The 72089-nt window shown below is 35.5% G+C and overlaps 5 protein-coding genes across 10 annotated transcripts in view; 4 read left to right on the top strand and 1 right to left on the bottom strand.

The window, feature by feature from the left end:
• Positions 1-13965, top strand: part of LOC113091090 (CMP-N-acetylneuraminate-beta-1,4-galactoside alpha-2,3-sialyltransferase-like) — a 41152-nt gene extending 27187 nt beyond the window's left edge. For all 4 annotated transcript variants that reach the window (XM_026256548.1, XM_026256524.1, XM_026256541.1 and 1 more), the window contains 3 exons: positions 8209-8355; positions 11069-11215; positions 13038-13965. In XM_026256548.1, coding sequence (XP_026112333.1) covers positions 8209-8355; positions 11069-11215; positions 13038-13127 — 384 coding nt within the window. In that variant the 3' untranslated portion in view covers positions 13128-13965. The remainder of the gene's footprint in view (positions 1-8208; positions 8356-11068; positions 11216-13037) is intronic.
• Positions 13966-23265: 9300 nt separating this feature from the next.
• artn (artemin) lies at positions 23266-40261 on the top strand. Its single transcript, XM_026256510.1, has 4 exons — positions 23266-23663; positions 33191-33261; positions 33865-34042; positions 37214-40261. Exons 1-4 carry the CDS (start codon positions 23633-23635, stop codon positions 37636-37638), a joined length of 705 nt encoding a protein of 234 aa, XP_026112295.1. The 5' UTR covers positions 23266-23632; the 3' UTR covers positions 37639-40261.
• A 1074-nt stretch (positions 40262-41335) lies between these two features.
• On the top strand, positions 41336-49524 carry rad54l (RAD54 like). Its single transcript, XM_026256498.1, has 18 exons — positions 41336-41618; positions 41761-41841; positions 41931-42035; positions 42436-42496; positions 43275-43410; positions 43499-43568; positions 44402-44690; positions 44972-45096; positions 45528-45678; positions 45757-45883; positions 45967-46041; positions 46255-46385; positions 46463-46573; positions 47314-47437; positions 47564-47642; positions 48014-48193; positions 48290-48453; positions 49126-49524. The coding sequence occupies exons 1-18, from the start codon at positions 41616-41618 to the stop codon at positions 49325-49327; spliced, it is 2214 nt and encodes a 737-aa protein (XP_026112283.1). The 5' UTR covers positions 41336-41615; the 3' UTR covers positions 49328-49524.
• Positions 49525-50931: 1407 nt separating this feature from the next.
• uqcrh (ubiquinol-cytochrome c reductase hinge protein) lies at positions 50932-53609 on the bottom strand. Its single transcript, XM_026256491.1, has 4 exons — positions 53455-53609; positions 53164-53196; positions 51972-52133; positions 50932-51237 (listed from the first exon to the last, which is right to left on the bottom strand). Exons 1-4 carry the CDS (start codon positions 53497-53499, stop codon positions 51205-51207), a joined length of 273 nt encoding a protein of 90 aa, XP_026112276.1. The 5' UTR covers positions 53500-53609; the 3' UTR covers positions 50932-51204.
• Positions 53610-53819: 210 nt separating this feature from the next.
• Positions 53820-70184, top strand: LOC113091030 (fatty-acid amide hydrolase 1-like). 3 transcript variants are annotated; one of them, XR_003287278.1, is made up of 16 exons: positions 53820-54353; positions 56305-56418; positions 57338-57478; positions 57557-57690; positions 58299-58505; positions 60557-60597; positions 60684-60808; positions 60896-61021; positions 64983-65080; positions 65166-65265; positions 65367-65410; positions 66075-66114; positions 66889-66997; positions 67903-68048; positions 68993-69242; positions 69556-70184. XR_003287278.1 is itself a non-coding variant. In XM_026256489.1 (15 exons), the coding sequence occupies exons 1-15, from the start codon at positions 54141-54143 to the stop codon at positions 69125-69127; spliced, it is 1773 nt and encodes a 590-aa protein (XP_026112274.1). In that variant the 5' UTR covers positions 53820-54140; the 3' UTR covers positions 69128-70184. The 3 variants fall into 3 exon arrangements, 2 of the variants coding, with proteins under 2 accessions (XP_026112274.1, XP_026112275.1); XM_026256489.1 differs by having other exon boundaries at positions 68993-70184; XM_026256490.1 differs by lacking the exons at positions 53820-54353; positions 56305-56418 and adding an exon at positions 55186-55223 and having other exon boundaries at positions 68993-70184.
• Positions 70185-72089: the final 1905 nt, after the last annotated feature.

Here is a 72089-nt window from a genome sequence, read left to right as displayed (position 1 = left end):
CATAGGCCAGAGGTTTGTCACCACAGGTACCTACTGTATGAAACTGCTTTGGCCTTGTGGTGCATGGAGTAGAGATGGATGTGGGCTTTGTGTTTGACGTGTCTTTGATAGGCCGGTGTGTAACTGGTCATGAGGACTAACTTGTAATATTTTTGTTGCCACACTTTTAGCGCCAGGTTATTTTAAGTTAACTCTCTGATTCAAATTCAATTGTCACACATGTAACAAATGTATCTCCAAAGATCTTTTTGGACTACTTTTAAAGAAAACAGCTCATCTAATTGTAGAGAATTATGCAAAGCAAACCATGCAATGGCCACACACAGGTAGTGGGAGATAAATTTGTATCCTGAAAAGGTTAGTGGCTGAGATTTGTTGATATAACCTATCTGTTTCCCTTGAGTCTTTCTCTTTCTAAAAACACTGATAACGTTTCTTCTGCCTTCTGTATACTGCTCCATTAGAGTTCCCACCACCAGCCGAAAAGCCATTAGGACTAAGAGAGAAGGAACAAATGCATGTCTTGGATCTGGGACATAAGTGTTCTTGGGTTAAGAATCTTTAAAAAAAAAAAAAGACATTTTCAAAATGTAAAGCCATGGAAAAAGGATCCTAAAGAGTACAAAAAAAAAAGGTCCTCAAAAAAAGATCAGTGTTAAAAACAGCTTAATATTTTTGATGAATAAACATTTCAAAGAACAGCATTTTATTTGAAATATAAATCTTTTGTAAAATTACAAATGTATTTCCAGTTGCTTGTGATCAATTTAATGCATCCTTGCTGAATAACAGCATTCATTTATTTAAAGAAAAGTCTTATTGACCCCATACTTTGAGCAGTATGGTGAGCTACTGCATTAAAAGTGTTTAAATGGCTATTTTTACAGTACACAGTAAATGCTGCTTCAGCTGACATTGTAAAGAAAACTGTAGACGAAAAATATTCGTCAGTTATGGTTGTACATGAATATACTACAGTAACTATGATATTTTTAGCATGTTCAGGTTTTGAGTATTAAGTGGAAAACATGACTACTAGTCTTATTTAGTTGGTCTTAAATTATTTGATTTGCTTCTAAAAGTCTTAAAAAGGTTTATGTTTCATTACCTTAAAATACAGCTTACTCTGGAGTAAAAAAAAGAAATAGTTTCATGCCATAGCGTGCGTTTTAAATAGATCCATTACCGTTTACTGCCAAAACAGTGATTTACTGAACAAACTGAACAATAAATGAACCAATTTAAGTCGAATTTATGTGTAATTTTGCGTAATGATAAACAGACTTAAACCGAAAAACTCTGCGGCAAAGAGCAGTGAAATAAATTCTTCCCATAATTGTTTTCAGTTAAAACGTCTCTTTCACTTTGAGAGCACTATCCGTCTCTGACCCGTCCATGTGAGACGTTCGTTCTCGTCCTACCGCATGCTACAATCACGGCTCTAATTTACACATGAAATTAAGCGGAACGTGTTAATTCGGTGAAGGTTTTGAAGTGTGCAGACTGTCTTCTGTTCAAAACATTCAGACAGGAATACTGATGAGGATAATTGGGAGGTCAGAGATGAAGTAGATGTTTTTCCTTTGTGTGTGTTTATTGGCCGTAGTCTTCGCTTGTGATTCTTTGACGCAGAAATGCTCTCATTACTTGAATCTCTGCTGATTTGGAATTAAATGGCAGCTATGTCTTCTGAAAGCAAAAGAGCGGCCAAGAAATCTTGTCGTAAATGATGCATCCACACAGCTAAATCATCAGTGCTCTTAGAGCAGCCAGTTTAGACTAATGCCACCATATGTGAGATGTTAGACCAGAAGAAGATGTGCAGAGGAGGTTTTGCTCGTGTCTCTGCTTATGTCTCGTCTTTGAAATCAGCTTCAAACACAGCCATATAGAAAGACAAACATGAGCAGGTGGACAAGGGTCAGTAAACTAACTGCTGTTGTCTCCACTGTCATGTCAAACAGCTTTGGATGACTAATCGCTAAAGAGAAGAGGAGGAACACTGAAAGAACATTTTAGCAGATTTAAAAGATTTGATATGAGAAGATCGTATTCAATTTGGCTTAAGATGATTTGATGCAAATCAAATTTGAGAACATTCAGGAAGTTGTGAGATACTTTGAGATCATTCAAGGAGATTTGAGAACTTTTTAAAAACATTTAACATCATCAGGTTAGAGAATACTTGATGATCTTAAATTTGAGGTCATTCAAGATCATTTGTGATCCTGGACCACAAAACCAGTCTTATCCATTGATGGATAAGACTTATTTCCATTGATGTATGGTTTGTTAGGATCTGACAATATTTGGCTGAGATACTGTACAACTATTTGAAAATCTGGAATCTGAGGGTGCAAAAAAATCAAAATACTGAGAAAATCACCTTTGAAGTTGTCCAAATGAATTCTTATCAATGCATATTACTAAGCAAAAAATAAATTTTGATATATTTACAGTTGGACGTTTACAAAATATCTTCATGGAACATCGATTATCGATCATTTTGATCCATACAATTTTTTTGGCTATTGCTAAAAATTTACCCCAGTGACTTAAGACTGGTTTTGTGCTCCAGGGTCACATCTGAGAACATTTAAGAAGTGATTACAGTAAATTTGAGAAGATTTGATTTGACTCTAGGAGAGAAGGAATGTTGCAAGAATATTTCACAAAGAATGTTTGAAAAGATTTAATTTGACTTTGACTTATTTGACTTATTGATCTTATTGACTTATTCAAATTATTGATCAACAGATTTAATTTGACTCAAATTTAAGAACATTTAAGAAGATTTGAAAAAAAAAATACATTTGTAATCTATTCTTCTCACTGACTGTTCTCAAATTAAGATCTGATGTGACCTGAGAAGGAACATTGCAAGAACTTAAGAACAAGAACTCCAAGGCACTCGAATTGTATAGTGAAAAGTTAAAAAGACTTTATTGCATCACTGGCTTTATACGTTAAAACTCTTTTGGTGAGAGGTACATCTACGCACTGCGGCCACATGCCTCCATCAGGGTGTCACCTTAAATATATATTTAAAGTGGGGGTGAAATGCTATTTCATGCATACTGAGTTTTTTACACTGTTAAAGAGTTGGATTCCCATGCTAAACATGGACAAAGTTTCAAAAATTAAGTTGTACGTTTGAAGGAGTATTTCTGTTCCAAAAATACTCCTTCCGGTTTGTCACAAGTTTCGGAAAGTTTTTTTCGAGTATGGCTCTGTGTGACGTTAGATGGAGCGGAATTTCCTTATATGGGTCCTGAGGCACTTCTGCCGGAAGAGCGCACGCTCCCGTATAGCAGAGCACTGAGAGCACAACAGACTTCACTGATCAGAGCGAGAGCGTCGCCAAATGTCACAAAAGAAGTGTGTTTTTGGTTGCGAGGGCAAGACAACCCTGCACAGATTACCAAAAAAAACAGCATTAAGGGACCAGTGGATGGAGTTTATTTTTACAGAGCATCAACGGAGTTGTGCAAGTGTTTTTGTTTGTTCCCTGCATTTCGAAGATGCTTGTTTTACAAACAAGGCCCAGTTTGACGACGGATTTGCGTATCGTTTATTTCTTAAGGATGACGCAGTCCCAACGAAAAAGGGTCACGATCGTGTGTTGGAACCGCAGGCGGTGAGTAAAACTGCTTCAAATATCTCTGTGTTGTTAACTTAGCTATCGGCGTGTAAGCACATCAAGTAAACAACATGCGATGTTGTCATCAAACTCCACTTTCCACATGTACAGCTTAAAAAAAAAAAAAAAAAAAAAAAAAAAAAAAGACGACATAAAGTGGAACTTAGTCATTTTCCAAAACCGCTAAGCAAATATATACAGTTTCAGTACATACCACATAGAGACGTCGTTGCTGATGCTGCTCTTGTTAAGTTTCAGCCTCTGGATCTGATTCTGGATCATAAATATACGCTGAATCTGACTGTTAGCCATGGTTTGTTTTGGATGTTTTTTTCCCTCACGGTAATGTCACAGCTTCCACATGCTCTCAACGCAAAAGCCTATTCGCGCTCGTGATTCTTTAGCTCCGCCCACACGTCACGCCTCCAGTCGCTCTGGTTTTTCCGGGAAAAAACGGTACAGACTATCTTTCTCTTATGAATATAATAAAACTAAAGACTTTTTGGAGTTATGAAGGATGCAGTACTACTCTATAGGTACTCAAGATTAACAGGATATTGAGTGAAAACGAGCATTTCACCCCCCCTTTAAATATGTTCTTAAATATGTACCATCCCATACAACCAAAGAGCATCGAGATTTTATACCCCATACAGCACTTCTTGATGCATTCAGTGCATTGCAAGAAGTTAATTGATTTGATTTGAAAAGAGGACTTTATTTGACATTATTCCCAAAGATTTTACATTAAGATGATTTAATCTAACATCTTTGGGAACATTTGAGAATGTTTGAGATAAAGAATGTTTAAGAAAAAGAGGATTTGACACGAAGAGAAGAGAAGGAACATTTTAAAAACGTTTCACAAGTTTGAATAAGATGATGTGATGTTACTCAAATTTAAGATCATTCAAGAAGGTTTGCAATGATTTGAGAACATTAAGAGAATGTTTTAGAGAAAAAAATGAGGAGATTTAATCCTGCTTTTCTCCTATTTTCTGTCAGGTTTGTGATCCAGACCGTTCTTGTTATACTGAGCATGCTGTCTAGGTAGGGAGCTCACTAGGGTTCGGAACAGAGCTCATGTCTTATGAATCATTAGATGCTTTGTATGACATCTTCAGCTTACACACTTCAATACAATGGTGTTTATGAGTGTGAAGTGTCCTCAGAGTCTGGTGACTCAGACATGAGGAGACAGAGGGCTGGGGGTCAATGTCAGGGGTCAGCGGCCCCTACTGCTCCACAGACGGCTGCAGAAAACCACAGTGGTTTATGAATGCCACAGTGTGTGTCAGCCCGATGGAAACTGATGGATTGTGTGATAACGTCTGTGACTCGCACCTCCAGAGTGTCAGAGCGACTGAGAGCAGCCATTGTAGTGAATGAGCCTCGGTGGCTTCCAGCGCAGGGAAACACGACCCAATCCACGCCCACAGGTTACAGCCCAACATCATCACTCAAACTCTTTTAGCCAAAGCATGGGAAGTCAGGGAATTACCCGTCAGAGAAAGTATGTGTGTGGATGTGCACATTAGACTCAAAGTGAATCACTAAGAGTTCAGTCAGTGACTGGCTTGTTATGTTGATCAACTTCAATGTCTTTTAGAGACGCATGTGCTTGAGTAGATTAATCACAAGTTGTGCTTTTGCAACGGAAGGATTCCGGAAGTAAAGTGCCATTCAGAGAAATTGAGTTTTGAAGTTAAAGATTACAAATATATGCACTTTTTTAATACAAACCTATACATTGAGCTTCAGGACCAGGGTTTATATTGTAAGGGACAATATTGCTTGTTGACAGAGGGTTTATGATTTCATCAATTGCAATGAAAAGGCAAAGCAGCACAAAAAGAAAGCTGAATCATTTATTCCAGTGACAACATACTGTTAATAAATTTATTTATTACTGAAGATTAAATATTATGTTTGTGCATCCATCCACATCCATGTACAGTAGTTAACCAGTCTTTATTTCAGTTTAAATATAATATTAAATATTTTATTTGTTTGACTTGTGTATTTATGTAGTAAACCAGTCTTCATTGCAGGTTAAATATCTATTTTGTGCATTTATTTATTTAGTTAGTTATAATGACGGACTGTACATTGTATCCCTTAATAAGACTTAATAATACAATTTAAAAGAGCCCTAATTTAATCTTTACTTATAGTAAATGACTGAATAAATTGGAAATAAAACTTTCTTTCTTTCTTTCTCATACATTTGTTTATTATAGAAATGTATTTAAGTATTTTGTTATAAATGTATATCTTCGCATTTAGTGTGATTATTGTAACATTGTGTCGTTGTATGTTTTGATCTGGTTCCTGTGTTAGTGTGTTTGGATATGTGTAAATGCTCATCTGTAGAAATATATTGAAGAATTGTTTTTAAATCTCATATCATTTGGGAAAAATATTTCCAGAATTAAGTTTGCTGGAAAAATTGGGCGATCGTGATTTTTAGAAGAAAAAAAAAAAAAAAAAAAAACTTATAAATCTTATTTGTTGATCATAAATTATTTAGCGTTTTTTTTTTTTTTTTTTTTTTTTTTTTAAATATATATATATATATATATTCATCTATTTGAGTTTCATTGTATGTGGTGATCTCACATCGAGCTTGTTATGCCGTAGTGCTGTACGTGCTCAGATTAGTTTTCCTCTTGTTGCTACGACAGTGTTGAGTGACCGTGTCTGTAATACAGCACAATGAGCCATTTGGACGCATCGGCAGGCATCCATCAGCCAGAGTTCAGAGTTCATAATCATTAGTCAGCTCTTCTGCAGGTCTGTTTCAAGCAGCTGGGTGACAGCTATCAGAGAAGCTCTGCGTACAAAGGCCTCGTGCGATGTAGGAGGTGGATCCTGCCACCGGGTGATTGATACAGGGTCTTCCTTGCCTTTGTGGCTTTGTTTGCGCTTCTTGTTTTTCATGGGGCTTTTAAAAGGCTCCTGTCCTCTCCACTTTGCAGGGTATTGTGTTCTTCTCTCTGCTCGAGCCACGTCACATTTTCCACCTGTGTGTTTATGACTCTCACCCTACGAGTCCAGCACCCAACAGCAGATCGATTCACCTCTGCTTTAGTGCTCACTCAAAATATGTCAGCGTTTCACCTTTACCTGCTTTCTGCATCCTTAGGCCATGCCTCGAGTGTAGTGAAGACATTTATATTGACACTTCTGAATGTTGCTGTGCTTTTTAATACTTAAAAAATGAATGCATGACAACATTTTGTGATTATTATTATTTTTTTAAATAAATTAATACTTTTTTTGAGCAAGTAAAGGATACTTTAAAGACATTAATAATTTCAATTAAATGCTGTTGTTTTGAACTTTATATTCATCAAAAAATTCACAGAAATATAAAGAAGTACAACTGCTTTCAAAATTGAAAATAATCAGAAATGTTTCTTGAGCAGTAAATCATCATATAAGAATGATTTCTTAAAAGATCATGTGACACTGAAGACTGGAGGAATGATGCTGAAAATACAGCTGCACATCATAGAAATAAATTATATTTTCAAATATTAAAGGGTTGTTTTTAATTATAATAATATTTAACAATTTTGCTGTATTTTTGACCATATAAATGAATGTCTTGATGAACGTAGGAGTTTTCATGAAACTTGTACTGTGGCAAACTTTTAAGCGCTAGCTATTGTTTATGGTATGAAATCTGATTCAAATAAAATTCTTGGAAATATGTGTATTCAGTAGCATATGCAATGCTTTATCAGTATCTAGAGTGCTAGGGCTTACTCATGCAAAATAACAAACCTGACACAAATTGTAATGTAAAAAGCTAACAATGTTCAAAAAAGGTCAAATAACAGTGATAGCATTTGATTAGTTATGACGGAGGAGTATGTGCACGTCTTGAACAAGGCTGTTGTGACTGCTAGCTGTGATAATGTTATGCCGTGACACAAGTGGTTTGTATTACACCTTGTATTACACATGCTTTGTGTTACACCAGAAAACCACAAGTAAGGCTCCTGGGGCCGAAGCCCTTGTTGTGCGACCCTCTGTAAAACCCGTCCATCCCTTGAAAACATGGGCAGGACGTAATTATGCGGCGTGTTTATTTGTAGTACCGTGACTCGAGATGCCGTTTGATGAAATCCCACCAGAGTCGTTGCTCCAAAATGTCAAGCGGCGTTAAAGCTTGTAACAGTCACTCTCTCCCAGGTGTGTCCCAAAGATCCTTCATATTAGCTGCAGGTGAAGCGGGCGTCTCACGAGGAGAGAGAGAGCTCTGTGTTCAGACACGCTCTTGGCTCCAACGCTTTGCCAGCATTACCCTTTTTAGTCTGATTATCAAAGTGAGCGGCTTATTTACTCAGCTGAGAGAGCATTATTCAGCGGCTGCGAGTGACTGTTCTGTGTCAGCTTCACTTTAGGCCTTTCTGCGTTTATTATAGCGTGCTCACAGAGCAGGAGCGTTTGAAAAGAAAAGCTGGTAAAGACCGTCAGTGAAGTCACGCAGGTTTATTCTTTTCATTTGTGTCTTGGAGTAATTCAAGTGTTTTCTGTGTTCTGCTCTTGATGTCTTTCAGTGGATAACGACGGGATTCTGGAAGTCTGTGGCACGTGTCGTTCCCAGAGAGCCAGAAGACATGCGCATCCTGAACCCCTATTTCATCCAGGAAGCTGCTTTCAATTTCATCGGCCTTCCACACAACAATGGCATCATGGGAATAGGGGTGAGGAGCAAACACGACATAAATATTGAAGCAGTCAATCCTAAACATACCGTAATAGTCTGAATTGTCCAAAAAACTTTCTAACTTTCTCCTCTTTGAAAAAAAACCAGAGGCCAGTTGCATAAACAAAGCCTATGTCTTAGGAACTAGTTAGATCAGAGGTAATCTGTGTATTAAAAAAATACACACAGTACACACACATATATTATGTAAACAAAAACCTATATTTTGGATGCAATTAATCGCTATTATTCGTTTGACACGTGTGTATGTTTATATATATGTCTATATATAAACACACATATACTATTTAGTGGTTGATCGATATATCGCAAAGATGATATATTGGCAGATTTTGTCATTTTTCAAATATCTGCATCGGCCGATATGTTTTTCTGCTTGGCCGATGTGTTCGAGGTGGGACTTTTATTTTGACGGCGCTGGGAAAGGCAGTGCCTGAACGCACACAGTGCTCACACTCTCTTGTTTACTGTCGTTGTTAACAGGTCTGTGTAATACGAATAGAAGTATGTCTAATAATCAGATACAATGGTTAAACAAAGGAATTAATGTATACAAAAACTATTATAAAGATTGCTTTTATATTATTAATAATAGAAAGGCAAACATTATAATAATTTCTTGTTTGCAATCAGCATTAAGCAAATACGCATTTATTTAATTTAAACAAATCTTTGAATGACTAATGAATATTTAATTACACAAACCTTGCAAACTTTGTCGAATCCAGCTGTGAGATCTTGAGAAGTGTGCATTTTTATGCAGCATGATGGTGTGTTCTCTGTGTGAGGGTCGGTCCGTGTTAATTGAATGCTTTAAACTTTAAATGTGATTTCAAACTATGCTGCGCTTTATGCATTCGCCCACAAGTGTTACCTTGACTTCCCAGAATACCGAGTGCCCTGTTGGTTACAGTGGTTACATTCTTTTAAATTATATTTTTATTAAATATTTATTTATTTGTGAATCTATTTCAATCTCATTTCAAATATTTAATCTATATCAAATACGTCATCTAAAGTATAAGTATGTCTATTTTACAGATTTATTTTTAAAACGTTGTCAAATTATTTAACATTTCTTAAATATGAAAAAAAAATCACAAAAAAAGAAATCACTCTTGCATTTTCAGCAAAACCTCATCTATGATATCCAGATAGATACTTTAAGATGACTTTCCCTAAAAGTTGACACAGACAAGCAAACCAACAATTCAATCAATAAGTAAATCTATTTATGTACGTGATCAAAATGTACTGAAATGATCCTAAACTCTCTCACACTGGCCCGGGGTCAGTGGGTCATCCGTTTTGTTGAGTCCTCTGAGGTGACGTCTCATCTCCTCCTGATCCAGAGACTGTGTGTGCTCTGCTGCTGTGGAGATGTGGTTGGAGGGGCTCGAGCTGTGATGCGTTTCCTGTTATCAGCATGCGGGCGGAGCGTCTGGGGCCGGATTAGTCTAGAGAGTGTCTCTCTGTGGTGATAAAGCTTTCACATTGAGACTTGTCTCTCCAGCCTCAGTGGATCAGGTGGTGACTGGACGATCCCTCTCTGCTGACACACACACACACACGCGTTTGTTTTGTGAAAAGTGTGTTCATCCCATAGGTGTAATGGTTTTTATACTGTACAAACTGTATATTCTATGGCCCTACCCCTAACCCTACACCTAAACCTAACCCTCACAGGAAACTTTGTGCATTTTTACTTTCTCAAAAAAACTCATTCTGTATGATTTATAAGCGTTTTGAAAAATGGGGACATGGGTTATGTTCTCATAAGTCACCCTCTCCTTGTAATACCTGTGTCATACCCATGTCATTATACAGAGTTGTGTCCTGATATGTCACAAAAACATGCCCACAGACACACACACCCGCTCTGTCTGTGTCTCTGATAACGTCAGTCACACGGTGCATTATCTGTACTGAAGTGTGTCAGTGTCCAGTCCATCCATGGTTGTTCAGCATTTGCTCGACTCATTTGATCTGTTCTTTTCACTCTGCTGTGTGGTATAAATTAACCATATAGTAATGAATTAAAACTTGTTTTATTACTAATAGAAAATATCTATTTGTATGTTAAAACATACATTTTGCAGTTTAATACTTTGTTAAATTGCTTTTGTGCAAACAGTATTGTTGTAAATGCAAAGATAGTTAAAAATTGTTTTTTACATTTTTCTGAATCTCTCATTTACGAATCTGTCTGAATCACAGAACATTTACAGATGTGGACTTTTTTGCATCATTATAACTATAGTTTCTGGTTATTACTTAAATTTTTATTTTAGATTGCCTCAACATCAAAATCTTGATTGAGATTTAAACAGTAAAACACTTACTAACTTAAGAGTACTTCAAGACTATCAGTCACAGGTTTATAGATGTATGTTTATAAAAAAAAATGTGCATATAAAATAAAAGTAGATATTTTATATTAAGCACATTCTTGTTTCTTGTTGAATATTTTTAAATACAAAAATTATATTATTTTCACATATAAATGTACTGTTTTCCATAAAACATTTTCTTAAAAGACCATTTGCAGTAATAACCAGAAACCTTTTCTTAATCTCGAGGTTCTGTGAATGTGTCTTTGAATACATACTCAAGTAATGTCTCTTGGGTTTTTAATACACTGTGACTGAACACTTAAGATCATGCAGTACTAAAAGTGTTTGTTTTTCCAGAATATTCCTACATTGGGGACTGTTGCGATTACGATGGCTCTTCATAACTGTGATGAGGTGGCGGTGGCTGGATTCGGATATAACATGAGCACACCTTACGCACCTCTGCACTACTACGAGAAACTCAGGATGTCTGCAATCAAAGAGGTAACACTCACCTGAACTCTTACAGAACTAGTGAGCTGCATTCAAAACCCCTGGAATTGATTTTAATTTTTACCAGTGAACCCCGTTATTAGATTTTATTCTCTTTGAACTGAAAGGAGATTTTCACAGTGATGCCATAGAACCATTTTTTGTTTGCCAAAGCACCTTTCAGTGAAGTGTTCTTAAGAGAACCATCTTTTCTTAGAGTGAAGAACACTTTAATGTTGTGAAGGATCTTTTTGAGTGTAATTTTTGTTATTTTCAGGGGGTTTTTTTTTTGCTCTGAAACCTGATTAATTTCTGAACACTGTCCTATCGTAGTTAACAGAAATGTCCTAGTTTTGGTATGTAAGATGAGTGTTACATGAATGTTAATTTGTAAATGTGTCTTAAGTACAGTACATTCGTGATGTCCGCTCACTGATCTTTGGGAACATCCCATCCGATGAGTCACGTCCATAAACAGGTCACCTGACCTCTGTTCCATGCACACGCAGAAACCCGAGAGGTCAGAGTAATGAGGCAGCGTTGGCCGTCTGAGCTCTGTGCGCGTTCTTCTTTCAGTGTTGAGGAAACTACTTTGATCCTGTAGCTTTGCCAAGCTTCTAATAAAGTGAAGCAGTCGGACACTACAAGACAGGGTTCAACAATAAGGATTTATTTCTGATGCTATAGTCAGACCAGTAGTTCCTTTATGTCGAGAGATTTAAAAAAAATATATTATATTGATGACAAATCAGCAGAATGTGCAAAAACAATGTCAAGTCAGCTTTATTTCTATAACACTTCATACAAATAGATGGTTTTCTTCATAACAGTTTCAGAAAAAACCGAATCAGTGATGCAAACTTCAAAAATGAAGCATTAGATTCTGCTCTAAAGCTGATTTAAAAGACATAATTACCCTTAATTTTATTTATTTATTTTTTTTTGTTTTTTACAAAACATTTTTAAGAGGGAAAACCATAAAAAAAAAATTATCCGGTCATTTTGGACCCGAGTATGTATGGCCGTACCATTAGGTGGGTATTTATTTATTTTTTTTAAGTATCTATAAGTTTTATTAGTGTCACAGAAATATTGTAAAATATATGTAGCATTTTTACCAATATCTCACACAGTTTTGGAGCTGAATTTAATTTTTAAACATGAATATGCACAACTATTCACAAACCATTCCTGCGTGAAATATTTGACCTTTTTTTATGTAAATTTATGCAAGTAAATGTATGTATTTATTTATTGGTAGTAAATATGTACGTTTCATAAATATGGGCTGTTTTGTGCAATCATGAGTTAAATTCAAATACATTTTGTTAAATTCCATTACTTCCATTAATTATATGTTCTTATAAATTTTGTACAGTAATATATTCAAATATAATAGTATACAGATTTTGAATGCAATATGAGGGTTACGTTTGCCAAGCTACAAGATTACATATGCAGTGGCATCCAAACACTGGCTTAAAAAAATAAAATGGGTAGCAAACCCAATGTTGGCTTTTCATGATGCAACATAAAATACTTATCCAAAGTGTTGTTTGAAACTGACCTGTTTCATGTTTGTTTTTTTGTTTTGTAATTAGAAGATAAAAGGATGATTCAACAGGGATGGCAAAACATCATGGCACTGTATTTTACACATGCACATGTTTACTTGAGGTGGACCGTCCGAACTGCATTTGTGGCTTGTTAAATCGAAAGCAAAGCCGCATGTGCAGATGTCATAGCTCTTTAAATGCTGTACGTTACCAACTTCTGATGAGCATCTACCTTATTGTGCTCTTTCTGTTTCTCTCTTTCTTTCACACACACCCAGTCATGGACACACAACATAACCAAAGAAAAAGAGTTTCTGCGAAAGCTGGTGAAGGGTGGCGTCATACAGGATCTGACCCACGGGATCTGATGTCACATCCTCGTCATGCAGCGGATAGATAGTATTCACCATATCACTGGTGTCCGGCATCCCAGCCGATGGACTCGCAGGAACACGAGCCGTCAAACGTCCAGAGATGTTTGAGCCAATTGCATGAGGCCACCAGAGGAAGTGACCTCACTTCATATGCTAGATGGTAACTTCAACTCAGATATGGTAATGCTTGTTTTAAGATGCCACGTAGATGAGAAAGAGTAGACCCGACAGAGACTGAAAAGTGCTGCTTTCTCCTGTTTTTTTTTACTCCACTGTATTCAGTATTTATTAGACAGTATTTTAATCACATCATTTAAGATGCTTTATTTTTGAAGCCGAGTCAGCTTGATTGCTTTAATATCGTTCTCTTCAATCTCAGGCAATGCACAGCAGCACACAACAACTGATTGTCACTGTTGATTTTCTGCTGCTCAGCTTCCACTTGTTTCTGCGCCTTGCACATGTATATCCATCTCTGTGTATAACCTGATCTTGAGACCAGGTGGATTAAAGTATTATCAAGATTCCTACATTCAGTCTGAAATGGGCTGTTCATTTGAACTGTAGATTAATGTGTAATATGTCCATTGTTTTTCTATGTAAACACGCACTAGATGGACATATATGACCATTATGCTCGTGTCTCATGTCTTTTGCAGCATCTCACACACTTTTTACATGCAGCGCCAATCATCAATGTCAGTTCCAAAACAGTGTACCAATCCAAAGACCCAGGAGGCGGGACAAGCGTTGCAAGCTTTAATTTACAGAAGCAAGTTGGAATAGCAACTGTTCTGCACTTTTTTCTAAACTATTCCTGAGCGCTGCGTCTCGTGTTTTTAGATGCAGAGATGCTTTCTGTGTAAACAGCCCTCTAATAACGCAGAAGAATTGTATGTTATTCAACTTCAGTTGGTAGTAGATTACATTTGTTGGTACCAAATTATATGAATCAAATCACATGATTCTCTACCACTGATACCACCTATACAATAAGTGTTTTAATAATTCAATTTAAATAATGGCATGTAGTCTTCAAGTACTTCTAAATGATGTTAATTTTAAATGAAGTACTAGTTTCTAGTTAAGGAACAACAGCTTTTCTCCATATATTTTAATGGACCTATTGTGAGCTGTTAATTGATGAAGTATTATTTCAAGTTAGTTTGTAAATAATCACAAACTAAAAAACTGGAAACTACATTACCCATGATTCTGCAAAGAAATCGGAAGAATTATAGAATTTATATACGTATATAGTTATTCTATTGAAGTTAAGCACACAATCTTGTACCTTTGTCGTGTTTTTTTTTTTTTTTGCTTCAAATCAAAGTTGTGATTGTTGTGAATCGCCTCATAGTGGGTTGGTTTGGTTTAGTTAGTCGGTTTGCTTCATGGCTTACAATAAACATTTTTCAAAATACTTCCGGATCCAAGGCCGCTGAAATGGACAGGTATTATTTTACTAATTATTTTATTAGTCATATTGAAAAGTCATGCTTTGCCACTCTTTCAGCGCTCTTGTTGTTATGCTGCTCGGCCAATCAGATTCAAGAACTGGATCTAACTGTTAAACACATTTGTCATTGACTTGTGTTCTTTCATGGTTGGAAAACATCAGCACCTGTTTATGGGAAGCTCATGTTTAGCTTTTAAACTTCCACCTGATCAACCTGCCCTTTTTTTCTCAAACAAACAGATGGATGTTTATGTGTGCGGCGGAAGCAAACACTAGAAACAGCTCGTCTCATGACTCACGGCGGTAATGGGGGGGATTTTCAGGGTCCTTGTGCCAAAAGTTTAATGGAAATATTAGGAATTTTTAAAGAGTCTGTGCTGTCAGGCTCTGTTCCTGGAAACGATCTGGATTCAGAAACCACATCTTATCCTTTTTTCTTTTTTGTGCCATGACGTTCTGCTCCAGGCTGAATCATGTAGCGACATATCAGACTGTGATTATAGTTATTCATGTGTGTCTGGTGGGTAATGGCTTGTTTGCTGTTTAACTGCGTTCACCTGCTGCTTCTCTTTCTGTCAGTCTTTAAATCTCTTTTAGCTCACACACTGCAGATTCACTTTCACTGGAGAAACACAAGTGGTCTTGGCTGAACACATAATGGTAAAAGATTAGCTTCCTCGTCAATGGGATTGAACCAGCAACCTACTAGCTACCAGACTAGTTATATATATTATCGTTCTACAGTAGTCAACATTTGAAGTGGATCAAAAAGGTTCTTAAGACAAGCATGGGCATTGTTTTGGTTTTAGGACATCTTTGATGGAAAGTTTTGATCCACTTCAAATGTTGTGGCTAATCAGTGACAGAAATGAGCTTTTATGTTTAGAAGCAATATTGACATTCTCAATTAGTGTATTTTTATTTTTGTAACGCATGATAATATATCGTGACATCCTTTTATGCTAAATATTTTTGGTCTGTTAATTACACAAGTTCTCAAACTGAGTATTTAGACAATTGGGATGTATGACCTCGTATCCATAAAACTGAATCAAAGTCAATAGTTTTTACACTACTATTCAAAAGTTTGTGCTTGGAAAGATTTCTGAATGCTTTTCAAAGAAGTTTTCTATGCTTACCAAGGCTGTATTTATTTAATCAAAAGTACAATAAAAGTCTTAAAATATAATTACAATTTAAAATAACATTTTTCTATCTAAATAAACTATAAAATGTAATTTATTCATGTGATCAAAGCTGAATTTTCAGCATCATTAATCCAGTCTTCAGGTTCACATGATCTTCAGAAATCAATCTAATATGATGATTTTTTTGCTGCTCAAGAAACATTATTGATTATTATCAGTGTTTAACAGTTGTGCTGCTTCATATTTTTGTAGAAACGTTTTGATTTCTTTCCTTATCATTATTTGGAATATAAATGTTTTATTACAATTATAATATTAACATATCATTTATTATAATGTTTTAAATGTGTTTACGGTCTGTTTTTAATCAATTTAAAGCATCCTTACTGATTTTTTTTTTTTTTTTTTTCTGATCAAAAAAAAAAAAAACTTCTGAAATTGTGGTGTATATGAGATACAGGATTTCATTTTGCAATTGAGCTGCATTACGGTCACTTTCATGAGTGTTTTCTTGCCAGTTAAGAATCAGGAAAATGTGCAAATATAATGCTGGGTTAAAACATTTCTATAACATCTTCATGTCCTGCTTCCAAATAGTGTTGCTTCCTTGAGATTCTTTCAGGCTTGTAGCATTTTCTCTGACACAGTGACCAGAAGACTAGATGCTTCATGTCTGAATGTACACTGTGGGGGAAATCCTGTTTAATTTACAGTGAAGAACTGGCCGAAATCCACTGTAAAAACAGCACTTTTTTAATGTTTGTTTACGTTATTAAGGAACATTATAAAGTGTTTCCAGATGTCTTTTAATTGGCTTGTTAACAGTGAAATGTGGAATGCAGGCATTTACAGATGACTAGCGTGGCTTGCCTTCAACCTGCTGCGCTTCATGTGCTTGATTTAGAAAGGAGTGTGGGATCACAGACAGTTGAGCTATGGACACAACTGGCAGGTGTCTCCTATTTAAAGACAATCCTTGACCTGTTTGTACGCCGTGGGACGAGTGTGCAGCGAGGTTTGGGAGCTGGAGAAGTGAATGGAGAGCTGGAACAGGTGTGTCTGTCCATGTAGGTGGGCCTTCGTGACACGGCTGTGATGGAGAGGTCAGGGTTTGGTTACAGTCGGACTGAAGGCCGTGTTTCTGAGCTCCGCCTGTGAAGAATCACTCCGCTTTGGCTTTATTCTTCCAGACAGGTCATCCACTCACACCCTTTCTTTAGACGTCCAGCAGAAAACACAGCTAGGGCTGCTTCCGACCATTTTTAATGCAGTCGCTCTCCGTGAGAGTTCAAGCAGTAAAAAGAGTCAGACTATTTCAAACTGGGCTCTGCAGAAAATTTAAGCGAGGGGGAAAAAAGCATTTAATTTGACTAATTGACTAACATTTAATGCAAACTTCTTTTTTTTTTTACATTTAACACATTTTATATTATCGGTTAATTTAGCTTTCTAGAGACTGGCTTTAATGCATGAGATTACTTGTGATTACTCCATGTAGATTTGAATGACTTGAGACACTTTGCGATTGTAAAAACATCCATATTTAATGTGATTTTGTGCACATGTTTGACCTGGAGGAGAACTCTCTTCATACATCCAATAGAAATCACAAAACAAATCCCATCTGATTAAAAGATAAATGCAAGAAATGAAGTGTGTGTTAGTGAAGAGAAAAGATCCAGCAGCATATATGATGATTAAATGTGATCATTTGAAAGGTTTTGTTTCAGTCTTTCAACTTCCAAATTAAAGGTTTTATTAAAAAAGCTTGAGCCCTTGTTCTAGAGTATTTCTTTCATTAAAAGTCAAACTCCTTCCTTTAATCTTGTTTCTGAGGCTCACATCCCGAAGCAGACTCCTTGTGATCAGTAATGCTCTCATCTTAATGCTCTCTCTGAATGTTCTCTGTAAAGCTACAGCATGTACTTGTACCTCGAGAGAAGGACGGGTCTGATGTGGAAGATAAAGGTTTTGAGTTTGAGGCCCTTCTGGGGTGTGTGTGTGTGTGTGTGAACCTCAGAGTCAAGCATCCTCTCTATGTGCTGCTGCATTCTCTGGCTGGAAGCACTAAATATAAACTTGAGCGCTGTTTGCTACAGTATATCGTTTAGTTTATAGTTTGTCTTAAAGAGGTCAGTGTGTGCTGTTTTCCAACTGCTGCTGCTCTACTGTAATCTCAACTTCACATTTTATCAACTGTTTTTGATTTGCAATTTAATTAACATTATAAGTGGTGTTTTCTGCTCATATTTTTGTCACTACTGTTCAAAAATGTTTGTCTTATGGATTTTTTAATGTTTGTGAAAGAAGTCTCTTTTGCACAGCAAGGCTATACATCAAACATACAGTAATATTGTGAAATAGTATTATAACTTAAGGTAAATGCTGTCTATTGTTTTGTATTTTAAACATAATTTATTTCTGTGATGCTTAGCTGTATTTTCAGCATCATTCCTCCAGTCTTCAGTGTCACATGATCTTCAGAAATCATTATAATATATTGATTTGCTGCTCAAGAAACAGTTCTGATTAAAATTATTATTATAAACGTATATCTTAATAGCAGCAAACTTTTTGAATGACCGTGTATTTTTTTTACCAAATCGTGGTTTATTATAGTTATTATGGCCACGTTTCTAATTTTCAAGTAGTTTAACTTAATTTGGTAAAATAAAATATAAATGTAAACTTTGACTACAATAAAATGAAAACACAAAATAAATGTAAAAATTCAACAATTGTATAATAGTATTTCTGTGTCAATGAATAACAATGGAATAAACCCATAACTCCATGTTAATAAACTCAACAAATAAATGAATAAAAATCCTTCTGCTCGAGGACTTCCTCACAAAAGAGTCTCAGTGGCCTCGGGGCAAAGGTCAAGCTCTGAGGTCGAATGCCAGCCCCAGTCCTCTGGTGATGTAATCTTGCTTCTTGATTTCTTCTGACAGTATGCACCTTATTTTGCAACCCTGAAGAAAGCAGTTTTCTGTGAATGTGTGAGACTCCCCAAACATTAGCTGCTTCAGAGAACTAGAAGAGGAACAAAGTGCAGTAATAGTCCAATTATTTGTGTTACAAAGCAATGTGTCAATTATGATAATATGACAATACATTAAAATAATATGATCAAAAATATCAGGTTGCAATATTTAGATATTTATTTTATACAGCTAAGAAGTGAATGACAATTTATGCAAAATATGTTGTAAATAGGGAATATTTTTGAAACTGAAAATATATTTATATTTATATTCAACTTTGAAGAAAACTAATTTCCAATTTTAAAGTGGATTAAATGGCTTAATATATATAAATTTTGGAACATTTGCTGCCTCAAGGTTATATATATATACATATATAAGTATATGTATGTGTATATATATATGTGTGTGTGTGTGTATATATATATATATATATATATATATATGTGTGTGTGTGTGTGTGTGTGTGTTACTTGAAATAAAATATACTTTGACTGAAATAAAAGATTCAAACATTTCTCATATTAATTGAAAATAAACTTGATGTAAAATAAGACTAAAATAATTGAAATAAAAATTAATAAAATATAAAAGCATAAAAAATGTATAAAATTTGTCAAAGAATGCAATTAAAATTAATAAAATGTTAACTAAAATGAATACTGAAAATGTAAAAAATAAAAGCGGATTCAAAATAGTAATAAAAATGGCAAGTATATCAATAATACTAAAATTAGACTATGTTCACATGAGTTATATTTTCTTCAAATGCAATTGTATTTTCTTGGTTTGGAATACATGGATGGCTTTTTTGATGCTTTTAGAAAATACATTTATATGTTTTCAAAGACATACAAAAACTGTCTGAAAATATATTGGTAGACAATATGTCTATGTTTTTGTTGTTGTTTATATATTGAAAAAATATTTTAGAAATATTCTATGTTTTGGTTATGGGCCATGTCTGATGTTAAACTGATGTGTATAGACCTGGTGTGCCCACATCAAGTGCTGCGTCTGGGCTCGAGGCATCGTGTGTGTGTGTGTGTGTGTGTGTGTGTGTGTGTGTGTGTGTGTGTGTGCTTTAGATTGATGACGCTGCTCAACACATGCCTTTCACACTGGCTCAGACGCAGCATATCTCATATCTTATTTATTTCCCTAGCCATTTATTAATGTAAATTATTCTTTCTTTGCCCTGATTAAATATCAGGTAACAAGACTAAAAAGGGTGTAAAATTCTGGCTCCTAATGTTGGCACACTTTGTCAAAATATACCAAATCTAAGGACTTTCTTGTGGAAAAACAGCATGCTTTTTCAGTGAATTAGCTTGATGTTATCCAGACTGGACTTTTTTTAGGAGAACTTTGTGAAAACTGTCTGAACGCGGCTCGGCTCCGGCTCTGGCTCTGTGATCGCACCACGGGGCCCGAGTTTCCCTCACACTCGGAGATCTTACAAGCGAAGCGATTTGTTTTCGCAGCTGAAGAGCGTATGCTTGAATATATATCACTTTGACAGAAGCCGAGCGGAGTGAACGAGTATTGAAATCAAATCATGTTGGTCATTAGTGTGTTTTCACGAGCTGCTTCATTGTCAGAGACAGCGCTCGGGAACATACAGTGCAGTGTGAAACCAACCAGCAGCTGCTTTACATTCAGAGCCCCTCGATTTACTGCACCGTGCTCTTCATTACTGAATTAACAAAGGAGAAATGTCTCTGAATCAATATCAGTATCAAACCAGCTTGCTTTTGTGTAAATGAATAATAGCACACATCTGTCCCTGAAAAACATTTCTCAAAGAGAAGTTTCTCAGCTGAAATGAATAAAAACAGTACAGTTTAACATGTAGATTGGGATATACTGGGATATATTTTCTACACCTGTCAGAACTTCAGGAGAACTGCCTTCATTTACCCCTAAAAAATAATTAAAAAAAGATTATAAGTGAAGTTAGTGAAGAGAAAAGAATCCTGAAATATGGTTTGATATTTTTCTAATTCAGCTGACATTCAGACATCTTTATATTTGACTTATGAAAAATATGTTTAATTGTAGACATTTCAAGGTTGACCAATGCAAAAAAAAAAAAAAAAAAAATAATAATAATCTATATATATATATATATATATATATATATATATATATATATATATATATATATATATATATATATATATATATATATATATAATTTTTTTATTTATTTATTTTATTATTTATTATTATTATTATATTTTATTACATTTTTTTTTTTTTTTGGTGACTAGTAAACCACCATATGAAGTCCATATGAAGTCAAAATATCTTATTTTGTTTTGTTTTATCTTAATTTTTATTTAAAATTCTTATTAAGGATATTTTTGTCTGTGTTAATAGAGTCCAAAAATAATATCTATATATATTATAATATTATATTATATATATTATATATTATTATTATTATTATTTTTTTTTTTTTTTTTTTTTTGCAGAACATCACAATAAAGTGCAAAATATTAGAAAATATATTTTAATTATTCTGTATACTATACCATTTAATATATACAATTTATACATTATACACAATATAATATTACAATAAACCAACACATTTAGAAAGTAAATATGAGTAAATGTGATAAATTAAATTGCTGAATGACAATTTACACAATAGTCACAGTGAAAAAATACGTATTGCACATGCTTTGTAACAATACCAAAAGTTGTGCAGTGTGTGTGGGGTGTGAAGGAAGATGTGCTCTTTCTTGTTTGCTTCAAGCTGAGGGTGTGTGTGTGTGTGTGTGTGTGTGTGTGTTTGAGTGAAAAACAAGAATCCCTACTGAGTGTCGTACTGCTCAGGACACAGTGTGTGCATCTTAAGAGCGTGTCTGTGTGTCTGTCTTGTGTCTAAAGGCTCCCGACCGTCTCCTCTTAGTTTGAAACTGTAGCTGATATTTGGACTTCTGGTAAAAAAAGTTTCGGGATACAGCTAACATGACTCATTGTAATGATTTTCATCAGCTTCCTAGCAAGCACACAGGGTCACCTGGCCGTCATGATGGTGATTTTTGCATGGGCAGACATCGATCATCTTATTCTAATTATTCATAAAATAATGTTTGTTAAAATAATGCATTGCCAGTTACAGGAGTTTATGCATCAGATTTGAACATGCAACCTTTGGTTTAGTCCTCATCTTTAACCAATAAGCCACAGCACCTCATTTCCACCCTGACAGAGGTTTTCCATCAGGACCAGCGAGACATCAGGTCAAGCTTCATCCGAGGAAGGTATTTTAATCCTCTTTCACTGTTTCAGATGGCATGGGCACACACACACACAAACACACACACACACACACACGCACACAGAGCAGAAGTGCTTGAGCTGCAGCCAATCTTGATAAACTCAGCCGTTCAGAAATCATTGTGGGAAAGTGTGTTGTTTGTTTACCTGTCAGTTATTCTTTTAGTTGGAAATCTGGTGTTGATTTCAAGCACACTGATTTCTATTAGAGCCGTGAAGCGACACAATCACAGATAAAAGTGCAGTTTCTGACTGATTTAGAAAGCTGTGCTATTTTCTCTTTATATCAGAATGTCTCATTAGTGTTTGTTTAATATTGCACTGATTTTAATTTTCTCTTTCATTTTCTGTAGTCCTTAAATAGAGTGCTGCTTTTTGGCTGCATAACTTTGCTGTGACAATGTGCCAAGTCTAAATATACTTTTATTGAAAAGGAATGGATGTGAAACCTGAGAGCTTTATCTTAATCCTTATACGCCTAACTAATTACTTAATAATTTTAATTACTATCATACATATATATATATATATATATATATATATATATATATATATTATAATCTAAAATATATTTACATATTTTCTACATATATATTTTTGGCCTTTTAATAAATTGGCCTTAAAAAAGTATATTTTAAAAAGCGGATAACTTGAGTAGCCTACTTTTGAATAAAAATCAGCAAGGATTTTAAATTGCACTAAAAATATTAAAATCTTCTTTGTCAAGCATTTTGAGACTGGGCTATTGCACACATTTGGTGCACATTTGACTAGTGATTTAGCCTAATTATTAAAATGTGGCACAAAATGACTTAAGCTTTCAGTAATAACAATATCTAGAGATCAGGATTTAATACAAATCTAAACTGTGAGTTGCCTGTTTTTGACTTTATCTACTATTTAAGTAACTCGAGCAGCTGCAAAGCAACATTAAAACACTCAAATGCACAGCAAATGCAAGACACTGGGTTCCCCAGCCGCTCACATTCCCTTCTGCAAACTCTCTCCGCATATTACCAAGTGAATAGAATAGAATAGAACAGAACAGAATAGAATAGAGCTCAATGACTCCAGTGACTCGCCCAGGTGAGCGCGTTACCTGATCTTCTTGCGCTCCATCCCCGCTGCTGGCGACGCGACGCTCTAGGACCCATTCTAATCTGCGACGCGCGTGACGTAGGCACCCAATCGACCAATCAGAAGGCTCTTATTATAATCAGCGGAACGCTTGCGTCCTGGATTATCAAGGGAGCGCTGGAGTTTGTCGCGTCGCGTCGCTCGCTTGTAGCGTATCATGTGAAAGGGGCTGGAATTTGACACCTCTGGGGTTCAAACTCTCATGTGTTTATGGGACTTGATTTTGGCACGGACTCCTGTATTTAGAGCAGAGAGCGTGTCCCGAGGAAGAACCGCGCGCGAGCTGTCCTGGACCTCACGCGTCTGGGGCAGTCAACACAAGACTCTGGACACGAGTTTATGTGAAAGACGTGGATGTTCACAATTATGCATCATCACTACAGGGAGAGGTCGAGAGGAAACATTCTAAGGAATACAGTTTTATTATCTGTGGATTATTTTCACTTGTCCGTTTCTTAATTTATTTCACTCAAGTCCATGACAGGAGAGGTCGATCAGGACCGAAAAGGTAGGATTGTATATTTCTTTTCTTTTCTTTAATTTGAATCATGATGCAAGCATTGGTCTGTAGTTTGCATCTTTTACATTCTTTTTACATTTTGATCATTTTTACATTCTTTTTTTTTTTAGCATAGCTTAAGTAATTAATTTAATTATTAATTATTTTGTATAGATTATTTATTTATATTGGCAGAACCGTTCTTATTGTATTGCTAAATAGAAAAAAATGCATCTAATTTTCTCACGTTAGATTTATTTTCGAAAAAAAAAAGTTATGTTAACTTGTATAGAGCTAATAATATGTAATATAACGTTGTTGCTGCCCTTAAAAGAATCATAAATAATTTGTTTGTCACAGAATATTAGATCCAATTAACATTTTTGAATTTGACTTGATTAAATACAATGTGTAACCTATGTATTAAATATTGTTGTCTTTTTAAAATAGCACGAGTTCTTGGTCTTCGATTCTTTTCGTTCCTCTAAATTCCTTTAAAATGTCCTTTGCTTTATAAAACCGTATAAATATGCATCAGTTATTGTTGGATCTGTTGAAGGGTGGTTGATCCCCAAAAATGAAAGGAAAATAAAAGCTGCTCAGCTGCTTGGCTTTCCTCAATCTCGTACAAACAGGTTGAGAATGTACCTCAAAATACTTAATTAAGTGTATCCCTCTGCTTATTTGACAAGCCTTTCTTTCCCAGCTGACGGAGCTGATGATTGATGATGGGACTGACAGTAAGTGTGCTCCTGAAAGAGCTGTTTTCCTGTCTGGAAGGGATGAAATCTGGATACAGTTAGAAGAGAATCCCAGGACTGTTTTCTCCACTCTGGGGTCTTATTATAGCCATTTGTGGCTCTTTAAGTCTTGTTATCTCGCTAAGAAGTCTCATATGCTATGTATGCAATAAATTCTCAGTTCTATGAATATGATCTCAGTTCTGGTTCCGGTGCATTGTTTTTCTCCCCATCTGTTCTCTGCTGGAACAAATGCACACCACACTGTCTCCTCTTGTAAATGTCTTTTTAAAAGATTTGGATTGGAAAGTGCGAGATTCTTACACAGAAACAGTCCCATGTGTAGCATCCTACCTATATCCCACCCATCTGGCTGAGTTGGTTGGCATGTTTGTTGAGCAGGTAATATTGGATTTCAGTATCAGATTGCAAATACTTCCCAATAGACTGCAGGCTACTCCCTGGTATACTGTAATCATTGGATCATAATTATTAATTTATTTGTCTGTTGGCATGGTTTTCTGTGACTAAGGCAGCAGGGTAGACTGTGGTATTTCTCTCGGGTTATTTGTTATGTCGTGTTGAAAGATTAAAAGCAATGCTGAGTCATTAGTGTGCTCTTTTTTTTTATTTACAGTATTTGTAATTTTTTTAAGCAGGTCACATGATGAGCTTTATGGTGATGCTGCTAAATAGAGTTTGATGGAGTTTTGTGGATCCCGTGTATTATCATATGTGGGTCTCTTTAGTTCTGACCTGCCATGAATTCATGATGAATTGTCTTTAATGTGCTGTGTTTTCCTGTTGCTGTGATAGATTGGGTGCGCTGGCACTTAACGCTCGAGTGTCTGAATCACACCTCCTTTAAGAGACACTAATGCAAGCGTCCAGCCCTTTTCAGTTGTACTGTCTGCTGAAAGAGGTGATACCGTTTAATCACATCCAAACGGTCCATTTTTGGACAGTTTCCACCTAGTCACTGTTTACTTTAATGCTGGATCTTATAGTTCTCACTTTTGCAGGGACCAGATTTGACCTTTTTCTTTTTTGCCATTTTTTTTTCTTTAAAATCTGAAATTAGTACATGATTTTATTTATATATATATATATATATATTGTATTATTTATTTGAATAAAGTTTTAAATAAAAAACATCAAATGTTACTAAATAAAATATAAATACTTACAATAGTTAGTGTTTTAAAATTAATTGTTGTTTTAAATGTTATTAATAAATAATATTATAAAGTAAATAATAAGAGTTTTATTAGACACATTTGACCTTGACAACAAGAGACAGAGAGTGTTTTCTATGGAAACATGTTTCTGCTACAGATTCAAAATAGAAAATAAAAAAAAAATAGGGTCTTTGCAACATTTTATCTCAGTTCTCACAAATTCTGAGAAAAAGGTCTGACCGCAAAATATAAATTTAGAATGACAAGATATAAAATTAAGGTATAAAATCAATCTAATTGTAAGTTAAAGTTGCAGTTACCTCTTTTTTGGTGGAAAAAAAAGAAGAAAAAAAAAACAGAAAGTTGAAGATGTAAACTCAATTCTGAGAAAAAATCTAAGATTACAAGATGTAGACTGGATTGTGAGAAAGAAAGTAAGAACTGTTAGTTTATCTCTCGCTATTGGAGAAAACAGTCTGAACTGTGTGATATGAACACATCATTGTGGGTAAAAGTCCTAATTGCAATAAAAAGTTCCAATTCCAATTAAAGGTAAAAATTTAATTTATTTTGCAATCCTAACTCTGCTCAAATATATGATTAGTTGCATTTTATCTTAGTCTATTTATCCATTATTTTTCATCCATCTTTGACCCGGTGGATCAGAACTTTCCTCGTAAACTGCTGGTCTTTAAATTGCTCAGGTGTATTTTTGACATCCATTTAATTTTGATGAAGTGATTGCATAGCAAGTGTAGGTTTCGTGACTGTGTGCATGGAGACGGGGCAGTACATGAGTGTCAGGAGATCACACGGGACACAGGAGCGCTGTGGTGTTAGTAAGAATTATGGGCCGCAGTCACCGCATGGCAGTCCACGGCTGGATAATTTATTACAGCCTCCACTAATGAACATCCTAGTTGTGCAATAATGAGAAACACCTTATCCAGGGTCAGAGCGGGGCAGAAGGACACTAGAGTAGAGCCCAGAGAGAGGGTCTGAGTCTTACGTAGTGAAAAACTAGTTTTGTGCAACAAGGTGTTTGATGTAATGTCTGGTGCACAGTGTACAGATTATTTTGGACAAGAACCACCCACTTAGACAGAAAGAAACCAGCTGACTGAGAGGACGTTTGTTTAGGGGCAACTTTATTTGCAATATAGAATATCACATTATCATTACGGAGAAATTATTTCAAGTAATTGCACAGCAGAAAAGTACATTTTCCCTTGCCTGTTCAGGGATTATTTCATTCTCAAAACCTTGAAAACATAACTGAGTTTCCAGGAGGACTTATAAACGAAACCTGTGTGCTCTTATTCCCAGAAGCCAGCTAAAGTGAAGTTAGAGCTCTCCAGATCAAGAAGTGCTTTCCGGTTTTGTGTATGATTTTCAACAGATGGCCAGTCAACAGAGTCTAGTTAAATGCTAACTGCTTAGAAAATAATTATAGACCAATGATAACAGACCGATAATAACTTCACTTTTACTTTTTTTGTCATTTAATGTCACATTTTATTTTAAGCATCCTCATGACTTTTTTCTTTTTCAAATGTTGCGTCACAATAAAGAAATATATTTTTGAATTTGTAAAAAAATAAAAAAAATGTTTTACAAGAGAATTAATGCTATTTCAGTTTGTTTTACTTAAATATGTTTGATTCAGTGTGTTACTTGACATTAATTTGTAATTGTTTGAGAAATTCTTTAATAATTTAGAAAATTGAGTGAACAATGTTTCTAAACCAGATAATTTTTTCAGTGATGAATTGATTATCAATATTAATGTACAATAGATTTGCTTCCTCAGTCACTAATCTCTCTCTCTCTCTCTCTCTCTCTCTCTCTCTCTCTCTCTCTCTCTCTCTTTTTTTTATTTATTTATTTATTTTTTATTTATTCTATTTTTTTTGCTTGTAAAAATACAAAGACTTATTTTTTTATTATTTTGGTCAACGATAACCACAAATGTATTTCCCCCTGAGAATCACTTCTTAATGATCACATTTTCTGTAGAGTTTCAGACAGGTCTCGTCAATGTCTCAAACAAATGACACCAAAGAGCTGCTTGCACATTATTTTTTAAATGCTATACCTATACTCTGTATGTCGACTGTATGTGTCTATTGGTGTATTTCTCCTAATCTTTAAAAGAGCAACATTTTCTGGCAGTAAAAGCTTCCTCTGGTAAGGATTTGAAGCAGAATGCCTCTGTGTACAGTGTCTGAGCTGGTGCTTGTATTCAGGATAGTTAGGAGTGGAAATGCATGGAGGTCACTCAGCAAACTCAGCCGTGTGGAATGTTCTGTAATGTCATCAGAGTACACAAATACAAACACTTTTCAGAATTCATCTCTTTCTCTTTTTCTCCTTCTGTCACTTCAGTTGAGTCTTCATTATTCCCAATAACACACGTTACCCACCCAGATTTCTCCTTTGACTCCCATTTGTCCATCTGACAGCTCGGACCCCACAGCGAACGCACACACACTGCTGAAAAGTGTACGCGATCCGTTTCACACACACACGCTGGATTTTATTATTTGCGAGATGTTTTTGATTCATCATGTCAGAGAGCAGGTTCATTTGTCTTAATGGAGCTGACAGATGTGTGTATCTGTGTACACCACAGAGAAACAAGGAGATGAGAGATAGATGATTGTGTGAGAGTGTGTGTGTTCGCAGCCGGACATCTGGTTCTCCGCTGTCACGCTCACACAGAAGTTTCTCAGTAGAGAATCCAAACAGACGCCTCTTCATTTACAGAAACAGAATCATGTTTAAATTCTGTCAAACTTGTCCTTCCAGAGCAGCTCATCTCTCTTCGTTCACAGACGGGCTTGGATAAAATGTATACATCTCTGATCATCTCTCTGTCTGTCTTCTTCACAAGAGTAGACAGTTTGACTGGGGCTTGCCTGTTAAAATCTCCCTGTCTCTTTGCAGTGCACAGGGCATTCTGGGCAGTTTCTAGGTGGGTACTTACTGGAACAAGTGAAAAGATTTCATCCCCAGGTCTCTGTGATATTCTGGTCTCAAAATGCCTTGGGTCTTTCCTTTAATGTACGGCTGTGGGGCTTAGTTTGTCCGTTTTAATGTTTGAAGGTGTAAAATTTATTATATATAAAAAAAGAACACTCCCTTAAGTTGCACACTTTTAAGTGTCAGAATAATAAAGTACAGTACCAACATTAATAAGATGCATCACGCATACATTTTCATAGACATGCATTAGCTTTCACAAGATAATGGACGGAAAGATATTTACCGTATTTTTATTTTTAATAGTGCTGTCAAATGATTAATCGTGACTAATCGCATACAGCATACAAAAAGTTTGGTTTGCATAACATATGTGTGTGTGTTTATGTATATATAAATACACATACAGTATATATATTGAAAATATTTACATATGGATATTATAAATAAATATATTTAATATATAAAAATAACATTTTTCTGAAATACATGTATATAAATGCATGTGTATTAATATATACATAATAAATATACACAGTACACACACACACACACACACACACATATATATATATAATGTGTATATATATATATATATATATATATATATATATATATATATATATATATATATATATATATATATAAATAATATAAACTATTTTGGATATGATTAATCACGATTAATTGTTTGAAAGAGCAAATCTTTTATTTTTTCTAATGTTTAAGGCTTCATTTATTTGTTCAAAAATACAGAAAATTACTAACTATTTTTACAATTCAAAATAAGTGTTTTTGGTTTGAATAGATGTTAAAATATAATTAATTCCTGAGATGTAAAGCTGAATTTTCAGCATCATTTCTCCAGCTTTCAGCATCACATGATCTTCAGAAATTATTCTGTTTTGCTGCTTCATATTTTTGTATAAACTGTGAAGGGTTTTATTTTTCAGGATTCTTTGAGGAATAGAAAGTTTAAAATAACTGCATTTATTTTCGATACAGATATCTTTTGTAACATTTTAAATGTCTTTACTGACACTTTTGATCAATTTGATGCATCTTTGTTTTAATTTCTTAAAAAAATACCGAACCAAACTTTTGAATGATAGTGTGTTTGTTCAAGGTTTACTTTTGGTTGTACATGTTGCAAAGTCATTTGCTCCTGTACTTTGTCTTTCAGTGGCTGATTTATAGGCATCTTCATTGGCTGAATGTGATTGGCTCGTGCAGCTCAGTGTTACGCTTTGAAACCAGACACATCATATCAGTTTCACAGTCTGTCTTCTTTAAGCACGTTCTCTTTGATGTATGTCAGGAGGATGTTGACTTAGGTTTCTCATCCATTGATTTTAATGGCATATTTGTTTTTTTAGTTTTTTTAATTTTCCTGTGTTATCAACATCTTGCCACATCAAAACCTTCGCTGCCTTTAAGCATGTTTTGGCAACATTTCACAGTGATGATGAATGATTCGATTTCTTAATTTGAAGTTGAAAGAAGTTGCTCAACGGTGAATCATCTTAAAACTATTTGCATATTGTGATTGGGTTTAAGCCTGTGTTTTTGTGATTTACTGCTTGTCACAAATGTTTATTGAGGATATACATACATGCATGCATACATCTGTGTAAATTAATATATATATGGAAATTAAATTGAATTATTACAATAATTTCAATTTTAGTGATTTAAATTCCTGAGATAGATATTATTTTATAATTAAAATAAATGTTTTTTTTAAAATTCAATTAATACATGAAAATCTGCTTGTATAAATCAGCATTAAAATGTTAATTTAAATAAATATATATGGAGATTGTAGTATATATGACCGTGTAAACCTATACAGTGGCCCAGAAACTATTTAGGACTAAGAATAACACACTTAAAAATGTCTGAATGTCAAAGCATTTGCTGATTAAACACCAGATCAGGTGTCTGTTTCAAATACAGCAGGACTAACATCACTTTTCTTCATTATTTCTGTTCAGTGTGTTTGAATCGGTTGGTGTTTGGGTGATTTTGAATCAATATATGAAGTCAGTTCTCCTGGAGTTCTCACAGGTGTCCGAACAGAGCAAACACAGATGTAGAGAATCACATTAACTATCAACACGATCCACCAATGCATCAGTCATCTTGATATATAGAAGTCTTGGTTTTCCAATCCAAGATGTAGACATTGGTGCAACCGCTCAAGTGAGTTTGGTGCAGGGCTCTCTGTTTGTTATTATTTTTGCAGTTTTATTTAGTGACGTTAGCGTGCAGACACGTCGGTTTTAACGGTTGCATATGCTTGTAGTTTATAATTGAATAGTGGTATCAGTCACAGAGTGTTTTAAATCTTCTGCTAACCTTTATGTGACACAGTGAAGCTGCCAAACTGTGCAGATTGTGTCAGTGCACACAACAGCTTGCAGCCTTCGGCAATGGTGGGTTATTCATAGCAACGGTGTGCTTTAAATTTGATATTTAAGGCTGCAGGTGAAATCATCTCTCTAGGACAGCTCTGAATTGCATTGATACTTTCATCACATCCTGTTGCTTAATCGTTATGCATCGTTTACGTGCAGCACGAGAGAATGTTTCACTGTCTGCAAGTTTATACATGTGGTCAAGGAAACCCTCAAAGCCATATAATGTCAATTTAGGTGGAATGCTTTATTAGAACAGACTTCGAGTCCCATTTTCTGTTCTGAGTGATTTCCACGGCATTGCTAAGTGTACTCTGGCTAGTTGCTAGCTGTGTTGGGGGTAACGCATTACAAAGAAATTGGATTATTTTTTTCAAGTAACTAGAAAAGTAACAAATTACCTTTTAATTTGTTACTTTTTTAAATAAGTAATGCCAGTTACTTTTTTCCCCAATGATTTACTGGCAGTTCACCTGTAAAGAAATCGGGAATAAGTGGAGAAGCATTTGATGTTACTGACATTCTAGAATTCCTCAAAATTAATAAAAACAGTAAAATGCAAATATTACACATATTACACAAACTGTGATAATTACATGTAAAATATCCTTTATGTAGTTAATCCCAGTGTCTTTGCTGTTGACCTTAGATGATCCAATTCAACAATATTAATAAGCGAAAGATGAACAGAACTCTCTCTTCTCTTGCGTCCTATTCTTCATGTGTTCAGGATTGGCAGCACAGCTGAATGATTTGTTTGAGCTTTTCTAATTTACATTTCCTTCAGCCTGAGGCTTATTCATTTCACTTTTGGTGTGAAAGGGCTTTTGCATTTGCCAAAAACAGCTTTTTCATTTCGAAACAAGCAAGAAAGCTCAGCCCAGATGTGAAAAAGTGGCGGAAAAGTAATGTAATTCATTAGTTTCCATGGAAAGTAAATAAGTAACGCGATTAGTTACTTTTTAGGGAGTAAAGCAATATTGTAATGCATTAATTTTAAGAGTAACTTTCCCCAAAACTGGTTGTTAAGGTGTTCTGTGTAGTTGCTAGGGCATTGCTAGGTGAAAATTGTCCTGTTGCTTAGTGAATAAAAAGTTTTTGTCTTCAGGAAATTTCAGGGATAAGAAACTGCAAAAAAATAAGTTGCTTTGAAACAGTATTTATTGTGAAAAGCATATTAAAATGATTTTGAATTTATAATAATAATGATTTCTTAAGGGGGTGCTAGAGCATTTGGGGAACATTTCAGAGAAAAGAAACTGTAAAAAAAAAAATAATAATAAGTACAGTAAAGTAAAAAGTTGCCAATATTTATTGCAAAAATCATATTCATAATCATTTTGAATCTCTAATTATAATAATTTTTCAAGTGGATCCTAGGGCATCTGATGAAAAATTTTATGAAAAAAAGTGTAATTTTTATATATATATATATATATATATATATATATATATATATATATATATAAAGAATAATAAAAGATTATAGTTTAATTTAGTAAAAAATGACAATATAAATGCCAATTATTTCATTTTTAAGCATGTTTTCTTTGTAGTACACACTTTTTTTTGTGAAAATGTATATATGAGTCTTAAAATCCTTCATCATAATTAATAATATTTTTTTAAACTTTCCAAATGCCTGGCTTTTAAAAGTAGAAGCACATCTCTCCTCAAAAGGTTACATAATTTGATGAATGACCATATAAAAAATTGGGCAAAATGAGTTTAATATGAGTATATAGTCTTGGAAGAATAAATATGTGTTATATAATTTCCTGAGTTTACTCGCAAGATGCAGGATAAAGGAAAGATGGGACTTGCTGAGTCATGAAATCACAGTCAGATGATGTCTGATTGATGTTTGCACATCTCTTTTCCCATCATGCTTTCAGGAGAGGGAATACAGCAAGACAGAAAATGATTAAATAATTTAAATTTTGTGACAACAAAAACATTGCTCACAATATATTTGAAATTCTCCTATTATTCATCTGTCAGATATGCTGTTATGTTTTCCCCATAAAATTCAAAAAGCACATCTTATCACATTTATTTCGGAGTTGATTTTCATTGATCTTTCCATCAAAGTTATGAGAAATGCATTGCTGAAAATAATGAGGGACTTTTCATTTGTGGGAGACTGCTTCTTTAAGAGCCACTTGTTTGGTGCCATTATATTTGCATGCATATCAAACTATGCATCTTTTCCTTTCTAGATGGCAAAGGGTGGAGAAGTCTGGAGACCTGCATGGCTGCACCTGCCCGATGTCACCTGAGGAACTGGAAGGTGAGCATTCCTCATATCATTTGAGTAATCAGCTAATAAATAAACTCACGCTTTGGTGCTGCCTGACACAACATCACAACCCCTGATTGGTCTCGGCTTGCCTGTACCACATTATCAAATGTGTCAGAAGCGTGTCCGTTTGGACTTGTTTGTGTGTCAGCACGCTTGATTTTCACTCCGGCTCATTGGATCTTTTCAGCCAGACACTCCACAGACATTCATTCATTAGAGTCACCCTGAAATATTTACTCATGAGGATCTACGGCGGTGTTGGGTGTTGCTTAAGTAATTAAAGAGGCTGTAGTGTTGGCTGTGTAGGATCACTGGAGGTCTCCTGCAGTTCAGGTTTGGGGGTGGGAAGCGTATCCATGTGAATGTGCCGATCGGACATCACGGATCGGTTTACTCTGTCAGGGTTTATATGACACAGACGAGTAATGGACAGGCCATGACAGCGCACTAGATTAACCCCTGAGGATTCATGTCATTGTAATTCCTACTAGCGTGTGTTATTGGCTCTGCTGTCTCTTTGCAATCATAACAACAGCTTCAGTTCAGTACATGCTGTATCCGTGATTATGACATCTTTTGGTTTTCTTGCAGGTGATGCTTCTTGTGTTTGTGTGTCTTCTGGGTCTCGTTGATGGACATTTCCTCCAAGAGGAGAAAGAAGAGTCCCGTCCTAGCAAGCTGAGAGCCTCATCAACCTCTGCAGAACATCCAGGACCACAGAAAGATCTAGATGAGAGGCAGAGCAGAGCGCCATGGGCACGACTGCATGGTCAGTACATCTCTGACACTGTGAGGGGAACCGGGGCTAGTTGTCACACGTTCTCCTTCAGCAAATGAGCAATGAGTGTTGAATTCTCAGAGGTTAAAGCTGCTAAAATTATTATTATTGTTGTTATTATTATTAGTAGTAGTTTTATTTTTGCCCTGAAATATATATATATATATATATATATATATATATATATATATATATATATATATATATATATATATATATATATATATATATATATAAAAATTATATGATATATCATATCATATATAAATCATATTTATATATATATATAAATATGTTTTTTTAATGAATCTTTGAATTAATCTTAGATTATTTAAATAGATACACACACACACACACACACATAAATAATTACATAAATACATTTATGCATTTAACTTTTATCCAAAGCAAAAGAGGAACAAAAGCAATTCATCAAAGTGCCTACAATATTAGGTTTATTTGACAATTAGATTAGGAAGCAAGTTTAAGAAGAGGAGAAATTTCAAATACACTTCAGTATAGTTTACAAGCCTCCTCCAGCTTTGACGTTATTGCAAAGCCTGTAATTAAACTTTTCGTCTGTACCAACAGTAAAATTACACTTGGTGATAGACATGAGCAATTTCAAAATGATATGTTGTGTGTGTGTGTGTGTGTGTCATATTGCTAAAGCAGACAGAAGCTCATGGATCTTCACTGAGCTGGTTCAGATGTGAAGGTTTCAGTTACCGTATGTTTCAGTAACTATCAACTTTGTCTCAGATGCTTTTCTTAAAATAACGTTGGAGAAATAGAAGTATTAACAAATGAGTCAGTAGTTGACATACTGTGCAGTAAGTGTGTAGGGCTTTATAATGTGGATAGTGGCTCAGATAATCAGAAATTTGATGAGGAGTATTTATTTATAATGAAACTTTTCATTGCAGACTTAGACCACTAAAACAGAACTTATTGTTTTTCTCTTCTTGGAAAAACAATTGAGATAAAAGAGATTGAATTCTGTGTTTTCTGTCATATGGGAAGCCTTTAGGTCAGATATGAGATTTTCTGCCTAACCTGTCAGGAGGATGCTTTCCACTTTCTGTTACCTCAAGCACTTCAGAAAGCCCTAATTGGTGAATCTTACAAAACCCGTCCAAAATATGCCCAGATCAGATTTCACACTAAAAAGAAAGAAAGAATGGTGAAGAAATGTGAGCTGGATGCTTGTGTGAAATTCATGCTTCAACACTTTTTCTGCATTTTTTTTTTTAGAAAATCTTTGTTGAAATTTAAGACAATGTTCTTCTCATCCTGTGATTCTGTGTTATGTCACAGTGACACATTGCTTCAAGACAAATTCCTTGCAAATGATTCTATTTATGTTCAGTGGAAATGAAATATCTGTGCACATAATAATGTCTAAACACGAGTGGAATGCAAATGTACCTTGAGTATCTCTTGTGAGGACATGCACTACAATACAGACTTAAGATAAAGCCATGTTTTCTCGACGGATCTTCTGACATTTAATGCTGACATGCTCATGTACTTTGTTTTGTGCAGTATGATAAACATGATCAGCATTAGCTGAGCCACAAGCTGACATGTTGGGCAAACAAACAGAGCAGTGTTTTTACAGAGCTACAGTCCCCGAGTGTTTACACTCACTCTTCAGGAAGTCAACCGTGATATCCTGCCACTGAATTAGACCCCGTTCTCAAAAACACCGCCATCAGTGGATGCTGACTGGCCATTCAAATACACAAACAGCTCAAATATACAATATATTAACAGATGTGAAAGATGCTGCAAAGAAAATATATAAAAAATTTGTAGTCTGTAAGATGTTTTTTATGTTTTTGAAATATGTATTTTATGCATTTTAATACAGTAAAGACTGTAATGGGAAATGTTATAAAAATGTAAAATAGCTTTATGTCTTACACTGATATTTTATTACTGTGATGCACAGCTGTATTTCCAGCATCATTCCTCCAGTCTTGTGTCACATGATCTTCAGAAATCATTTGAATATGCTGATTTGCTGCTCAAAAAACATTTCTGATTATTGTCAGTTCATATTTTTGTGGAAACCATGATGCATTTTATTTTTCAGGATTCTTTGCTAAATAAAAATGTCAAAAGAACAGCATTAATTTGAAACGGAAATCTTTTGTAACATGTCTTCACTATAACTTTCGAGCTATTTATTGCATCCTTGCTGACTAAAAGTATTCATTTCTTTCAAAAACACAGTTTAGTTACCACAAACTATGGTAGTATAAAATGTCTTAATAAAAATATTGTGGAATTTGCAATATTTAAATAAATATTTGACTAATGATTGTATGAGCTTCAAAAGAACTGCTTACAGCAACAACGGATGAGAAAGTATTTCAACATTAAAAAACGGCACACGTTTATTGGAGGGTTGTTGTACACCAGTTTTCCAGATCCAGTACATTGTCATGTTTTCCCTGGCTCATGCACAGGATAGAATAATCTCAGCTCGCTCTTCCTTATCAGTTTTATGTTCCACTTCAAATAATCCAGAGCTCCTCCGTGCAGGTTTTGACACAGCAAATTGCTCTGTTGGAAGCTCATTATTGCAATCTTCGCCTGGAGAAAGTTTGAATCATATTCTAAGGTTCTCCTCACCTTTAAACAAAACTCTGTAAACATGATGTGGCATGCTGTGGGATGTTTTCAGCGCTGCATGCTGCAGTTGCATGAGTTCCAGTACAATAATAGTCCAGCGCAGTGGCTGTGAGGAATGTTTTACACCGTAGAGAGATGTGCACGTTACACAATCAGCTGCCGAGGTGTGAACCAGGGCCACTAGTGTTATCACCTTTTAAAATGCCAGTGTTACATTACAGTGCGCGGATGTGACTTGTGCCGGCAGGAATTGAGACTATTTTAATGCATCAGAGCCACTAGCCAGAAGCTGTATTCTCTGGAGAAATTGTGTCTGTTTGACCAAAAAACTAATTATATAATCAATATCATTGATACCCTCACCACCAAAAAAGACATTCTTCAGAATTTCACCTATCGGTCGCCCAGAAGAAATAAAGGCATATGGGTTTGTAAGGAAATAACTAATGATGACAGAATCTTTCTGTTCGGTCACGTTCTGTGGTCACTTCTCTCATCTGCTCGTGTTTTCTGTCTCCTCAGATTCGTCGCTGGACGAGGAAGGCGAGGGTCATCTGATCCGGTGGCAGCGCTCCTCTACAAACAGCTCCAGTTCACGGAGGTCCAGTAGGAACCGTAAGGAGCGGCGCAACCGTAAGCGAGGCCGGAGCAGCCAGGACTGCCGTTTGGAGAGGAAAGAGATGAAGGTGCGTGATCTGGGCCTCGGCTACGACTCGGATGAGATCGTGCTGTTTAAGTACTGTGTGGGGACGTGCATGAGCGCCCGTAAGAACTACGACCTGGCCCTGAAGGTGCTGACGGACAACGGCAGCGTTCCAAGCCGCAAGGTGAGCCTTCACCCCTGCTGCAGACCTACACGCTTCGAGACCATCTCCTTCATGGACGCCCAGACGAGCTGGCAGACCATCAAATGGCTTTCAGCGGCCAACTGCAGCTGTGTGGGATGAGACCAGCTCAGGAGACGCAGCCGGTAAAATCAACCCAAAGCTCCGGTGTAGACAGCGAGGAAATTCCAGTGCAAGGAATCGGATGCAGCGCTCCTGATGATGCACTGCAAACGCAGCGGATCTGCTAGCATCAGCAGAGGAACCACAGGGATACGGGACGTCCTGCAGGGAGAGATTCTGGGAAGCGAGTCGTCAGGTTCCTGCTCCAGACCTGCATGGAAAGACTGTGAAAAGTAACTTGAAGTCCTACATTTCACATTATCTGAAACTGGAGAAGATTTAAGAACGTGGATGCATTGAAGGTTCATTATAACAGAACAGAAGGTGCTTTAATTCACTCATCAGCTAAGCATGTGTGTTTAATATACACACACTTTCCTTAAGCCATGTGCACATTACAAGACTGAAGCGTGTCACTTTTTTATGTTTGTGAGTAGTCTACAACAAATCTTTCCTTTTTTTCGTTTTTTATTTTAGATATGTATATTGCATGCAGCATTTTAGCAGTTTGCAGGCCGGTTCTGAATGCTTATTGGTGGAGTCCTGCATCGGCTCTTTATAATGATGAAATAATACTCGATTACACTGCATGTCTGGACGTATGCCCGGTTATAACACTCTCTTCCATCATCTGATCATCATTAGATGAATTACTGCTGCCATGATCGCCAGAAAATGTACACACACTATTTTTAACTCTTTTCAACTCTTTTCTATTTTAAACAAATTCCGCCTGCTTTCCATAAGCAGTAAAGGCGCTGAATTTTATGAATAATGTTGTACTCTATAAAAGGCCTGTTTTACATAGAAATAAATCATTCTTGGATTGAAAAGAACGTCAATGACCTGATTTACATTATTGCTCAAACGTTTGGAGTCAGTAAGAAATTTATACTTTTATTCAGCAACAATGCATTAAATTGATCAAAGTGAGAGCAAAATATTAATAATGTTACAGATTTTATGCTGGAAATTCATCTTTGATCACAGGACTAAATTAGATTTTAAAATATATTCACATATAAAAAACTACTTTTTAAACTTTCACAATATTACTGTAATTTTACTGTATTTTTGATGAAGATGTATTGCGTGTTGTTCATGAATAATATGCAGGTGAATTGAGCCGTGAGTGTTTAAATGACTCCGGTTGACTCGTGACTGTCTTGTAATGTGCTCTTGGCGTTACACACTTGCACAAACACAACCAGCAGCTAACCAGTTAATCCTGATGCCACATTCAGTAACCTCTGCTATCAAGAAATACCTCTTTAATTTGAACTTCTTTGATCAACATTGTCTTTTGTTTCACTGCTCGAGTGGATATCTGTTTTTCTGTGCATGCTATTAAGGACTGAATCTTTGTCGGGATACGTGACATTTGGTTTGTCAGTTACAAGAAATGGTGCCCTGGTTAAGGTTCGTAGCACACAGCACTGTACCGGTTTACCAAAATGTATTTTAATTGAAACATTGTCACATTTCATGTTTTTGTTCTGTGTTTTTGAGTGTTGACTTATTGTATGCAAGAGGAATGACATACCAAAGTGATAGATAGAGAGATAGATAGTAAATCACCTCAGGTAGGGACACTTCTATAATCGATCGTCACACTCTTCTATTCCATTTCTCACACTTACTGTATTAATCTCATGGTTTACTTTTACTTTTGCTCATATATCACTTGTAATGTTTTCAAAGACTAGTGTCTTTATAACTACCTGTGAACTCATTCTCAGAGGAATGTGTCTGAATCATGCTCCGCTGTAAATTCAACAGAAATAAACAGAAAATGTTACTTAGTTTAAAAAATGAAGCCAATTTTTTGAAAAAAAAAATACATCTGTTTCTCCCAAAACTCACATTCTCAATACTGTAATGTAAAATTATAATGCAAAAATTATATCATATTTATACATTGCAGAAGTATTTACTATAGTACATAAAATGACTGTTACAGTACAAATTGCAAATTGCATTTTTATTTTTTATTATTATTTCTATTTTTAAATGTGACCAGAAAGTGTTTTCATGAGATTCACCCTCAAACTAAACTGTCTTTGAATGTAAGAGGGATTTTACCCACTGTTTTGTGTTGAAAACATCATAGAGTAGACATCAGCTTAACCTTCCAATGTTCTTTTAGATTACTTGCAGTGTTTTAGCCCTGTTTTGTGTTGCATTTCTGTTTTGTTTTTGACTCATAGATCATAGATCTAATAGATTATCTGCTATATTATCCAACCTTTGAAAGATGCCAGAGAGCAAAGCTTTATTCATCATGTCATGTTCTTCTCTGACACATCACTCGCCTTTATATCACATGCAATGATGTTGTTCTGATCTGGTTTGCTTTGGTCAGTTTTGAGTTTTGTTCCTCTGAGAAAGCAGGTTTATTTGGGAGCTGCTCATTATGTTTCACAGCGGCACAGTCAATTCCTTTTTCTTCAGAATGGCATCAATTTACCCTTTGGATGCTATGCATCCCCTGCTTTATTTAAGGGAAATTACTGCTATTGTTTAATGTATTTATTGCATTTTTTCTTTTTGGTATACATGTTATCATAATTATATTTTGTATTATTTATAAAATGTATATACCTGGAATTTATTGTTCAGATTTTTATACAGATGATGCATTTAAAGAGAAATACATTTTATCTTTGTGTGTCATACCACGTGTTTCATTTTGTGTTTTGCTTTGCACCAACATTTACATACCAGAAAAGTCAGTTTCTCGTTCTATAAAAAAACACTAATAAAAAAAAAAATCTATATGCTAATGCATTTTCGAACTGATATAAATGATATTAGTAATTTTTATTATTAATTAGGGCAGATGGAGTTGACAGTAGCCTATGCACATTGGGACGCTTTCATTCAGCTTTTGTTCTACAAGACCCAAACACTTTTAGAGCATTCTTATGGAAAATTTCTTATGGAAGCATTTATATCTGCTAAACAGTACACAAATTGATATGATATTGCAATAACATTTGTTGTAGTATCAAATAGAATTTAAGATGGATAGTATGCACATTGGGACGCAGGCCATGAAATGAAGGCAACTTGTGCACAGTGCTGTGGAGACGTTTATGTCCTCCGGGGCTTAGGCTTAATGCTCACATCTCTTTATTGTACTACTATAATTTTACGTGTCTTTTCTGTTATTTTTCACACATTGATGAATTCATGATATTTGATCTCTGAGAAAACAGAATGCATAAGTTTGAATACTACTTTTCCACCACTACCTGCTGCCAATCAAAGACAAGAGACTTTGTGTCAATGCTGCAGTCAACATAAACAACCCAAGCGCGCCATCTAGTGGACGTTTATATAAACTACGCTCAAAACACTCAGATGAACCTCAGAATTCCAAAATAGAATCTACATTTTTTTTATAATAAGCAAATAACATACAGCAGCACAAAAAACTCTATGTTTTAAAACTATCTTCTTCTGTTATTAACAAACGGACAAACCTTAGAATCAAGTAAAATAAAAGACTAAGACATTATAAAAATATATACATTAACATTTTCATGCCAATGGGCTCTCTTAACCCTGTCGAGTAACGGCAAATAATATTATGTAATAAAATTAAATCAAATTTTTTATATATATTATTATAATTAGTTAGTTATGTGGTTCTCCTGCCGGAGCGGTTTTTATTTTAGAAACGCATGACGGAGAGTTTGTCCCTTCTTCTTCGCCGTAGGGTTGTGTGTGGACTCTGCGCGGGACTCTCAAATATCCCGGTGTTTGATAACGAAAATAAACACATCCTTTTTGATTACTTCATATATTCATAAATAAGATACTCGTTGTAACGTTACTTTAAAACGAAGAGTTTTTGCTGTGTGATTTTCGTTTCGTTTTTTCGTTATTTATATAGTGCACGGGCCGAAGTAAGAAAAAAAATGCACATCAACTTAAATATACTGATTTAATTTGGATTGGATTCCTGATCCAGAATGGTAGGCTGAAGTTTTAATCTTTTAATTCGTTCTAAATGTTGATTCATGTAACTAACTCGTAATCTAGTGTGTGTTGTTATGATTGTTGTTGATTCGTGTTCAGTAAGTTGATTAAAATCGTTAAAATCATTAATACCCTCAGAGGAGAAGTCTAGCACCCAGTCAGGTGGCCAAAAGGAAGCAAGGGCCGGATTCAGATGATGAGGACTGGGAGCCTGACCTCGTGAGTTGGTCTCATAAGCTATTATCTTGACTGAATTATCATCATCAGTGAAGACCTTATTGACTGTTTGCACTGATTTTACTCTACAGGCCCCACAAAACAAGAGAGACTGTCGAGAAACCTACATCTCTCCGTTCAGAAGACCCCTGAGCGCGCTCACCAACAGACCCCTGTGCACAGATGACAACGAGCATGTGAGCTATACATCACTTTAAAACACTAGTGTGGAGACACACTGGGAATTGAAAACATCATATAATAAAAACAGAAACACAAGACATCATAAATCCTGCTTTTTGGCATGTGTGTGTGTGTGAGGACAGCCAATTTCTAAAGCAATTCATATTTAAAACTAGAAAGATTTCAGTCATCCTGGATAACAGACAGCTTGGGCAATATTTGCACTGATGCATTATGAAATGCATGATAGATTTGGCAAGAAATTTCAGGATCCTAAAGGATGATTTTTATCTTGTAGGTGTTCATGTACAAGGCTATTGATAAATTCTGGGAGATTACATTTGAAATATGCATTACTGTAACTTATTATATAATTGTTTTGATGATATAACTAATCGCTTTAACTTTTCACAGGAAGCATTCATTCGCAGGATCTTATCAAAGCCATTTAAAGTTCCCATCCCAAATTACACAGGTCAGTCTCATTTTCATTAATGGTTGACCGATACATCACCAAAGCTGATATTTGACTTTTTGTTTTAATTATCTGCATTTTATTTTAGTTTTCACTGCACTAAGAACATGAACACCTGATCACACAGAGATCTTCATTAGTATACTGACTCTGTTAAACAATTTTGTCTCTTAATTTATTGCCAACTAAATAATTCAATTTTACAGATACGTTTTTTTTTCTTAGATTTTTTTCATTATTATTCATTTGGACAAATTAGATTTAGTAAATATTATGTTCAGGGCTGCAAAACGATAAATTGTGATTAAATCACATTCAAAATAATATTTTCTGTTTAGATACTGTCGGTGTACGGTGTAATATATATAATTAATACATGCACATGTAACGAAAATGTTAGAATTATAAAAAACTATATTTATATAATCTAAATTCTATACAATTATTACTACATTTACATATAAATATTTTTTAAATGTATACATATTTGTCTATTTACATTACACTTCTACACTTCTGCTTATACATTAAATTATATACATAAGAAATATACACAGTACACACACACACATGTAAACAAACTTTTATTTTCAATGCAGTTAATCATGATTAATCGTTTTGCAAACCTAGTTGTATTAAATATAAATTCTACTTCAGCAATTGTCTTCAATGTATTTTTACTATCGTTGAATTAATGGTGTGATGATTATACGGCCTAAGTCAGTGGTGTGGTGAGTGTATTGTAGGGGTTCAGATGTGCCTGTGTTTCTCCGCTCAGGCTCGTTGGGTCTGCGGGCTCTGGGTCTGAGGCGGGCCGGGGTGAGGAAGGCCCTGCACGACCCGTTTGAAGACGGAGCTCTGGTTCTGTACGAGCCGCCTGCCATCAGCGCTCACGAGCTCATCAAGGCTGACAAGTGCGTGACATCTGATGGTTTTCAGAGGTGTCTTACATTGCAGCTGCACAACAATGTCCTGATCACTCTCTGATTGATTCCTCTGCAGGGAGAAGTTACCGGTGCATGTGGTGGTCGATCCGGTGCTCAGTAAAGTGCTTCGACCCCATCAGCGAGAGGTATGATTAATAATCATTCAATGCACAATTATCAGTCTGATACATGTGACCCTGGAGCACAAAACCAGTCTCAAGTCACTGGGGTATATTTGTAGCAATAGCCATAAATACATTGTATGGGTCAAAATTATAGATTTTTTCTTTTATGCCAAAAAGGATATTAATTAAAGATCATGTTCCATGAAGATATTTTGTAAATTTCCTACTGTTAATATATAAAAACTTAATTTTTGATTAGTAATATGCATTGCTAAGATCTTTATTTGGACAACTTTAGTGATGATTTGTGATTCGATTTCTTTCCACCCTTAGATTCCAGATTTTCCAATAGTTGTATCTCGGTCAAATATTGTCCTATCCTAACAAACCGTACATCAATGGAAATACTATTTTTGTATTATAATACTATGTATATTTTACTATATACATCTTTCAGATGATCTATAAATTGCAATTTCAGAAGTTTGACTAATTTTGTGCTCTACTTGTTAAAACTAAACTCTCAGTTGCAAGAAAAAAGTCAGAATTGGGAAATTTAAAGTTGCAGTTAACATTTTTATTATCGTTTGATTAGTGGAAACCATTCAGACTTTGTGTAAAAGAATTTCAAGTTTATATCTTGGATTTGCAAGCTCTAAATTTGCATCGACTTCTTTACAATGATCAGAATTGTGATGAAATCAAGTCAGTCTTAAACTTAAAATGTGAGGTGAAGGTTTTTTTATTTTATTTATAGCTCAAATAAGCTTCCATATTTCCAAAATATGGGATAAATATAGACATTTAATTAAAGTAAAGGCCTTTCAGATCATCCTAACGGTGTTCTTCTGCAGGGTGTGAAGTTCCTGTGGGACTGTGTGACAGGAAGGCGGATTGAAAACTCGTACGGCTGTATAATGGCGGATGAGATGGGGCTGGGGAAGACGCTGCAGTGCATCTCTCTCATGTGGACTTTACTGAAACAGAGCCCTGATTTCAAGCCTGAGATCGACAAGGCCATCGTGGTGTCCCCCTCCAGCCTCGTCAGAAACTGGTACAATGAAGTGGGCAAATGGCTCGGTGGACGCATACAGCCTCTCGCTATTGACGGCGGCTCCAAAGACGAGATCGATCGCAAACTTGGTATTTGATTCATTCTTGTAGTACAACAGGAGTTAATGACAGGCTTAGAAACGAGATCAGTTCACTTGAGATGCAAAACTTATCCAAATATATATTAAAGTCATTTTGTTTCACTGTTTTATAATTTTAAGCATAAACATCTGAGTAAATAATGAAATGTTTAATTGCAGTAATTTAGTTGTAGAAAACCCCACACTGGATGTTTTCACTGTTTGTTTACCGTAAATGCCTCTGTTATCCGTCTTCACTACACGTTGATGTCACTGCATGTGTTTTTGCAGAAAGCTTCATGTCCCAGCATGGCATACGTGTGCCAACTCCAATTCTGATCATATCCTACGAAACCTTTCGCCTCCATGCTGGAGTCCTGCACAAGGGCAAAGTTGGGCTGGTTATTTGTGATGAGGTGAGTGTACTAGAATAATAATGTTCAAAAGACAGAAAATATTATAGATTTAACTATGGATATATAAATAATTTTAGTCCGCAAGCATGCATTTTTGATTAAAAGTGAAAGTAAAAAATTCTATTGTTTAAAAAAAATTCTATTTCAAATAAAGGCTGTTCTTTTGAACTTTCTAATCATCAAAGAATCCTGAAAAAAAAAAAAAAAAAAAGTATCACAATCTGAAGATCATGTGACACTAAACTGGAATAATGATGCTAAAAATTCAGCTTTAACACCACATGAAAAATTTACATTTTAAAATCCATCACAAGAGACGACAGATCTTTTAAATTGTCATAATAATTCACAATATTAAATTTTTTTACTGTGTTTTTGATCAAATGAATGCTGCGTTCGTTCGTTCTGTATGTCCTGTGTTATTGGTTTAGGGTCACCGGCTGAAGAACTCGGACAATCAGACGTACCAGGCTCTGAACGCTATGAACGCCCAGAGGAGAGTGCTGATATCTGGGACGCCCATCCAGAACGACTTGCTGGAATATTTCAGTCTGGTGCACTTTGTAAATGCTGGTATTCTTGGTGAGAGACCTTTCATCTTTCCAGTTTCACATGACCCTGCGGGAGATCTTGTGTTGATGCATCACCCTCTTCTCTCAGGCACAGCTCAGGAGTTTAAGAAACGCTTCGAGATCCCGATCCTGAAGGGCCGTGACGCTGACGCCAGTGATAAAGACCGAGCAGCCGGAGAGCAGAAGCTCCAGGAGCTCATCAGCATAGTTAACAGGTGAGCTTGAGAGAGTCTGTAAAACACTCCTCACTGTCTCACCCTTCAAATCAATTGGTTTAAACATCGTTTGTTCTGTTAAGGTGTTTGATTCGAAGAACCTCAGATATTCTTTCCAAGTACCTGCCAGTGAAGATTGAACAGGTTGTCTGCTGCAAGTAAGAGATCAGTTGATATTCTCTACTTTTTGTAAAAGCAATGCTAAACATTAAACATTTGATATTGTTATTTCAGTAACCAGCAACCTTATGGATGTTTGCAATCATTAGCACTTGAGCAATACGATAATTAGTTGGAAATGAGCATGTGGCTTTATTATTTGAGTGTGACTGCGAACATGTTAATGAGTTCTGTTTGTGTGACTGTGTCAGACTGACTCCCCTCCAGAAAGAGCTGTATAAGTTATTCCTGAAGCAGGCCAAACCTGTGGAGAGTGTGCAGAGCGGCAAGATCAGCGTGTCTTCTCTGTCGTCCATCACCTCGCTTAAGAAGCTCTGCAACCGTGAGTGTTCAGCAACATAATCAGCCATCTTTCTACTTTCTGACACCAACGGCAAATGTGTTTGTTCTCTTTGTTAGATCCTGCCTTGATTTATGAGAAGTGTCTGGCAGGAGAAGAGGGGTTTGATGGAGCAATGGATCTCTTCCCCCAAAAGTATTCCACTAAAGCAGTGGAGCCTCAGCTCTCAGGTCAGTTCTGACTCACGCCAGCCTTCATTCAGCAAAGATGCATTCAAATGTAAAAAAAATTTTTTTTATATCAGATTAATGCTGTTCTTTAGAACTTTCTGTTAATCAAAAAAAATCATGCAACATATATATATATATATATATATATATATATATATATATATATATATATATATATACATACATTCACACACTATATATGTATGTATCTATGTATATATGTGTGTAGGCATTTCTTGAGCAGCAAATCATCATATTAGAATGATTTCTGAAGGATCATGTGATTCTGAAGACTGGAACAAAGATGCTGAAAATTCAGCTGTGTCACAGGAATAAATTAGATTTGAAAATATATTCAAATAAGAAATGGTTATTTTAAACTGTAAAAATATTTAACAATATTACTGTATTTCTGATTAAATTAAAAGCATTTCGGAATAGCTTTCGGAAACATTAAAAGTCTTATCAACCTTAAACATGTGCACTGTGTGCTCAGAGATACAGCTGCACCACAAGGACTATTAACCCAGGAGACAGAGCTGCACCATGGGACCCTCCAAGTGTTTCTGATTCTTTATTGTTTCGTGCAAAGAACATAAATAAATAAAAAATATGTACAAAATGCATGAAGTTATCTGCCAGTGACAGGTCATGACAGTGGCCACAGAATCTTAACTGTGTGGCACTTAACCCGGATTCATTGGTTTCTGACTGTAATCTATATGAAACTATGTTTTCAGGTAAGATGCTTGTACTGGACTATATCCTTGCGATGACCAGAACCACAACGAGTGACAAAGTGGTTCTGGTCTCTAACTACACACAGACTTTGGATCTGTTTGAAAAATTGTGTCGGACCCGAAGGTGAGAGATTCATAAAACATTAATCCAACATCAGTTACATTACTTATAGAGGCTACACGATTAGCCATGAACCAAAATATTACCAAGTTGAAATTGGTCTAATAACACATATTTCTTCACAAACAGATACCTTTATGTCAGGCTGGATGGGACGATGTCCATCAAGAAGAGAGCTAAGATTGTGGAGAGATTCAACAGCCCTTCAGTAAGTCTGTTTCCATTCAAACACATTGTGTGTTTATAATAAGTGTATAATTTATTTATGTATAAGTAATTTTATTACTTTTTCTAACATAGTCCTTATGTTACTAATAGTTGTTTGTATTTTTAGATTCCATTTTAATATGTAGTTATTTTATGATATATAAAAAAAAAAAATTAGTTTTTTTTTTTCAGCTTCATGGTGTTAAAAAATTTATAAATCAATTTTTTTCAGCTACAGTCGTAGCTTTATTTTTTATTCGGTTCTAGTTTTTATTTTCAGCTGGTGAACATTTTTTTAATTTGCATCTAATATTGCACCGTTGAGAACTTTTAGTTTGAGTCCTGCACACTTTAATTCTTCTTCTCTTCCAGAATCCCGAGTTCATCTTCATGCTGAGCAGTAAGGCTGGAGGCTGTGGCCTCAATCTGATTGGTGCAAATCGTTTGGTGATGTTCGACCCTGACTGGAATCCGGCCAATGACGAGCAGGCGATGGCCAGGGTGTGGCGAGACGGACAGAAGAAGACCTGCTACATCTACAGACTGCTCTCGGTGAGCGAAGTTTCCCAGAACAAACAGGAAATGTCTCGGACAATATGTCTTTTATTGTACAAAATGCTTAAAGTGGATCTCTTTTTCCTCTGTCAGACGGGAACGATAGAGGAGAAGATCTTACAGAGACAGGCTCATAAGAAAGCTTTGAGTAGCTGCGTCGTGGATGAGGAGCAGGACGTGGAAAGACATTTCTCTCTCGGAGAGCTACGAGAACTCTTTTCACTCAACGAGGACACAGTCAGCGACACGCATGACCGGTAAAAACACAACTCTTAATACTGCTGCCTTCTGACTAAATGATGAAGTAGCGTTATATGATTAATTTACGGATACAGAAAATGAACAAGTTCAAAAATGACACCCTGCATCATATTCGTTTAGCTGATTCCAAAATTACTGCTTGTTTTACTCTAGTATGAAACACTTTCTTTCAAAATAGGATATATTTTGTAGCATTTTTGCTTTTGTCAGTCATTTATAAGGTGGCATCATCTTTTATTATCCATCAAATGCCTGAAAAACTGCCAAAAGACATGATTTGTTTAATATAAGGAGTCGCGAAATGCTCTGGTGTCACCCCCGGGTTCATAGTCACACTGTAGACAGTGATTCTCAGATTGAAGAAAGACACAGATGCTGTTGCTGAGTATTGCTTTTGTGTTGAAACTGCAATCAACAAGATGTGTGCATCATTTGAAAGAGGATGCTATAATTGCAGCTCGATGTCACGGGTAGGGTCAGGAAAAAGCCTCAAATGCTTCACAAGGCTTGTTATTTGACATTTAAATCGAGTTTAAATATTTTTGACTACTACTTTTCATTGAAATTAAGACAGCTTTTCGATATGTTGAACTCGACATCATCAGATACTGAGACTTTTTTCAGAAATTCTAGGATGCACAAAACTTTTTTTGTGTGTGTGCCGTCAGGTTTCGCTGCAGGCGCTGTGTGAACAGTCGACAGGTTCGTGCTCCTCCGGAGGATTCGGACTGCACTAGCGATCTGTCCAACTGGCATCACTGTTCAGATAAAAGAGGCCTGAGGGACCCGGTGCTGCAGGCATCCTGGGACGCGGCGGTCTCGTTCGTCTTCCACCAGCGCTCACATGAGGACCAGAGAGGACTCGTCTGAGCATCGTCTGAGCTGAACTGATATCAGAGCTGATCTTCCAGAAACCTTTCTTCTGTTCAATCACTTGTACACTGACTTCTTTCACTTGCTTTCATCGTATTTATTTTGTAAACCAACTCAATAATTATCTCTGTCTATGTTATTAAAATTATTATAACACCCAAAGTGTTTGTGCTGGTCATTAATTTCTTACAATCACGTTTGCAATGTTTTTCAAAAGAGCGGCTCAACGCTTTTGTCACTTCACACTGATGTGATCTGGCATCGTCGACCTGGAGTCCCAGTCATCTGTTAATATATGACAGTATCGGGTGAGCTTTTGCAGTGCTTGACCTTTGACCTCAGGGTCACAATCCAGTGGATTAAACCGCAGTGTCAGCTGTTGAACAGGTCTCTGACTGTGTTTCCAGCAGCTGCGCAAACGCTAACAGTTCAGTAGGAAGAATGAAATTTGAGCGGTTTGAAAACAGAGATGACGTTTATGTAACAACATATTTATTGTCTGCATTGTATGAATGATGCACGTATCAAAACCAGCACTACCTAAGGTCTAGTTTCTGAGGATAATTCAGCCATCTCTATGGCACTCGTTGCCTCAGGGAGAGAAACAGATTATACAGTTCCCCCATGACTTATTAAAACCCATACTATTTGTCTTCCTTTATGAAATGCACACAGATGTTTTTTTAACTTTTCTTCAACAACTAGATTTACACATTCAGTCGGCTGCTCACAGAGAGCATCAAAACATTCAGATGAAGTAAATCATAATTGTTAATCCAAAATGTATTTTGAAATGTCTCTTCTGCTCACCAAGGCTGCATTTATTTGATCAAATATACAGTAAAGACCTTAATATGTAAAATATTACAATTTCAATGATTGTTTTCTATTGTAATATATTTTCAAACGTGATTTATTCCTGTGATCAAAGCTGTATTTTCAGCATCATTACTGCAGTTTTCAGTGTCACATGATCTTCAGAAATCATTCTAATAATAATTTGCTAAAAACTTTTTTTTTTGTGTGTTTGTGTGGAAACAATGATTGTTTTCTTCAGGATTATTTTATAAATGCAAAAAGTTCAACAGGACAGCAGTTATGTGAAATATATATATATTGTTTGTAACAAAGCTAATTACTCTCAATTTTGATCAATTTAATGAATCCATGCCAAATAAAAGTAGTGTAGTTCGTTTATAGAATAAATTTAGCTTTTAAGTTCTGGCGCTTTTATTTAGGCTTCAAAAACCATCAATTTTTTTCATATTTTTTTGTTAAGATTGTCTTGATGGACAAAACATGTACATTTCATGAACCATGTTTAAATATTGAGCTTATTTTTTGCAATACAAAAGCCGATGGAAAAATCCTACAGGCTTTTTGTCAAGGGAACCACTGATTTATAAAAACAAATGTAAAAAATAATTTTTTAGATCTTTTATGAAGATCAACTTGTTTTGTATCCAAAAATGTTCCTTAATGCTTCTCCAGATAGCTTTTACCTGTAGTGTACACTTATGATCCCTTGTATACTGTTGATGCTTGTTTGCTCTTTAAATTCCCAACAGCCAAGTCACGGCAATAAAGTAATGAAAACAGCATTTGTCTTTTCTTCTTTATTGTCATTTGTTGCATTAGCAATAACCCCAAATGCATGTCAACATCACCTCTTTACTGATCTCCACAACAGAAAACACATGAGAGGTGAACACAGAGCACAGTTAGTCACACTTCAGCTACACACATGATTTGAAGATCCTATGGGTTTCGATGAATTATTAAATCTGAGACAGAAGTCAAATCTTATATAAATAACCGAGCACTGTATTTCTGCGAGCAGACATCGATTCATAAACAGCGCTGAGACGCTCCCTTTATTTGATTGACTGGAAGACCTTGTGAGCCACCTGCAGAAAACAAACAGAGCAGAACAAGTTATAAATCAATAAGGTTTATAAAAACTATATTATAATCAGAAGTGAGCAAAGTGATAAGTCTGACACACAAAAAGTCACTCCCCCAGTTTCTCTGACTCCACATTAAAGGTCACTAATACAAAAAACAATTGTCTGGAGTTATTTCATTTATTATTAATCCATTACACACAAGCAATTTTAGGATTAACGGTTATTATTAATCATTTATTTTAAATGAATGTTAACATTAACATGTTAGGTAAAAAATGTTGTAAAAAAAAAAAGCAGCACTTAAATCGCTTTGGATAAAACCCTCTGCTAAATGCATAAATTTAAATTTAATTTAATATATACAGACCGTATGTAATATAAATAAGCTGTAGATTCAATAGATAACGCTTTAATAATGACTTTACATGTTCGAGTTTCATCCCAGTATATTTTCAACTAAATAAACTAAATTAAAAAGTTACTTGTGACTGCACTGATAAAGCAAGATCATCTCGTTTTAATTTATTTTAATTTGTCCTCTTTCATGTACAAGTACTTTTTTCATAGTGAATGCATTTCAGTTCATCATATCAATCTCTTAACCTGTAGCAAAACTATTTTAACCTTTAACCAAGACTCGCCGGATTGAAGTGATTTGGTTTTGTCAAAATCTAAGCCTCTCTAGTGTCACTGACATCTAACATCCACGGGTTCGGTTGAGCATCAGCACTCACACAGTGGTCCCGAGCGTGCAGGAAGTCAAACAGCTCCTCCGTACAGTCCTCTGTGGTCTCTGAGCGTGAGCCGACCCGTGTCTCACACGCCTCGAGACGTTCACGAGCGTGAACACAATGCTCCGTCTGCTCACACTTCTCACGCACCGTCTCTAATGGGTCCTGAGGAGCAAACATTCAACCATATTCTTCATCAAACTCGGTATACATGGACATCAAGACATTACGAAGATGCACAGCATCTACAGGGTTCACTGATACAAGACTTAAGACAATGTTCTGTCTTGGGTTTGACTGAAATTAAAGAGAATAAGAAAGACACAAGAAAAATGTAAGGATACATGTAAAATTTCTTAAAGGGATAGTTCACCCAAAAATGAACATTTATTATTTATCTGCTTACCCTCAGGGCATCTAAGATGTAGGTGACTTTGTTTCTTCAGTAGAACACAAACAGAGATTTTTAAAAGCCTGTTGATGCAAGTGGATGGGAGTCATGGCTAAAACATACAATAAAACAACCCCCCCCCCCCCCCAAAAAAAAAACATACAGAAACAAAACCCAGTTAAACCCTGCATGAGGTGCATGCGGTGTCTTCTTCTTGCTTTATAGTGGATCGCAGACTTATAAATGCATTAACGCACTTAGTTTTATTGTGTGTTTTAGCCGTGATTCCCATCCAGTTGCATTAACAGACTTTTAAAAACCTCAGGGTAAGCAGATAAACATCAAATTTCAATTTCTGTGTGAAATATCCCTTAAAGTTACAATTCTACGCAGTGCCATAAATTCAGAAAATCATCAAAACTGTATTGGCTGTGATGAAGGAAATTCACAAGCCATCTACAGGATCTGCTTTTCCAGATGTGAAGATCTCGGACATGTTCTTCACACACATTATGGAGCCTCATATTTGCTGCATGCAGATGCATTTTCTTTGGAATAGCAGGTGAAATGACCTTTCCATTAACATTTGCATGAGACATGTATATATTATTATTCTTAAATGATTTTTTTTTTTAATTATATACAGCCATTTATATCCAAAGTGGCATAACTGGAGTAAGCAGAGATCAAATGCATGACATTATCAATTAAACACGTTCAAACAACTGCTAAATATATCTTTTAATTCATTTGAACTGATTTAGATATAATATTGCTCTAAAATACAATACATTAAATACATACCACCAAGTCCTGCTCCTCTTCTTCCTCCTCCTCCTGAACACACCATAGCATATTAATTGATTACATAATATACATGCATTTTATATAACGTTATACATAACTGGCATGAAAGCAGCAACAAAACATAGCATAATATACCAAAGATGCGTCTGTTTACTTACAACTAACGTTACAAAACAAAAGATAAGTCTCACGCGACGGTTGAGACAGCAGAAGCATCAAATAAAAGCTTATAATAACCACACTAAATCACATTTCAAGCGCTCTGTAAAACATAATATGCTCCAATACCTCCTCTGGCTCTCCATTCGTGATCATTTTTTCTTCGAAGACCATGATTTGAGCTGAGTTTTCCTGAAGTGACCCTCTGGGAACTGATGGAGGACAGCGTGACACTTTCCGGAAGCTGTAAGTGTCTGTCTAAAGACGTTCACGTGAAGAGAGAGACGGTCCACCTCTGTCAACTTCCGGTTCACAGCTGTAAATAAACATGTTTAGAGACCTGCTATCATCAGTTTGTGCGTAACATTCGACACTAATACTGTATTCAAGGCTAATACTCAAAATAGTTAAGTTATATCACATTTTCAGGGTCTTAAATCCTGCCAGCGTTACATTGTAAATGTTTTGCTGCCATCTGGTGGCGTGGAGGATGAACGTCAGTGAAACCAAATACAATAACACGAAATAAAAGCAGCTGAAATATATAATGTTTAAATGCAAATGTTAGTTATACTACCTGCCTACTCACACACACGGATATCACCGGTTTAAAGCGCAGTTTGTAATCTTTCTCTTATAAAGGGATGATTTCTATTCGCACAGGAAGTGGAATGAAGGTTGGAGCTCTAGTGTGGACAATTTCTTCTGAACTCTTTAACTATGACCTAAGTTATTAAACACTCATGAGAGTACTTTATCAGAGACAATTTGACTTTACTCTTCGCACTTTGATCACAGCACACTGAGAAGCTGTGATGGACGGCTTAAATATGCAGCATCTTATATCAGACATGGATATTAACTGGACTTCGGTGATTGCAGCCACAGTTTGCGCAACAGGTTCATTATATCGCTTCTTGAAATGGAGAAATTATCAGAAGATTCAGAAGAAAATACTAAATGCACGGAGAAGACGAGATAAATCACTTCAACAGGCTGAGCAAGCAGTGCAACAATTTAAAATGCAGGTATAAAAACTAACATGCATCTATTATTCATGCGATATACATATGATGTACAAACATTGAGTGTAGAGTAAGTGTTTATGAATGTGCATCTCATGTGTGCAAATTCTACTGTTGTCAAATTATTCGAGGCAAGTTGTTACAATGAATAAAGCAATGACGAAACATGACAATGAGATAAAATCTAATAGCTTGAGAAATGTATAAGAATAATTATCAAATATAAGGGGTGTGTCTTATTACTGGTTAATAAAAGAAGATTTAGATGTTGGTTTTATTTACAGAACTATAGCACAACAAATTTATTGCAATGGAACAATATAGAAAAAGCTTGCAAAGCATAACAAAGATTGTGCAGTTTAACGCCCCCTAGAGGAAGAAACTGCACTTCTTTTGACTGAGTTTGACATTCAGAAGTTGAAATAAATTAATTTAGAATGCACACATTTTGATATGTAAACTTAAATGGGTGCGTCTTGTTACTTGTTCAAAGAACAATATTTACAGCCATCTTTTACTGTCATATGTAAGTCAGGATGAAGACTATTGAATTGAATTTGAATGTGTTAACGCATTCATTTTAGAATATACAATATTCCATCTCAGCTTCAAAGGCTGTGTCTTGTTACTGGTTTATAAACGAACATTTAAATGTTGGTTTTATTCACAAAACTATTAGGCAGCACATGGTATTGAAATGTCAACTAGTGCATCAATCAATGTAAAGTAAATATGCTCTTCTATCTTAACTTCAAAGGCTGTGTCTTGTTACAGATTTCTTAAAGAACATTTTCCAGTAGCTTTTATTGTTAAAAGCAATGCAGAGATGGCTCCCTGCGGCCAGACGCTGTGCTTTATGCCTTTATGGAAAAGGTTGTGACTGCGGCCATATTTAACATGTGAATGATGTATGAGATTTATGAGTTTATGGTCAGCTTCAGAGGTTTACAATCAAAAATTTGAGACCTTATAAGCCGTCTTGTGCAGTGTATACAACATTTACTAATAGTTTAAATCATATTTTTTTATTTATATCATAAATATCAGCTATAGTGTTATGAAAAAATAGATCTTCTCTTAAAAGAGGATAAGCAGTAATATATGATTAGAAATGAAACCTATAGCAATCATGGTGCTGTTGAAAAACTGATTAATTAATTTTAATTCACTTGTACATAAAGTGGGAATATAATATTGATTTTTCTATATTGTATTTTATTCTGTACACACACACACACACACACACACACACACACATATATATATATATATATATATATATATATATATACACACACACACACAATCAGTCGAAAGGGAAACAGTTTTGAAATTGAGATTTATGCATAATCTGAAAGCTAAATAAATTAAATTATTAAAATATGATTTGTTTGGAAATTACAATATTTACAAGTATTTAAAAATCTGGGAAAATCTGGAATCTAAAAATATTGAAAAAAAAATCATCTTTATAGTTCAAATGAACTATAGAAGTGATGCTATTGACGTTCGAGAATGGCTATTTAAAGCCTTCCAAAGAATATCCAGTATTACTGCCCTGTAGAGGAAGATGCAGTTATTTTGACTGAGTTTGACATTCAATCCTTCAATAAATCTGTATTATTTACTTCACACCATTTTCTTTTTATTAGTACAGTCTGACTTATAGAGAATCTGACTCTTTTCTGAACTCTTGAGAGTGTGGTGTAGTTTTCAGTTTTTATATAACCAACAGTACAAGAATATTACAATACTGAATCAGATTTAACTCAATGATTTGAAACATACATATAAAACCATTGCTAGAGAAAAATAAGCATTCGTGTAATTGAACTTGACTTAAAACCATTTAGTTATTGAGATTACGCATCTGCAACTCAGTCTCTTTTATTATAGATTGATTCAGTAAATATCTGATGTGTTTTTTCTCTCTCTCTCTCTCGCATCTTTCCAGAACCCAGGCTTTGAGAGCAGCTCTATAGTGTCTCTGTCTTTGCCTGAGCTCGCTGGGAAACTCAAGGATGGCTCCCTGCGGCCAGACGCTGTGCTTTATGCCTTTATGGAAAAGGTTGTGACTGCGGCCATATTTAACATGTGAATGATGTATGAGATTTATGAGTTTATGGTCAGCTTCAGAGGTTTACAATCAAAAATTTGAGACCTTATAAGCCGTCTTGTGCAGTGTATACAACATTTACTAATAGTTTAAATCATATTTTTTTTATTTATATTATAAATATCAGCTATAGTGTTATTAAAAAATCGATCTTCTCTTAAAAGAGGATAAGCAGTTATATATTATTAGCAATGAAACCTATAGCAATCATGGTGTTGTTGAAAAACTAATTAATTAAGTTTAATTCACTTGTACATAAAGTGGGAATATAATATTGTTTTTTCTATATTGTATTTTATTCTGTATATATATATATATATATATATATATATATATATATATATATATATATATATATATATATATATATATACACACACACACACACAATCAGTCGAAAGGGAAACAGTTATGAAATTGAGATTTATGCATAATCTGAAAGCTAAATAAATTAAATTATTAAAATATGATTTGTTAGGAAATGACAATATTTACAAGTATTTAAAAATCTGGAATCTAAAAATAATGAAAAAAAAATCATCTTTAAAGTTCAAATGAAGTTCTTAGCAATGCATATTACTAATGAAAAATGAAGTTTTGATATATTTATGGTAGGAAATTTACTAAATATCTTCATGGAACATGATCTTTACTTAATGTCCTAATGATATTTGGCATAAAAATGGTCGATTTTTAAGTAGAAAGCTCAATAATTTTGACACCCGCACAATGTATTGTTGGCTATAGCTACAAATATATCGGTGCTACTTAGGACTGCTTTTCTGCTCCAGGGACACATATATCAAAGTCCACAGGACCAGCAGAATGAGAAAATGCTTATAGTTGAGATGTGTGATGGTGTGCTTCAAAGGCTCTGGAGGTGAACAAGAATCTGAACTGCAGCACTGAGATCTTAATGGAGTCTGTGGCGCAGCTTAAAGACATCAACACTCAAAAGAAAGGTATTCTGTACGGAGTGCCCATCAGCATCAAGGATAATGTGGCATATGAGGTGAATGTGATGGTTGGACGGGTTCAGGGAAGTGTCTTCCTGTTTGCGGTGTATGTAACATCCTGTTTGTGTGAGCAGGGTCATGACACTTCCTGTGGTGTGGTGAGTAAGTTGGATGAGCCTGCGTTCGCGGACAGTGTGGTGGTTACTGTTCTGAAGAAGCAGGGCGCGATCCCCTTCATCAAGACCAACATACCTCAAGGTCTTCTCAAGTGAGAAGATTGTTTATTTTATGAAGAATATATATATTAAATATTTTAGATTTTGCAGTGAACTTTATTCATGAAGCTAAGCTGTTCACAAAGATAGACTGTTTCAAATTAATAACAAAACTGCTATGGAACAGAGATGTACAGCCCGAGGGCACAACAGAACAGATTTTTATTGGAATCTGTTAAAATTATGGCATTATGGGCAGCTATTACATGGGAATGTGTGATATCAAAGATGTCACTTGTGCTGAAACCATGATTTTCCCCAAGATAAGACCCCTGCACGGTTCATATAACACCAGTCATAAACACCTGGGGCTCCACAATCATTATACATTTTATGAGAGGTAGAAGTTGATTTTAACGATCTTGATCACAAATGCCAAGTTTCACGGGTCAGCTAGAATTGTACAGACGTAGAAATATAAAAGCAGAGGTGTGTCTTCAGTGGTTTCTTGAAGGTTAAGAGGTTCTCCGCAGATCAGGAGGTTAGAAGCCTTTTCCACCACACAGGAACAGAGACGGCTGAAGGTTCTGGAAATCTGCTTTGTATCATTGTCACCACTGTTGTTACCAGCTCAGACCCTCTGTATGTGTACGTACTTTAGTTATGACTGCAGTAACCCCATTTACGGGCAAACCCTGAACCCCTGCAACCTTCAGAAGACTTCTGGTGGTTCATCCGGAGGAGAGGGAGCTCTGATTGGAGGAGGCGGCTCCATCCTGGGCCTAGGCACTGACATTGGTGGGAGCATTCGTATCCCAGCATCCTTCTGTGGGATTTGTGGATTCAAGCCCACAACAATGAGGCTAAGGTTTGTATGCATCTGTGATCTCATTTGTGTGAGGAAAAGTGTTATGCTTCAAAGATTCGGTCTGAAAAGTGATATCTTGAAGTGCTCTATAAATTCTCTTGTGTCATTTCAAGGTAGATCATAAACAGTAATATATGTTGAGATATTGCAGTGTGATTAAACAGTAACAGGGTTAACCATCTTATAGTTCATTTAGCCACTACTAGCCATGTGCTCAGGTATTTATTAGAAATATAATTTAATACTTGTATTCCTACAGATCTCCAGATTTTAATAATACAATTTTTATTATAGTTAAATCGAGGTAAACAGAGTTGGTCACTCAAGTGAATAATCTCACTCTCTCTCTCTCTCTCTTGAGAGAGAGAGAGAGAGAGAGAGAGAGAGAGAGAGAGAGATAATAATAACACACACACACACACATGTTTGTTTTTGTGAAAAGTGTGTTCATCCCTTAGGCGTAATGGTTTTTATACTGTACAAACTGTATATTCTATGGCCCTACACCTAACCCTAACCCTCACAGGAAACTTTGTGCATTTTTACTTTCTCAAAAAAACTCATTCTGTATGATTTATAAGTGTTTTGAAAAATGGGGACATGGGTTATGTCCTCATAAGTCACCCTCTCCTTGTAATACCTGTGTCATACCCATGTCATTATACAGAGTTGTGTCCTGATATGTCACAAAAACATGCCCACACACACACACACACACACATAAAATACTGTTATTAACTAGAATAAATCAAAAGTATCCTAATTACAAAAAAGGAGCACTTGGAATCACATTGTAAAGTTCCTATAATAACATGTTAATATAACAATTTTATTTTTTACTTTATATGACTTTTGTTAATTTTTATTATTAGAGGGACACTAAGTAGGAATTACTCCCATCTAGTGGTGAAATTGTATTTTGCATTCAAACTAATTTTTCTCTCCAGCGCCTCGCTTTTTCAAATGTGCGTTGCATCTACGGTAGGCGATATGTACCAAAAAGCTTTGACGGGATGTCTTCTAATAGCACTTCGTTGAGTTTTCCTTCAGGTGAACAGGTGTGTTATTTCAAACAAACTGCAACATGACCATAAACAAACAAATGTTACAGTATGAATTACTGACTGTGGAAAACATGAAATATTGTAATCAGTAGTTATGTCTTCTTTATTCGTTATATTTTCTGAATAATGTGCATTGTTAGATATAAAAAAAATATTGTAATATAGATTGTAACACTGACTTACCTGTCGAGAAGAAAACTGGCCACTTCAGCGTCTCTTTTGAAATCTTTATCCAGCATTAGCTCTTTCCACCTAGAAAAAGCTTCCCCGACATTAACTCTTGTTTTCTGTAATCTACGATCACGTTTCCTTTTACGTTCTATTTTTGACTGTTTTGGCGACGATGTTTTCTTCTCCTGTGGCACGGCATATGTATGGTCCATAATAAGAATGCAATCCAGACTTTTAAACTTGCCGGTGCAGTTTCAAGCGCCTCTCACTGCTCTGCACCTGCGTTTCTGGCTCTGACCGAAAACGCGCTGTGGAAATGCGTTGGCTTAGTACTTTTTGTCCCTCTCTGCTATTATAGTTTTGCAAGATGGTGGAACTACATGGAAGCCTCCGTCGACCTACCCGTCCCATGTATATAAAGATAATAAATTCTTCATTTACGAGGATTAGTTTAAACATTGGCATAGGTATTTGTACACCATTGAGGGCATATTTATGAATAAAAATATTGATTTTAGATAATAAAATACCTAAAAAGTTACTTATTGTCCCTTTAATGACAGACTCAGAAAGCAGCAGTTGTGTACAACTAACGTAATGAAACATACTTCATTAATTGCATATGTGTTGCTGAATATCAGAAAAACATGTCTAGGTCTTATTTTCATTGACATGATAATGTCACATTTTGTTCAAGCAGTACAATTAATTTTCATTGATTTTGGGGTTTGGGAAAGTCACCTTTCAACTTTCACCTTAATCTACCAGTTTTTCTTCTTCTATGTTGTGCTTTATTTTTTAATCATCTATGTTTAGTGTTCGAGGAATCAGTTCATGCGTCAAAGGCCAAAAGTCAGGTGAGATCACATCCATCATCCTGCTGGGCTCGTTTTGAATTCTACACAAACTGAACATCATGTTGTCTCATTGTGTTGGTTTTCAGTGTTGTCCTCTCTTGGTCCTTTGGGAAGGGACGTCGAGAGCTTGGCACTATGTATGCGGGCGCTTCTCTGTCAGGACATGTTCTCCTTGGACCCCACCGTCCCTCCCATACCATTTAACCAAGAGGTTCTGTAGTAAATACCACACACCAGATTCCTGTTCAGTATATGTGATGTGTCACATGAATGCAGAATCTGTGCTCTTATTAAACAGGTATATGAGAGCTCAGAGCCCCTGAGGATTGGTTATTATGAGAACGACGGGTATCTGCAGCCGTCTCCGAGCATGGCCAGGGCCTTCAGGGAGACCAAGGACCTGCTGGAGAGAGCGGGGCACACGGTACACACACTGCATTAACAGTTGTTACGTAAGGTATTTGGATATTATTGAGGCTAATGAGTCATGATCGGATCAGCAAGAAAATAAATATTTTGCATCAGTGTAACTTTGCTTTCCATTTATTACGTAAAGCACACTTTAAGTACTTATTCAGTATCACAGAAAAAAACTATTAGCCTAACTAAAAAAGTTCCAACATCAGTGTCAATAAAAAAGTAAGAACAAATACACAAATTACATGCATAGATAAAAATAATCTAAAAGTTTCAAATAAAACAAGATATCATAGTAGTATTCAGGTATAGAAATATAATAATTACATAAAAGATAATACTGCATTGTGTTTACTGTCTAAATTAAATATAGATTAATCGTTGTTAAAGTTGTGTTTTAATTAGTATTAATGACACAGACAGCAGCAGGTATTTTTATGCTACTGTCCTCTTTAGACCCGATGCACCCTGGGTAATTTTTTTTTAATTTTTGAGATTTATACATCATCTGAAATTTGAATAAACAAGCTTTCCATTGATGTGTGGTTTTTTAGGATAGGACAATATTTGGCTAAACTATTTGAAAATCTGGAATCTAAGGGTGCAAAAAAAATCTAAATACTGAGAAAATCCCCTTTAAAGTTGTGAAAATTAAGTTCTTAGTGATGCACATTACTGATCAAAAATGAAATTTTAATATATTTATGTTAGGAAATTTAACCCTTGTGCATCAATTAAAAAAAGTTACACATAGGTTCATAGGGGACAAAAATGTCCATGTCCAAAAAGTGTCATAAAAATATTATAGATTAATATTTTTTTCCACTTTCACTGATGCCATTTTTTTAACCAGAATAAGCTCTAATCATAATAGCCAAACATTCATTAATTTTCAGAATTTTAACCCTTTAAATGCTGGTTTGTTTACACAATGCCACTGTTGTTTTTTTATGAAAAAAATAAAAATTTTAATTATTTTCAATTTACTAAATTCTAAGCAGATCATTTTTTCTTTGATTATTACAGCCTTGGATATGTCAATGATTAACAACAACATACATTTTTATGCATTCATATTTTTTATGCAGTATCAGGAAACAAATAAAAGTACCTCTCAGGTCCATAAAGGACAAAAATGTCCATGTCAAAAAAGTGTCATAAAAATATTATAGATTAATATTTGTCTCCACTTTCACTGACTTAGATTTTTTACTAGCGCCAGTTCTATTCATAATTACCAAACATTCATTAATTTTCAGAATTTTAACCCTTTAAATGCTGGTTTCTCTACATAATGCCACTTTTGTTTTAAATAAAAATAATAATAATTATTATTAATTTCCATATAGTGAATGCTAAGCAGATTTTTTTTCTTTGACTATTACAGTCTTTGATGTGTTAATTATTAACAACAATATTAATTTGGATGCATTTATATTATTTTTGCAGTGTCAGCTTAAAAATAAAACTACCACTCAGGCCCATAAAGGACAAAAATGTCCTTTTCAAAAAAGTGTCATAAAAATATTATTGATTAATATTTTTTTCCACTTTCACTGACTTAGATTTTTTTCCAGCATCAGTTCTAATCATAATAACCAAACATTCATTAGTTTTCAGAAATTTAACACCTTAAACGTTGGTTTCTTTACATAATGCCACTGTTGATTTTTATAAAAAATATAATAATAATAAAACATTTCCATATACTAAATGCTAAGCAGTTTTTTTTCCTTTAAATATTACATCCTTGGATATGTAAATGGTTAACTATGACATTCACTTTTATGCTTTCATATTTTTATGCAGTATCAGATTTAAAATAAAAACTACCACTCAGGTCCAAAAGGACAAAAACGTAGGTATGTAAGACACAGCTGTGTGCGTTTTAGTAAAAGCAAAGAGGGAGGACAGAAGTGCTCCATGCTTTATTTGCAGCAGCTTTGGGGGAAGCTCTGGCTTGTTCCTGCGAATTGTGCCAACTAGGGCGATCTTCCTCTTTAGAAGCTCCTCCCCCAGTCCATAGGAGGTGAAAAAATCGTCACCGGTCACAGTGTTCCCCTGGAGCCCCTCCGTCATTTCCAGAATGACCCTTTTTCCTTGGTTCACCTCCGCAGGACTTCCAGGAGACTTCCCCGTGTAAATTTGCAACTTCCATGCATAGGATGTGGTGACATCACAGGTGACCCAAATTTTTATGCCATACTTGGCAGGCTTGCTGAGCATGTACTGGGAAATCTGCATCGGCCTTTGAAATCGAACCTCAGGGTGGAGCTCAGGAGCTTGAATTTATGGTGGGACATGGTGGCTCGGAAAATGGAACGTCCGTTTTCCACATTCCACAGGCTTCTTGTTGATTCATATCGGGACTTGTACATGCCGGCCAGAATCAGCAGCCCGATGTATGCCTGAATGTCATTGGAATCTAAATCAATCCAATCCATCACAAAACGCATCCCGTGTAAATTAGTGTTCTCCAGAAGAAGCTGAATGATTTCTTCGGTAATGAAGAGGTCGAAGCAGGACTGCAAAGTTGTGATGCGGGCAGTTCCATAGTGTGTGGGACCCGGGGTCATACCCTTGGCAGGATTGTAACGCAGCGTCTCAGTGTGAGTGGAAGACCAGAGAATCTGCCCATTTTTTGAATTCCCCTGAAGATCTGCAGTCTCTTCTGTGTCCTCACTCTCAGTGCTGTCATCAGAGGAACAAGAGCTATCAGAGTCAGACTCTAATGCAAACTCGACTTCATCCTCTGAAGTCAATTCTTCATCCTCACTTGTACCCGGGTGCTCACTGTTGGTGGCCACAACTAGATCCAGAGCTTCCCTTGCTGTGAAACGTCTCTTCATCTTGCAAACTATGAAATGACAAGGCACTCAAGCCACTGATATTTATAGGTTTGGCTGTGAAAGCACCCGTCTCAACTAAAATCTACCAGACAAAACAATCGCCATTTTCTCAAGGTGAAAACAAAAACAAGGTTTTGAGGGGCTTCTGAACTACTACATCAAAATCAAGCTCACATTTTTTCTTTGAACAAAAACAATAACAAATGAAAAAGTGCAAACAAGTAATAAGAAATGTGTTTGAATGAAAAAAATCTTCAAAGCTCAGTAACTTTTTGATCTTATTCAGTTTCCACATTACAGGGTCTGTAACTCTATATGACTAATTTACATGGGGTGGGATTTGTGATTTCCAGTACAATATATATATTTTTCATTCAAACTGTTCACACACACACAAACATAAAATTTTCAGTACACACAAACCACACTCTGACATCCATACCAACAGACCCACACAATTATAGCTTCATAATATATCTAATTGGCTCTATAATATGCATAATCCGAAAACAGCAGAAAACAACAATAAAGCGATAATTTGCTTTATATGCCAAACCTGAAAAAATGGCACCATCTGGTAAAATATAGTAAAAATGTAAATTTTGAAGCCTTGCCAACAGAATGAAAGCCTGTTAACAAAGATTGCATCATTTTATAGTTGAATGTAGACTGGATTAAAAATTGCAGTTTTAATGGGTTTCAATGGGGACATTTTTGTCCAAAAGGTCCTGAGAGGAAGTATTTTGTGTATCTAGTAGAAAATAGATTTTTTAAAGGAAATGAAGGTGAAATATTAAAATTCCAATAAAAATACACACCTGTGGCAAATTTTATGCAGTTAGCATTAACACAGGCAAAGTTATCAAAAAAACAAAACTGAAAAAGCCAAAAATGTCCTCAAGGATGCACAAGGGTTAAAGAACATCTTCATGGAATATGAACTTTATCTTTACTTAATTTTCCTAATGATTTTGGAATAAAAGAAAAATGGATAATGATTAAGAACGAAAGTCTGATTGATTTAAAGGGTTATTTGAGGGTTAAAAGCTGTGTCAACACATTCTACATGTGTGATAGAGACTTGATAACTGATGTTCTGGCATGTTGATCACATTTTAGCTGGTTCCATTCCGACCCCTTCGGCTCTACCATGCCTTACATGAGTTGACTATCAGAGGAATCTTGGGTGACGGAGGTCGTACCCTCTTCAGTCATCTGTACGTTCAGATCTCCATTGAAGAAAATGTCGCCACATCTTTAACTGTTGTAACCACATGCTTGTTGTATATTGTGTGCTTTCAGACAGGCAGGCCCCGTTGACCCATGTCTCCGTGCTCAGACCAATATTTTGAGCATTCCAGGCTTCATAAAGAAGCTCATTTCTGTTGTTCTCAAGCCTTTTGTGAGTGCTTCTCATTTGTGTCTAATTAAGCAATCAGTTGTCTTGAATAGAGTATATTCAACCTAATGTTTTTCACTGGTCTTAATGTTTGTACTCTTCAGTATCCACGGTTATCTGCAAACCTTGATGCAAGTCTTGGAGTTGGGTCAGTTATAGAGATATTATTTCATTAATTTGCATAAATAACATAGTTACAATTACTTTTTTTATTTACAATTTAAAAATTTTAGAAATAAATGTGTTTACACTACCATTCAAAGTTTGGGTCAGTAAGAAATTCGTATTTTTATTCAGCGAGGATGCATTCAATTGATAAAATAATAATAAAAAGTTTACACTGTTTAAAAAAAGTTATCATTAAATGTAATCATCAAAGAGTGCCAAACTACATTTTATTATGTTTTCCACAAAAATATGAAGCAGCCCTAATAATCAGAAATGTTTCCTGAGCAGCTAATCATCATAAAAGAATGATTTCTGAAGATCATGTGACACTGAAGACTGGAGTAAAAACGCTGGAAATTCAGCTTTGAATCACAGGAATAAATTACATTTAAGAGTTATATTCAGGTTTTAAATAAGTTTTACAATTTTAGTAGTGTTTTTGCTGTATCTTTGATTAAATAAATGCAGGATTGGTGAAGAGAAGATACTTCAAAACATAAAAAAAAAAATCTTACCAATGCCAAACCTTTGAATGGAAGTATGTTTTCACCCCCAAAAGTAAAGAATGAAAACAAAAAAACTACTAACTTTTTAAAAGTTAACTTTAAAAAATGTTACTGTTTTTTTTCTTTATCTTGTCTAAGGTCTGTGGCAGAATTGTGGAGACAACATGCAAAAATTGAGGTAGTCTTTTATTATATCGATTTTTTTAAAATTATGTTGTTTCATCAACACTAAAACTGTACAAATGATTATCAACTTTATCAAGGGAACAAGAGCTGGAGGCACAAAATGCATGATGTTTACAGAGCTGTGGGGTCTGTAAGAGACCTTTGAGTCTCAATGGTCTTTGCTGTAGTTTTCAAACAAGCCTGAAGGATTGATTAGCTGGTTCGGGTGTGTTTAATTGGGGTTTGAGCTCAACTCTACAGGGTTCCAGCCTCCAGGAATTGAGTTTGACACCCCTGCTATAATGCATTCAGCCATATGAACTGCTTAGATTATACGTAAGCTACTGTATGCATTCATTCCAGGAACCTAGAAAAAAATTAAAAACTGTCTTGATTAAAAACCAACATACACTACTGTACATGGCTGCTTCACATTGGCATATCCTTACTCTACCAATAGCTAATAGCTGTAGCACAATTTTCATCAAAGAGTCTGAAGATCTGCTAAATAGGTCATGCACAAACCTCACAGCTTCCTCAACTTCTAAATTGGACATTTTTCTGCCAAATTAACCCCATTCTTCAGCTTTTGTGCCTGATCAAATGTAAAGTATACATGCTCTTTAATGTTTACAGTGTTGTTTTGTGTCCTCATCCAAGTCAATATTTGAGGGCGTATAACATCACCCTTGAATTGAGCAAATTTCTGTTACTGGCAAATGCTGAATATAAAAGTGATTCTTATCCAGACGTGATTGTAAAAGTTTTTCTGTTTTCTTATCTGCAGGAATACATCCAGGAGGTGATAGCTGAGTGGAGGAGACTGAATGTGGATGTTTTGTTGTGTCCCATGCTTGGACCAGCTTACAATTTCCGTTACTGCGGGAGTCTCAACAGTAATGTCTTACCTCATTTACATTACCATTACATTTATATTATTCCTGCGCCTGTATACACAGGGTTGACATTATTTTTCAATGGCATGACATGCAATTTATTCATAAATTTTCTTCCTTGTTAATAACTGCACAACATCTTATGTTTCATTATTTTTTATTCCCTCAGCATTACTTGAATTTTACAAGGGGAAAAAAATCAGTTTTGGCCAGTCAGATGTCAGTTTTGATTTTGTCTCCTTAATGGTTTTAGAGGAATATAAATTGAAGATTTGCTGATAATTTACTCAGCCGCAGGCCATCGAAAATGTTAATGGGTTTGATTTAGCAAAATGTAGAATCCCATCACTGGCTCACCAATGGATGCTCTGCAAGTGAATGGGTGCCGTCAGAATGAGAAGTCCAAACAGCTGATAAAAACATCACAATAACATCTTGTGAAAAGAAAAAGTAAAAAAAACCTTAATGATGAATTTGTTTCTTACAAACACACAGCTTTTCACTTCAGTTCAGATGTTTTTATCAGCTGTTAGGACTCTCATTCTGACGGCTTCCATTCACTGCAGAGCATCCATCCAAGTGATGCCTTGCTGAATCTCTCCACAGCTGTTCAAATGAAGAATCAATTTTCAGCCAACTGTCATTTTTGGTTGAGTTTAGATATTTATTATTAGTTTTTTTTTTTTTTTTAATATAAAGTTGCTTTCTACATGTGGAAATTAAATTAGAGCTAGTAAAAGTGAGGGATTAAAATCTTACCTTACCTATGTGGCAATTTTATACTTCCTTTACTTAAAAAGGGTCAAAAACTGGATTGTGATAATTAACTCGACCGTAATGATTTCAAGCATTGTGTAAGGCCAGTATCAGTCGCCTAGATGCAGTAAATGTTCTCCGCTCTGAAGGTGCTCTCAGTTACACCATCCTGTACAACCTGCTGAACTTCCCTGCTGGGGCCGTGACCGTGTCTACAGTGACGGAGGAGGACGAGGCACAGCTCCGTCACTACAAGGGTGTCCATGGGGATGTGTGGGACAAAGTCTTCATTAAGGTACGGTTTCACAGTGCAAGACCACTGAGGTAAATTTGCATTAAATGCATATGTTTTTTTAGTCTTAAAATATAGTACTGTGTGGGTTGAATGCATGACTACCACAAGGAGGCAGTATAGTCACGATTACAAAGAAGGAAGCAGAAAGTGGCAGGCTGACATATACATTTTATTCAACTATAAGTATATATAAAATATACTGCAATTATAACTTAGTAAAGTAGTAAAGTTGTATATGACACTGTGTATTTTTGAGTCATTCTAATATAAGGGGACTGCACTATTTGCTTCGCAATTTCTTAAAAAAAAAATAATAATAATAATAATTAAATAGCATCAAAAACTTGTTTTTCCAGTAGTTTTTTTGTTTGTATTCTGATAGCTTTGTTTTTCTTTTATAAATGCCATAACACTCAATAATAATAAATGTTTCCAAGCATGTTTTGTCATCTCCATAACATTAAAATGTTTTTTAGGTTTAATTGTCATTGTAGAAATGTATATGAATGTAGAAATGACTAGTTTATTTTACAGTAAATGTTTATTATGTACCATAAAAGGCTTTTGTATAAAAATGGATTACTTGTTTGAGGGTTTAGGGCTTGACAAGGCCAATAACTATAAAATAAACTTTTAGTTTGAACTTATGATCAAAACATCTTCACTTAAAAAAAACTAAAGATCAAATCTTAATTTAAAGATTTAAATTCATCTTTAAAGATGGAATATCAGATGCAGTGCATTTAAAAGGCTAAACTTCAATAGCAACATTCAGGCAGTTTATTTTATTATTTTATATTGCATATTATAGTATCGTGGGGATTATAGAAAACATACATGTCTGTTGATATTCTGATAATAAACAAAACTCAAAACTAAATTGATTTAAAAGGAATTTTGCATTATTAAACGTGAGATGCAAATGTGTGTGTGTGTGTTTTCAGGCGGTGAAGGGTGGTGTTGGTCTCCCTGTGGCCGTGCAGTGTGTGTCTCTGCCGTGGCAGGATGAAATGTGTCTGCGCTTTATGAGAGAGGTGGAACAGCTCACAGCCAAGAGCAAACTCACCAAGAAACCTTAGTGACTGAAATTCTGCTGCATATGTTTGTGTGCTGCCAACGGTTCAGTCTCGGGTGAATCATGAGCAGATCTGCACTGAATCTGTGACCGCAGGAACATCCACAGAGAGGTTCTAGGTAACTCACAGATCCTATAAGTTGTTCATTAAAAGCTTTAGCTGATAATATGATGCTTTCAGCTTAGAACAACTCTGGTACTCTTAACTCTGTATGATGCATTTTTACCATTGTAATAATAATAATTAAAAAAGAAAACATTTAATGTTACTAATGATTGTCACTGTGGTTGTGTGTTAAGGTTTTGAAAGAAATAATGGTATTTACTTAATAATATTAATTTACTTATTCTTTCAATGTTAAAATATTTTTTCTTTTTTCAGATTAATATTCTGAAGTTACTATAAGTTAACCATTTTGTATGTTTGTCCAGCAGTGGCAGGTGGGAAGAATCGATGTGAAATCAGGCTTTATTTTTCACAATAATGTTTGGAGAAGATACAGTAGTGCTGCTGAAATTGCACACCTTAAATAAGTAACAAGAAACTCTAAATAATTTCACACAATGTTTAATGAGACGTGAATATTTGCACTCGGTTTAGAAGCAATGCCGCTTCATCAAGACTGAATGAGGATTGGAATGCATCTCTTCATTTCTGTATCATTTTGTATAATTTAATGCCACACAAATTCATTAAAGTAAAAATGAATCAGAGCTGTACATCACAGGTTCTCTTGAAAAGCGTCGTCCTTGCTTGGCTGTCGTTATGAGATGAGCGGCCCTCATTTTCTGTGGCCTGAATGATGACTTCGCTTGGAAAGGCTTTAACTGGACTTAATGACACATGACGCCATCAGCTCCGATGTAATGTAAATATTTGTCTGTTCTGGGTTTTGCGCACATTTTACATTCTTCATTTACATCAAGGATGGAAACTCATTAGGGACTTTATGATTTCCTCTCATTTTATTGTTCTCTTTGATGTTTCACTGTTGACATGGATGCTATTTCCAACTCTGACCTGCAAAGTATTAAAAAAATAAAAACAAAAAAAGACGTAACATCGGATGTTGCTTGATACTAACAAAATGCTGCTTTCAAAGGTTTCGAGATTGTTTTTGTTTTTTTAAGAAATTAATACTTTTATTCAGCAAGGATGCATTAAATTGGTCAAAAGTGACAGTAAAGGATTTTAAAATCTTGGAGACAACTATATGGCATAAAATTAGGTCTGACAAAATTAGCATTTCAAATCCAAAGATCAGATGCAAAAGAAAGATTTGTTCACTAAAACAGCAAAATCACAGTCTGTAGCTCACACAAAGCATCTGTACAAGAGCAAACCAAGGTCTTCAGCACTCAAAAATCTATGATATACTCAAATATTTTGGTGGGAAAAGATTTTCCTCTGTTTGTGCATGATTGTTTATTAATTGTGTCCAACTTACTCGATTCCTTAAGTAGTTGGAGATCATTCTTTGGAATGAGTAATAATTGTAGTTCTTGCAACTGATCAGTATCATTTATGCAGTTACAGTATTGAGAAAAATAAAAACATGTGATTATAGGATTTGGTTTATTCATTGTAAAATTCTGTCATCATTTACTCACCCTCATGTTGTTTCAAACAGCTGCTGATATAGCCATTGACTTTCACAATATTTCTGTCAAAGTCAAAGGGGACCATCAACTGTTTGGTTCAGCCGAAGAAATAAAAATCATACCGGTATGAAAAAAGTGATGGTGAGTAAAAAGATGACAGACTAGAAAGTAACAGACAGGTGATTTTGACTTCATTCTGCATGAAAGTGGAATTTGACGGCCCTACAGTCACGGTGACTAGTGTTTCAGAAGAAAAATTGTAGTTTTGCGATTACAAGCAGTGGATAAAATTGTGTGCAAATGTTTCACTCAGTACAGACACCTGCCTGGATGTTGAAAAGTGTGTCTGGCCGCCGTGTACAGCAGGATTATGGGATAACGATGATTGTGAAGATTTCTGTGATTCAACAGTCCAGTGAATCAGGTTTTGGCGGCTTTGGGCTTCTTATTGCACAAACGGGAAGCATCGCCTCTGGACAGGATTCTCTTTTCTCTCGCGCCGTTCTGCTACTTTTCTTCTTTTTTTATTTTTTATTTCTTTAGCTCTACGTCACAGCACCCCCCACCCGCGCTTCTGCTACGTTTGAGTTTTCCTTTCTTTGCTTCGGCTGTGAGCTCGCCCCGAGGCCCTTATAGCCAAATTGGTTTACATTGGGGAGATAAATGCTCTGCAAATGCGCTTAAACACATACAGTAAAAATGCAGACAGTGCGTATCGGGATTACAGACCGAGTCAGAGAGCCGCTGCTCGCCGAGTCTGTCTCATCCACTCTCGGGAAGAGGAGAGGAGGATTTAACATATCCTTGCCTGTCAGTAATTCCTGGAATTATATAACGCCTCGGCGACAATAAAAGTCCGGCGGTATTGTGAAAGTATTGTTTTGCAGGGCTGGCAGAGCGAGTCTTCGGGCGGGTCAGATGATGGAAGGGGAAGACTGCGCCGCTTTGCAGAGTTTTCAAGTGAGAATCCTGTCGAGGGGAATTATGGGGGATCTGCTTTTAAACCTCTGAAGTGAGGAATGACTTTCTGCTGAGCGGCTTCTTCTGTTGTCTTAACGCAGAGCGGCGGAGGACTTTGATCTTTCACGTCACTCCTGCGGAGACTGTTTTGCAAAAGTGGTCGCGTTCAGTTTTGTGCTACTTGAATATTTTTTCCTTTTTGTCTGAATTTATAGGTGCACTCAGTCATATTAGGAGCATATAAATGCTGCTTTATTTACAGGGAGCGGGTCACCTCTTGGAGGCAAACCTGTTGAGATCACATGACCTGTTGAACGTCTTATCTTTGTAAACCGTGTATTTTCGGACAATTCTGCATGGAATAAATTATTCTCAGTGAATTATCATTAATTTTTTTTATTTTA

The sequence above is a fragment of the Carassius auratus genome, chromosome 6, assembly GCF_003368295.1.
Source record: "Carassius auratus strain Wakin chromosome 6, ASM336829v1, whole genome shotgun sequence".
In the NCBI taxonomy this organism is placed as follows: domain Eukaryota; kingdom Metazoa; phylum Chordata; class Actinopteri; order Cypriniformes; family Cyprinidae; genus Carassius; species Carassius auratus.
This window is presented reverse-complemented; position numbering and strand designations above follow the sequence as displayed.

Coding starts and splice junctions, on each gene's coding strand:
- artn (XM_026256510.1), top strand. CDS start 23,633: ATGACAGGAGAGGTCGATCAGGACCGAAAAG. Junction 23,664..33,190: donor GGTCGATCAGGACCGAAAAG/GTAGGATTGTAT, acceptor TTTCCTTTCTAG/ATGGCAAAGGGTGGAGAAGT. Junction 33,262..33,864: donor GTCACCTGAGGAACTGGAAG/GTGAGCATTCCT, acceptor GTTTTCTTGCAG/GTGATGCTTCTTGTGTTTGT.
- rad54l (XM_026256498.1), top strand. Junction 45,679..45,756: donor TGTAAATGCTGGTATTCTTG/GTGAGAGACCTT, acceptor CTCTTCTCTCAG/GCACAGCTCAGGAGTTTAAG. Junction 48,194..48,289: donor ACATCTACAGACTGCTCTCG/GTGAGCGAAGTT, acceptor TTCCTCTGTCAG/ACGGGAACGATAGAGGAGAA.
- uqcrh (XM_026256491.1), bottom strand. CDS start 53,499: ATGGTCTTCGAAGAAAAAATGATCACGAATGGAGAGCCAGAGGAG. Junction 52,134..53,163: donor AAGAGGAGCAGGACTTGGTG/GTATGTATTTAA, acceptor TTTGCTCCTCAG/GACCCATTAGAGACGGTGCG. Junction 51,238..51,971: donor TGCACGCTCGGGACCACTGT/GTGAGTGCTGAT, acceptor TGTTTTCTGCAG/GTGGCTCACAAGGTCTTCCA.
- LOC113091030 (XM_026256489.1), top strand. CDS start 54,141: ATGGACGGCTTAAATATGCAGCATCTTATATCAGACATGGATATTAAC. Junction 54,354..56,304: donor TGCAACAATTTAAAATGCAG/GTATAAAAACTA, acceptor GCATCTTTCCAG/AACCCAGGCTTTGAGAGCAG. Junction 66,998..67,902: donor TTACTGCGGGAGTCTCAACA/GTAATGTCTTAC, acceptor TCCGCTCTGAAG/GTGCTCTCAGTTACACCATC.